Genomic DNA, 65,155 nt, shown 5'->3' with positions numbered 1-65,155 from the left:
ACCTCACCAGCTTGATGTCAACCTTAAGAACGTCAACCATGATCGACAAACATCACCTTTTCCCCACTAGGTAACCTTTGTTCAGCCTTGTACGTACTTTGAGACGACATGTTCCAACCTGACAGTTGCAAACCAGTACTGTAAACACCACTCACCATTCAGTTCACAAAACTCCTACAGAGAACATCGCTTTCTCTATCCCTGTCGCCCTATCGCAGCCGGCGCCGAACAGCTCGCAGCAAGTAGCACGAGCAACCAGCTGCGGCTGGAAACTTGGAGTTGGGCTAGTCACGCAGCCGTGTCCACTGAGCCTTTCTACACGAGCTGCTTGCACTGTACTAGATCTCGTCCATCGGTTGATCTGTCCCAATCCGACAATAAATCGGAGAAGGCAGGCTCGATCCAGCCGGTGCCGGGAAGGGGAGAAAGACGACGACGGCGACCACGCGCAGGGCGCGACAAAGATGGCCATCGTCTTCTGAAGCCTGAAGCTAGCAAAACGAGCAGTGCTTGGCGTGTGATTCCATCGCATTCGTGTATGTTCGGTTACTGCTGCTGAGCTGCAGCAGTTGGTGTATGATCTCCGTTAATTTCCTTTTGAAGTTTGAACTGTGTCTCCATCTTGTCGATTTCGTTCGTGAGAAGCGAGTCAAACAGGGGGAGTGACGAATGCGTTGACATTACCATTTTGACCAGCTTGGTTGGTTGCTGAATTGTTAGAGCATGGCTGAACAAGGTTAACTGAAAGCCTGAAAATGGTCTAGCCATCCATGTAAGATTCAGACAGTGCTACTTAAAGATCGGTCCAGTTTTGCAGTGGGACACCAATTTCAAGGTTTAGGTTTGTTTGGCAGAGCTCTCAGAGTAGTTTTCTGGCTGAAATTAGTGGGAGCTCTGTCAAATAGCAACTTTTCGCTTTTAGTTCTCTGAGTGGAATCCATGGGAGTGGTTCTCTGAAATGAACTAAAAGTTAGAGAGCTGAAAAAAACAGCTTCCTCTGATTCACTTTTCACAGAAAATCACTTCTTCCGTATATTTTATTTTAGAGAATCACTTTCAATCACAGAATCACTTTCTCCAAAAAATCACTTCCGATAAAGAATTGAATCAGAAAAAGCTCTAACAAACAAGCCCTTATACACCCAAGGTCGAACTCAACTGGACATATTTTCACATAAAAAAGTGAAAAGAATTCAATCGGATACGGGGGCTGCCCAGTATGGTGATTGATTTTTTTTTCCGACACAAGTCGTACTTTTGGACGGTTGGATCAACAACCAATAAAATGACACCAATCTCCGTACTGATCCAACGGCTGACATCGACTTCAGTTTAAGCAAAAATCGACTTCAGTTTAAGCAAAAACAGGTGCTTTTTTCTAAGAACTCATAGGTAGGCGCCAAACCAGCCACGTGAATAACTTTCAAACAGACAGCTTACAAATTTCATAAGATAAAAGCATACGCGTGCAGTTTTTAGATTTTATCTTAAAATAACTAGTAACTGTACATATGTTGCACACGTATAATCAATCTAATATATAGCAATCTGAAAAATATATAAAGTAAATAATAGAAGATTGAATATATTTTTAGAATGTATGGAAAGAAAATATTGAACGACTAAGTATGAAAAGTAAATAATAGAAGATTAAATGTATTTTTGGAAGAAAAATGGGATTTGATTAGGTGCACGACGGAGATCATTCAGATGTGCCACAGATCAGCCTCCTTAATTTAGGGCTACGAAGCTTGAGTAACAAGAATAGAAAAAAATAAACACAATACTCGTTCTAAAAATCGCAAAATTCTCCTGCCTATCATATCCTCTATTTCCTTTTTCTTTGAGAACTATCTATCCTCTGTTTCTCTCCATGGAGAAACAAAATTATCCAAAATTTTATAATCAAGCAAGCTACTTCATAAGGCTTAGTAGCTCCATAGCGCCATGTCAGTGGTGAAGTACTCGCCGTCCTCCCACAACGCTCCGGCGGTCGGCGGCTCCACGAGGAGGCCCTGCGCCAATCTCGCGTAGTACGACACGGCACCGTCCATGCCGCCAAACCTGCACTCGTCATCATCGAACTCGAACACGTTGCTCGACGGCGCCGCGGACGGCGACCCACCACTATCCTCCTCACCGGCCGTCTGCGCCGCCAGCGACGACAGCGGCGCAACCGAGCGCCGCCGGAACGCCTCGACGGCCTCGGCGACGGCGTCCTTGACCTCTCGCGCGCTGGACACCGCCGATACCGACAACGCGGGCATCAGCGGCGGGAGCAGCCACGCGGAGTCGGCGAAGTTGAGGCAGGCGCCGCGGCCGGCGAGCGCGAGCGCGGCGGCGTCGTGCGCGCGCGCCGCCATCTCGGGCGTGGCGAAGGTGCCGAGCCAGAGCCTGGAGCCCCGCCGCCCCGGGACGCGCACCTCGCACACCCACCGCCCCGCGCCAGCCATCCCCCGGCGCCGCACGCCGCGGTACACCGGGTGCCGCGTCTCCCGGAACTTGGTCCGCCCCGCCGGCTTCTTCGGCGGCGCCGACCACACCGTCCTGCACTCCTCCTGCTCCGTGGACGACGGCGACGAAACCAGCAGCTGCGAGGGCGTGTCCATTGCAGAGTCAAGAGAAGCGTGCCCCGGAGTAGTAGCCATGTTAGTGAGCTCTCCTCGAGCTGGGGTGGAGCGGTGGAGCTTGGACTTGGGTGAGGGGAGGGGAAGGAGGCGGGAAAATATATATAGATAACTGAGTGTCTGAATGGTCGTTAGTCGTTACACGTTACTCGACGCGAGCGATCAGCTGGTCACTGGTCAGTGCCGCGGGGAGTGAGGGGCGGCGTGCGCGTGTCCGAGTCAGACACTGCGGTGGGGCGGGGCGGCGTCAGCAGCTGCTAGCTTGTCCTGGTCTCTTGGTCACGCTGTCACTGGCCCACCCACCAGCGGGTTCGTGGGTCATGGCGCGCGCTCTCCATTAAACTGATTCAGGACAGCGTTTCTCAGTAAAATTACGGTGGTGCGTGCGTATATTTACGAGTTCTAATATTTTTTTAGAAAAGAAAAATATAGCCTTTTGATTTTATGTATTTTTCTATGAAAAATTTACAAATACTTAAAAGTATATACTAAAGTATATAATATTAATAAAATATATTTCGAACGAATCTAACGATACAAAACTTTTTGATATATATAAATTTTTCATAGAAAAACCGTTAAAATAAAAAATGCTACTGTAAAAGGCTAATGATAAGTAAGTAAAAATGGATGTGGTATTAAAATAGCTTAAACTAGTACCTAAATATTGAGGCAAGCGCGTGTCACGTCACATCGTGCCTCTTGGCCACTAAATTCAGGAAAGAGGCAGTGGGACAGCTACTCATCAGTTCATCACCGCGTCGTGGGAAGGGAGTGCGGTGCGGCTGCTCCCCTTCCTCTCAGTGAAGCGACAGCTCGCGTAACTGGAAGGATTTTGACGGGAGAAACGGGGAGAAGATTCCAAGCTCCAGGCGGTGGCTTCGGCCAGCAGGGCCCATGACCAGACTTGGTCCAAAGTGGAATAGCCACACCTTCTGGATTACTCTTCCCTCTTCTCTGAGAGCTCAGCTACTTGGACCACCACTGCGCGGAAGTTACCTCTTCTGGCTGCCCGGTTTGGTTGTCACAACACAAATGAACGGATAATCCAATGCTCTTTGTTGGAATCATTTTACAGACCATCGACAGCCACTGCTTTCAGCGAATCGACAGAAGTGTCCTCTCTGATGCATGTGTCGTATTCCTGTTCCCTTTTGTAGCTAAATATCGCATGCCGGAGCTCGGAAGACGAGAACGGTAGAAAAGTAGAAATCAGCGAATAGTTCAGAAAAAATTGATCTGCTGAAGTTACTTTGATTGGGAAGCGACTTGAATTTTGTTACATATTCAGAACAGAGTACAATCAATCGGGGGTCCTCAATCTTAACTAGTAGCTCCAGAGCGCGACGTCAGCTCCGCCGTCGCCGCTTTCCCAGTACGCTCCAGTGGCCGGCGGCGGCGGCGGCGGCTCCATCAGCAGCGCCTCCGCGAGGCTCGCGTAGTACATGTCCAAGTCCGTGTCCGCAAACCAATCAGGCTCGAACATGTCGCCGTCCAGTGCCGCCGGCTCATCAGCCTTCGCAATCACAGGTAATACGTGGTCTGCCGACGTTGCCGGCGAGCACGAGCTGGACATATCAGGCAGTGACGACGGAGCCGACACACTGGAGATCACTTCGTCAACGGCCCAAGCGGCGGCCCCGCTGGCAGCCTCGAAACGGCGCTGGAACTCCGCCACGGCCTCGGTGGCCGCGCGCCGCACGTCGGCCATGTCGGAGAGTCCCACAGACGGTACGGCGAGCAGCCACGCGGAGTCCGGGAAGTTGAGGCACGCCGCCCGCCCGCGCAGCGCGAGCATAGCGGCGTCGTGCGCGCGTGCCGCTGCCTCGGCGGTGACGTAGGTGCCGAGCCAGAGCCGCGCGCCGCGCTTCCCCGGGACGCGCACCTCGCACACCCACCGGCCCGCGGTGCCCCGGCGCCGCACGCCCCGGAACACCGGGTGCCGTGTCTCCCTGAACTTGGTGCGCCCCGCGGGGCGCTTCTTCGGCGGCGTCGGAGACGACGACCAGACCGCCTTGTGCTCTGTCGATGACGAGGAGGAAGAGGAGGTCGAGTGCTCGTGGCGACCCATGTCCATAGCTGCTTCTGCTGCTCGCTACTGTCGTCTCCTGTGATTTGCCTGAGGTTGGTCTGGAGAGTGGAGCGAGATGCTTTTGAGCTTGATGCGGGAGCTTAAGTGAGAGCTGTGTCGAGTGTGATCTTGTGAGAGGTGTATTTATAGGTATGCCTTCGCGACGTTGGTGTTCGCACGCGGAGAAGCCATGGTGGCGGATGGCCTCGGCCAAGGAAACAGCTGGTGCCAGATGGATTCCGGGGACTAAAATAGGAGTATGTTTTAGCTCGTGTGACGCTTTCCCGGATGGGGGCTCTCGAAAGCAGCTCGCTGCTTGACAGTGGTATTGCAGCGGAGGGCGGTGCCCAATGATTATTGAAAGCAAATTCTGTGACGACAGTATTTACTCACTCTCATCTTTTTTTTATCTAGCTATTGAATCATGATATGAATAAGATCTCACGATAGTCTTTTTAAACAGAGTCATATAAAATTGATTTATAACGCACTCTCGAAGCTAGTACAGTGCACTATGATGGCTGCTGATATATTTGGTTCAAGTACTGGGCATGTGCTTGAAAAATGTGTCATTTTGTGCGGTTACATTGCTTCTATTTTGATCATAATAATAGAAATAAACATTTAAAAATGGTAGCAACATATTTGCCACACAAAAAAATAGTTTCATGAAATATTAGCTTTGTTAAAAATTACTAGTCTAAGTTATATTATGGACACCTTCCTAACTATATCAAACGGGTAACATCGCAAGGTCGAAACTCTGAATTTGCCTCGAGCCAAGTCTCTCGCCTAGCAAATAGCGGTGGGCCCAAGGACTATACCATATGAACGATGCTAGCGTCCAGACGTAAGATCTCTAGGACGCTTCAATAGTCCGTTGTAACATTAAAAATAATATTTGTAATATTTAAAATCAATTTTTGTAATATAAAAAAATGCACCAAAAATAGTTCGTTGTATGCATCTGATTCCGAGAGAAAAATTCCTACCCCAATATCCCGTTATATTGCACGCAACATTTCAGGTAAAACCTATGTGATGTAGAATTAAGTGCAACATACGGAAATAACTATGACATTAAATTTCTATAACGTCTGAAACATTAAATTTGATCATCTGAAACATTAGAGGTGCGGAAATATAGGATTAACTCAAATGTATGATTTTTTCGGGTCTGGATTTGTACGTAAGAGATTTTGAGATGCAACATATGAAAATAACTATTGCAATAAATTTTTATAACGTCTTAAACATTAAATTTGAACATCTAAAACATTGTAGATGCAAAAATATAGAATTAACTCGAATGGATAATTTTTTCGGATCCAAATCTATACGTAAGAGATTCCAAAATGCAACATATGAAAATAACTATCGTAACAAATTTTTATTACGTCTAAAACATTAGAAATATAAGGACACATAAATTAACTCAAAAGAATAATATTTTCAGATCCGAGTACATATGCCAGTCCAATCAAACATCGGATGCTCAGACATTTGCTTGCCAGCATTTCCGGTACCGTATGGCATACATACCGATTGCAACCAACGAATTTACAGATAAGTCATTTCATTAGAAGTCTGTTATTTTTAAATTTCATCTAAATCCCCTTATAGTCAAAACTAAATCATTGAGGACAAATTGGATGAGTTTGTACTAAGAAGAAGATTGACAACGAGGAGGCCTAGAAAATAGACGAAGGTGCATGTAGAACCACACGTATCACCAACTATACGTGACCAGAATATGCCCGAATAAAGAAACGCTGGAAAATATACCATAACATTGCGTGTACAATCACACCTATCACCAAGGCACCACCAGCTTAGCTGGACTCTGATCACCATCTAAAATGCACAATCTCGTTTACAAAAGCCTCAAGGTCAAATGGAGTGGCCATGACGGAACGAAAAAAGATCTAGATGTTTTTTATACGGGTAGCCCGTACAGTGCACGAAATTTTCAAGTAAACTAATCGAACCAGTTCCAAACACATAGGATACAGCAAGCCTAAGCTAACGCGCATGTAGTTCAATTCCTAAACCGTCAGCGACAGCCGTTTCCTTAGCCGGATCCGGCCCGCGAGCGGCGGCAGCTGATTCCGATTTCCGCACCCCTTCCGCCCTCCTGCTGCCGCAGTGCCTCCTCGGCCTCCCGGGGACCAGCTGCGCGTACGACGCGAACGCGACGTCGATTTCTTCCCATGGGTTGATGCGGATCGGCGCGGGCGGGCGGATTGATCCCGCGCAGATGACGAGGCGTGACGACGCGGGGACGGCCAGCCGCGGAAGTAATCCCTCCGGTTCGTGATACTTGCTACTTTCGATAAAAAAAAAATAGGCTTCCTAAAATATTTATCATTTCAGGTATTCCAATATATTTTTTACCACTCTTTTCTATTATGTTTCTATCGATTCATATTTCTCCTCGTTATTCGTATAACTCAATACTAATAATAAAATAAATATTTTTGTTATAAAATATTTTACTAATGATTGTCTAAATCTATGTGATCGGTCAAAGTGTAAAGTATTACAAAACAGAGGGAGTATCTGACCGGGACAGAGGTGGGTTTTTTCATTACGCAACAGCCAAAGATGGCACCCATAGTTTACTGTTTGTCATTGTCATATTCGTTTTGCCTTGCCCCTTGGGGGTTTTATTTCACGAGGGTGTTTTGTCTGCTGGTTGTTGTCATTACAGAATTTTACAATCCCAAAATATGTTATTGAGCCTGTGTGCCATTGACATATTTAAAAGTTTCTCCAAAATTGCAATGGCATAGGAATGATTTACCCATCGATCAATCATAGAGTAGAGCAATAGGGTTAAATGGAGACGTTTTTTATTTTTTATTTCTTGATTACCGGTAAATTTGTGATCGCAGATTCATCCCTCAATTTTAAGAGACCTGCACGCGAGTGCAAAAAATGTGAGCACTAAAACTTTGGATCCAGATATGGGGATTAAGAAGCCTGTTGTGGTGGAGTGTGGAGGAAGGTTGAACACTGCTATTGAATTTCCATTTTGAGTTAGACCTGTCTCAAATTTCTCAACATAATACTCATTTCGTTCAAAAATAGTAGACGTATCTTTTTAAAAATTAAATTTTATATACTTTAACTAATATTTAATTAAATTATAAAAATATCTAGTGTATATAAAATATACAACTAGATTTACAATTTAAAATAATTTTACACTATATAGGTTTCATAGCTATAAATCATATATTTTATGATAAAAGTTAAAATCTAATTTCAAAAATTAAGTAAAAAAATACACCTACTATTTTTAAACAGAGAAAGTAACATGTAATAGCACAAAAGCATATCGGAAAAACCAAAACGGAACTTGGATGCAGATAAGGGTCACTAAACTTTTGTATACTCCCTATAAGGGTCAAGACGAACAACATTTGCCAAATAAGGGGAGCTTTTTTTAATTTTTTATATACATCGTTATAAGGCCATCCAAGGGCACACAGACATTCAGCAGGGGATGGATGGTCATCCATACCGTTGGCTGCGAGCGGGCCATTTTTCGTCAAGGCTGTTGGTGAATTTCATGGTCAACCATTATCATAAGCTCTAGGCACTAATTTTGGGAAGTAAAGGGCATGCTCTGTTTTCCCAAGTTGCTCTGTTTCATTACCAAAAGTAGTAACCGTTACAGTACAAAAATTTGGCATAGGAAGCCAAGAGTAAGGTCATGTTTGAATCAGCTAGAGATTATGAAAACAAGCTAAAAAAATCTGTAGTTGATCCAATCAATCCAGATTATAGTTCAGATAATAAAAATCAAACAACTCAGATTCTTATAATCCCATAATCTAGCTCCACCCAGCTAAAAGCAGATAATAGATGGTAAAAAGACATTTTTGCCCCCGCACCTTATCCTTTCCGCCAAGCTTTTCTCCCTCACGCATCTCGGCCTCTTCTGTCTTGGTCGCGTGCTCTCCCAGTAGGGCGCCGCCGCCGCCGCCTCAAACCCCGCTTCCCTGCGTGCTCCTACCGTCGCCGGCCCATCCCAGCTCGCCGACGCTGCCCAAGTCTTGTCATTCGCCGATGGACCTGTTTGGGGAGCAAGGCGACGACTCCGAATTCGTGGATCCCATCACGCAGCCGCCTAATCACGCCGCCAGGGCCATCTTCTTGGAGCCCGACACCTCCCTTGGCGACCGTGCCGTTCCTCCTCGATGCGGTTCCGACGGAACGGGGGGCATCGACCTCAATTCTCAAGCCTCCAACTTCCCCAACATGATGTCGTACAACGACCTCCTCCTTTCTCCATCATTGCCCAACATCGACGAGGCTGAGGTCGCAGGTAGTCATCGGTGCACTGGGCCTAGTCGATCCGTCAGTGCTGGATGTGGGGCCGCGGCGACACGCACCGGATGGAGCGTCGCACAGCGGCAAGGTCCTTCCGCGCTCCTAGGACGGCTGCAGCGGCTACCAGAGGAGGGCGTGCAACTCCTCAGGGCATCGCCGCCGCAACCGGGGGTCGTGGAACACCTCGGGTGCCCGCCGTCGTAGGTGTGAGTGGTGGCACACCTCCAGTGGGTGCCCCCGCATGTGGGAGTGGTGGCACTCCTCGTTTTGGCACCGACACAAGTGGGAGTGGTGCCTCTCCATGGCCGGCCGATGCAGATGGTGGTCAAGAGGATGAGGATGAAGGATTTGGGGACAGATCGTCGGTGAGTAATTTTTTTCTTTCCCTTTTGATTTTGTGAACTGATGATGTCGTGTTGTAGGCATGTGTTCTTGACTTGATGTCAACCGAGGACCTTTGTGTCAAATGAAAAGGTTGTAACTGATGAGGTCAAGTTTGTTTGTCTCAAATATTTGAACTGATGACCTTTCTCTCAAATGAAAGGCTGTAGGCATGTGGTCAAGTTTGTTTGTCTCAAATATTTGAACTGATGACCTTTCTCTCAAATATGCTTATTGGTTTTCAGCCATGTGGTCAATATGCTTGTTGGTTTAGAGTTTAACGGAAAGCTTTATGATCATGTTCATAACTGATGGATACATGAGAATTGTTGGTTTAGAGTTGGACAGAAAGCTTTAGAGTTGTTCAATGCATGAGAGGCTCTTCCATCTCAATATATGGATATGCCTATATTGAGATTTACAAATCATAACTGATGCATTATATACTTCTCCCACTCTCCTCATGGTCCTTTATAATGGATGTGCATTTCGTATTCCTTGTATTACATATCAGCTATTGTGCTCAGAATATACAATCTGTGGGTTGGTCAGTAATTTTATAACTTTGCTGATATATTGCCATCTGTGTGTCTATTTATCAGCTACTGTGCTCAGAATATACAATCTTCTTGCGATTGATACTGTCACTGCTAACATTGCTTTTGCATTCCCAAGATGCTTGTTGGTTTTCAGCTACATAAGTTGCCATGTACTTGTTAAGGAAAAAAAGTGCTACATAAGTTGCTAGTGTCATCTTACACTGCTGTGCTTACATAAGAGCAATTTTGCTTACTTCTTTTATATGACAAATCTGTAATAGAAGGAGGACCTATATGACAAGGCTAATTGGACTTCGGCCAATACTGGAATTTTCTCTCTGGGTATGATTGGGTTATGAGAACCCTTAATAATCCAACATCTTGCTTCAACATGTTTAGGATGAGTAGTACACTTTTTGGTAGGCTACATCAGTTGCTAGTGTCATCTTACGGCCTGAAGTCCACAAAAAAGATGAGCTCCATAGAGGCTTTAGCCATGTTTTTATAGATTATTGGTGCCTCACAAAGTGTTAGACAAGCTGACAATCGTTTCGAGAGGTCAACCGAGACGGTTAGTCGGAAATTTGAACAAGTCTTGCATAGTATCTATATACTCTCAGCAGATATTATCAAATCAAGAGATCCAGAATTCAGAATGGTGCATCCTAGACTACAAGATGCTTGTTTTTCACCATATTTCAATAACTGCATTGGAGCAATAGATGGTACACATGTACCTGTTGACGTGCCAGCGTCAAAGATGCTTCAACATGTGGGACGTCACGGGTAATCCGCACAAAATGTCTTGGCTATATGTGACTTCGACATGAGGTTAACCTTTGCTGTCACGGGTTGGTCAGGATCGGTATATGACATGAGAGTGTTTAATGACGCTATACGCAAATATGGCGACAAGTTTTCACATCCTCCACCCGGTAAATTCACTCGTTGACATCTTATCTCACTTGTGACGAAGTCAAATTTGAAATGTTCTTTTTTATATAAAATTTGTAATGTTATAAATTTTTTAGGGAAATTTTATCTTGTCGACTCGGGCTACCCTAACCGAGTGTGTTATCTTGCACCGTACAAGGCGACGAATTATCATTTACCAGAGTTTCGACAAGGTCCAAGACCAAGTGGCAGAAAGGAGGTACTCAATTTTTTGCATTCATCTCTACGCAACGTCATCGAGCATTCATTTGGTGTTTTGAAGATGAAGTGGAGAATCTTGTTGGACTTACCAAGGTATCCAATGATAAAGCAAACCAAAATTATACTTTCATGCATGGTCCTTCATAACTTCATTCGAGAAAGTGCAATGACGGATGCAGACTTTGACATGTGTGATCGTGATGAAAACTACATGCCAATCCCGACGGCCTCTTCATCTCAACGAAGTGGTGCTAATAGTCAAATAGGTGACGAAGATCAACACATGAATGTCTTTCGTGATAATCTTGCTAATGCTTTGTTTGCTATGCGAGAGTGATTATGAGAGGTTATTTGTATGGACATATATTTAAATTTGTATGAATCTTACAACTTTTACTTTTAAAATCCTTGTATGGACATTTGTATGCGAGAATCTCGGGCTGCAAGAGTCTTGGCGTTTGTTCTCTGTACATAACTTTGCTGCATACATCCCAATCGGTCTCTCTATGCACCCTCAACCCTTCCTTCCGATCTTGGCTTATTCACTACATCTCTGTACATGCCAACTCGATCATGAGGTCGTGGTGGCGTTGCTGTTGCCGGCGGCGGAGGCGTTGGATGAGGAGCTGCGCAAGCACAGCAATACTAGCAGCAGTGGCTGCAGTAACGCCAAGCCTCCTTTCCTATGGGTGCTTGGGGACTCATATGCAGACACGAGGTTGCTGGAACTGGGTGACCTCGGGCGACCTCGGGCGGGAGCTAACGCACGCAAGGTGGCCAAAGAGTTGGCCCTAAACTGCATGGGCAGTAGAAAATTAGGAAAAATCAGCAAGAGCATTGTGAACAACTAAAATCCAACCACCTATAATTCAGTGATCCAAACAGCTCCCAAATTATTATTAACCAACTTTTTACTATCTAGTTTTTTATAATCTCTAGCCAAAATCTAGATTCTTATAATCTCTGGCTGATCCAAATATACCCTAAAAAGAGGGACCAAAATTCAGGAGCCTCAGTTCTAGTAGCTCCACAGTGGCACATCAGCGACGTTGGCGTCGCCGTCGTCGCTGAACGCCGTGACGGCGGACGGCAGCGCCATGAGCATCCCCTGCGCCAAGCTCGCGTAGTACAAGTCCCAGCTCATGTCGTTGAACACGTCCAATTGGAACGAGGAGTCCTCGGTGGCCGGAGAAGACTCCTCGCCGTCGGTGGTGGTGCCCTCGTATTCCGTGCCAGGGGAGGACGTGGCCGAGCGCGCGTCGTCCGCGAGCGCCTCGCGGCGCTGGAAGTCCTCCACGGCCTCGGCGACCGCGTGGCGGACGTCGGCGAGGCTGGCGTACGAGTCCGGCACGGCGAGCAGCCAGGCGGAGTCGGCGAAGTTGAGGCACGCGCCGGCGCCGGCGATGGCGAGCATGGCGGCGTCGTGCGCGCGCGCGGCGGCCTCGGCGGTGTCGAAGGTGCCGAGCCAGAGCCTGCAGCCGCGCCTCCCGGGGACGCGCACCTCGCACACCCACCGCCCGGCATTGCCCCGGCGCCGGACGCCGCGGAACACGGGGTGCCGCGTCTCCCGGAACTTGGTCCGCCCCGCGGGCCGCTTCGGCGGCGAGGCCCACACGGTCTGGTGCTCCGACGAGGTCGAGCTGCAGGGGGAGCTCGACTCGCCGCTCATCTCCTTCTTGATCGGGCACATCTTGTTCCGGATCAGCTCTCGGCTCCTCGAGCCTCGGATGTTTTGGGTGCCTTGGGTTCTGGTTGAGCTGTGTATCGGGTTCGCGAGCCTTGACTGGTTTTGCGATGGAAATGGTGGATTTGTGGGCGCATATTTATAGGTGGTGGCGGGAACAGAGTGCAAAACGCGGGAAGGGAGCCAGTGGGCGGCGAGCACACAGCTGGGGAAGAAAGGGGATGCATCTGGTAAGGGCGGTGATGCCACTTGCAAGTAAGCAACAAAGGAGTGAAGGAGACTTCCAGAGTGACCTGATATTTTTTATTAGTATTTTTTATAGGACGACCACGATACCGCTTTTGCTTCCGTTATCGGTTTCTCTGTTGGTTACTACTCCCGCCGTTTTTGAATAAATGGTAAGTCCGACTTTTGTGTTCACGTTTTGACTAACAATTGTGCTATTGATTGACGAAGAGATTCTGTGAAATTCGTGATTGTAAACGAGAGTTAACAAATCATATGCTCGTTCTGATACTAAATATAAGTTCGTTAACATGGTCCTCCATAGGACACTTTTATTAATAATAACTATAAAAATATATTATTTGGAATAGAAAATGTTATATATTATGAAAATAATTTTCATGATGAATCTAGGAACAACAAACACATGTTGTTAATCTATATAATTTTTAAATTATTGATGATGAAGCTGAAAGATTTGATTTAAAACAAATCTAAATAGATATATATTTAAAATCAGATAAAGTAGAAAGGAACTATGTTACCTCCGCACACAAATTTACCTGGTGGGTCATGTAGTTGACCATCCTAATCGGCAAAAGACTGGGCTTTATACATTGTTACTACATTCATTTTCAAATAGGAGTAGATATTTTAGGAGAGGTGATGTTTTACTCAAGCGTCCTCGCTAAAAGCTATTGTGAAATGAAGTTTAAATTGAATGATTGTGGTGACTGGTGGATTAGGTGTTACAACCGGAAGTTTGAACAATTAAGAGGGGCTAAATATGCCATGGGTGAGAGGATTGATTACTTTTTTTTTCGCCAAGAGCTAAAACAACATTAAAAAGGAGCTGAGGGAATAGTTCACTTAGATAGCTATTCAATGACTTAATCAGCTCACGAGAGGACGCATAAGTCTTTCATGACACCAAGCTAACTTCAAATCCACTAGACGCCTTGCCACCCAACCGATAGCGAGGTGACTGAGCCGCGAAACCGGAACCACCGTCTCAGGCCAACCCCGGTATCACAGAAGCGAGCAGCAGCGGGAAGGAAGCTGCCGCACCTGAACCGCGTGCTGCGAATGGGTCGCCCCAATCCCCGCTCCCACTTGCCACTTGTGTCAAAAGAAAATGGCCACTTGCGTCGAGTTCCCGGACAAGCGGACAACTTGTTTGTGGGAGGGAGCTGAAACCTCTAACTTCACGGTGTGGTGTTTTCTCCACCGTGAGAAGTTAGATGTCGGATGGATGAGTATGATTTGATACTGCAATGTTCTACAAATAGTAATATTATTATAGTAATTAACACAATAGTACTTTTTGTACAGTGTTAATCGATAGACTAATATTCACAGGTGCTTCCACTCTCCCCGCCACCACGCCGTCGTACTAGTGAGTAGTGACCCCAATCACCCGTGCATATCCCTCCGTCCCTAGTCACTAGCCAAAACCCGGGCCCCGCAAAGGATCACTATTTATACAGTACAACGAGTTATGCTACAGTGCCCAGCAGTAGCTAAGCGCTATTTACTGTGGTACCAGTAATCTGTATTCTAGCTTTGTAGTGGAGTACTGTAGCACTGAATCGGATGTAAACTCAGATCTAATACATTTTACTGTACCTACAGTAGCCTGACATCTAGAGGTTCCGATCGAAAAGTGACGGCTTTCAATACCAAAAGGCGCCCGCGCTGGCTGTGGGACGAGAGGCAAGCCAACCGATCCCCAGCTATGCTCTCCGTTGCTTGCTCGCGTGGTGGGGAGCGCAGGCGCGCAGCGATATTTTAGTCGCCGCGGGGGGATGCCGTGCGCGGGCGCGAGGCGTGGCGACGTCGTGTGTGCGACAACCGCAGCACAGCGACGCGCGCGGTCTGAGCTTATCCGTCCGCCTCCGTGCACACGCGCTATTGGCATCCGCTGTGGTTATCTCCTCGGGGAACCTTCGGTCCGACGGGTCGACTAAAATATCGGAGCCGTTCGCGGTTGGATTTTGGGTCAGGTCCAGCAGCTGATGACGATTGACGGTCCTGGAAGACGGGAATGATACCTGGCATCTACTGAGCCGTGCTTTTTTAAAAGCACAGCTCCTAAAATCGAAGTGGACGTCTCATGCCTACACCGGTGTATTTTCTCTGACGGGATCCTTTATCTCTAAGTTTAGAGAGAGGTAGACGAGTGGCACGTCAGGTCAGCGGAGACGGTGGTATGGGTGGGATACTGCTAACCAAGGGTGGCATCAGATGGCCGGTGCCGGAGCGAAGAGCTTCAAAGACGGGCGGAACAGGGGAGCATGAGGTTCGTCGGAAGGGCAAGATGAGACCTATTCATTACCGTTGCCTAAAAAAATTAAAAAATAGGTTGTTGAAATATAGTATCGTACATTTAAAAGCTACAGATGACTGCTGGAGCTTGGGTACAAAGAGTGACACATCAGTGCTGACATTCGAGTGTTCAGATTGCCTGTCAACGAAGCATGGCAACCCTGGAGTCGTCCCCCGTTTCATTTGAACGGACAGAAGCTTCTCATTTGACTCACTTTTGGCCTTAAATAACGCATGCCTTTGAGTACCCCAGCCTTGTGAAATTCAACAAGTATAAAATATCGGTTGTTGACTAGCTCCTGCCTCTTCCAATGTCAAAAAATTTCTCGGTGCTGCGAGAGAGATGTACTCGAAGATGCGTATATCAACGGTGACGCAAGAGAGATTGACGCATAGCATTCGTCATACCTTACATCGAGTTTGATCGTCTGCGTGCCTCACACCACAAATGCTGGTTCGGGCATTGCGGAGACTCGGCCATGGGAAGCAGCAGGCCTCGTGATGATGGTCGCTTGAATCTTGTATCCGTGAGGCCACACGCCTTCTTCTCGCCTTTGGCGAATGATTCCCTGTAGTAGCTTCTTGCGCACTGTCTGACCAATTTCGATTTTGGCGAATGATTCGCCTTTGGCAGAAGCTCTAATTTCGATTTTTAAGTGAAGACTGTCTGTGAGGTGTAACGAGTTAAGCACTATCATAGGTTGTAATTTTGATCTTCTTTTTTGCTAGTTTTAGAAAATCAATGGACATAGTTAATTGGAGGCTATTGACAACTTGGTCGCTCCCGAGGGGTGACACGGGTGGCTCCTCGACCTCCGATACCACCACCACTCAACCCCTCTCCCCCACTCTGTCGCCGCCAGAGTCGACTGCTAGAAGTCCGTGTAGCGATGAGGACAACATCGACGGGGACTTCCATGTCTCGTTGGTGCCTTTCAGCGCGACGTCTCGCAGTTAGATATGAGACCAGGCGGCGACTCAACGGCCCGTTGGTGGGCCACGATAGCGTGCACGAGGGGCGGCGCGACGGTGAACTTCGACGACCTATGGCCGCACCGATGATGACAACTAACGGTGGCTGGTGGTCGGATCTGGTCAGGGTCGACGGGATCCATGTGGACCCGAACAGATTCGGTCGATGACAACAGGCGGTGGCTGAAGGCTGGATTCGGTCAAGTGATGCGAATGTTGGCGGATGCTCGCCTGAGTGGCTTTAGGCCAGCAAGATAGCGCGCGATGTCATGCGGTGACTTGCCCTGCAGGGCAGAGGCGAGTTGGTGTGCAATGGCGCGTGATGGTGGCCATATGAGGGTGGCAAGAGCTAGCGTCTCGCTTGCGACGTTTTTCACTGCTTAGTAGCGGCAGGCTCGGTGTGGATGGTGCAACGCTTGTGGTTGCGACGAGTTCAGTGGTTGCAAGGGGGGAGGCGGTGGAGGAGTTTCGAGGTTGGAGGCCGCCTAGGAGCCGGGTCGGTGTTGTTGGCAAGCATCTGGGCATATGTTCGTGTGGTGCGGCTATGATTTTGGTGGTGGCACGGTGGAAGGAGGATTTGCATAGGTTGTAGGGCGGAGCTGCGCATCCTCAATGGAGAGGCAAACCGAATCCGAAGTGTGGTGTCCGGCAGCGGGTTTGGGGTGGCGTCACGCGTGTGATTGAGGCGACCTCGGAGTTGATCGGTTCTAGTGCGATGCTTCGGTCGGTGAGTCTGTGCGGTGCTGCAACGGCACTACGGTGACGGGTCCCGCACAACAGCGTCCTTCTTGGTGCGATACGGTTGGTTTCGCGATGGCTTCTTCTACGCTCGGTCAAGACCAGGGTTTCAACAACTACGAGTGCGAGTCGAGATGTGTTAGGGTTCGTAGCAATTAGATTGGTGCTCAGCAATCTGGTGATATGGTGATTGGATGGTGCTCTAATGATGATGGTCGGTGTCTGATGGTTGCGATGGTGGTGGCCCTATAGGGCACAGTGGCTCAACAACGGTTGATCCTATATGACGGTGGTCGATTCGGTGAAGGGCGGATGTACTCTCCAAGGTGGCATGTCGGTGACTAAGGTGATGCGAGGCGTGTTAGGCTTTCATCCAACTAGTCGCCGATGGTTATCGTCGTTTTCTATTTTTTGTGAGTACCGTTGTTTTTTTTTTTTGTCTTAGTTGTAGTTGTAGTTGTTTCAGTCGTTTAACTCTTTTGGAGCTGTTTTTTCGCCAAATCTAAACTTTCTTATTTATCAATCGATAGCTCTCTGACGGCGGCTGATCCTGCATAGCTCTCTTGCCTGCTTCGTTTAAACAAAAAAAGTCAATGGACATGCTCTGTTTCCCCAACCTGCTCTATCTCATTACCAAAAGAAGTAACCGTTACAATACCAAAATTTGGCATCGGAGGCCAAGAGAAAGAAAAAGCAAAAGTAAGTACAGCTGCCTCGATTCTAGTAGCTCCAGAGTGGAACATCAGCGACGTCGCCGTCGCCGAACGCCGTGACCAAGGACGGCGGCTCCATGAGCATCCCCTGCGCCAAGCTCGCGTAGTACAAGTCCCAGCTCATGTCGCTGAACACGTCCAATTCGAACGGCGAGTCCTTGGTGGCCGGAGAGGACCCCTCGCCGCCGGTGGTGCTGCCGTCATCTTCTTCGTTGGCAGGGGAGGACGGCGCCGAGGACGTGGCCGAGCGCGCGTCGTCCGCGAGCGCCTCGCGGCGCTGGAAGTCCTCCACGGCCTCGGCGACCGCGTGGCGGACGTCGGCGAGGCTGGCGTACGAATCCGGCACGGCCAGCAGCCAGGCGGAGTCGGCGAAGTTGAGGCACGCGCCCGCGCCGGCGATGGCGAGCATGGCGGCGTCGTGCGCGCGCGCGGCGGCCTCGGCGGTGTCGAAGGTGCCGAGCCAGAGCCTGCAGCCATGCCTCCCCGGTACGCGCACCTCGCACACCCACCGCCCGGCATTGCCCCGGCGCCGGACGCCGCGGAACACGGGGTGCCGCGTCTCCCGGAACTTGGTCCGCCCCGCGGGCCGCTTCGGCCGCGAGGTCCACACTGTCTGGTGGTGCTCCGACGAGGTCGAGCTGCACGGGGAGCCCAACTCGGCGCTCATCTCCTTCTTGATCGGGCACATCTTCTTCTGATCACCTCTTGCTTCCTTAACCCTTTGGTCCTGCTTGAATTGTGTTTAGCTTTTGCGATGGAATGGTGGATTTGTGGGCGCATATATATAGGTGGTGTCTGGAGTGGAGTATAAACCGCGGGAAGGGAGCACACAGCTGGAGAAAGAAAGCAAAGCAAGGGGGATGCATCTGGGTAAGGCCGGGCAAGCAACTTGCAAGCCGGCGACAGTGGAGACTTCGAGAGTGACCTCAGACTTTCTTTCTATTTTTATTGGTACAGTACGGCCACGATATTGCTTTTGCTTCCGCTATCTGTTTCTGTCTCTGGTTACTTATCGCCTGAATCCTTGCAGCTGTTTGTAGCTGACAAATGTCACTCTTGTTTGCCTGGTTGCTGATATGGTAAAGAAATTGTTGCAGTTGGCAATTCCGATTTTTGGTACAGCGAGGTTGGGGCTCTGGAGATGTAGATGGTCAGTGGTCAACACATCGAACAAAAACTTTTGTTTGTCCTCAATTATTTAATATCGAATCTCCTTGAAAAAGAGAAGATCGAATCTATATTCCTCGGAATGGAAATTGGGTTATGGTGCTAGTTGCATTCCGCATCTCCGTACGGTAGTACTTTTTACTCCTGAAGAAGGGGACACAGGAAATTGATCAAACGATCCATATCAAGGTATGCTGGCATGGGCGGCGCCGGGAATATTTGAGAGCCCTTATGATTTTTAGTATAGAAGAGAAAAAAGAAATAAAAAAGAGGAAGAAGAAATTAAACCCTTCTAATTTTTAACCCTGGATTCGCCATTTTATGCTGGCAGCTATTGTTGCCAAACATTCAACTTGAATGGAATGGTTTTGAAATATTAGCTTTCAACTTGGCAATTTCAACTTTGAAATTAAAATTTTTGAACCATTCAGCTTAGAATATAAATTTCCACTTGCAAAATCCTGAAGATTTCTATCTTTGTATAAAAAGATTTCTTTTTGATTAAAAGCCCATTTAAAACAACACTTGCCGCCTCCTAGATGTCGTTACCGAGGGCAATTCTTGGTAGTGGAGATAGAAGCAGTTGGCCTTGGAGATGGCAGAAGGAAGAGTTAGCAGTGTCAGTGGCACCGCTAGCGGACGATTGGTGAGTATTAGGGTCGAAATATTGAGGGGGGGGGGGGGGGGATTAATGTTGAGAAATAGAAAAAGAAATGGACTGCCAATCAACCAACGATGTCCTTCTTCAAACACTATTAAATCGGGCCGTGTTCAGAAAATCGGATGACACAGAGGCCTGCCCTATGGAAGCTTAACTTACGGCATCACAAAAGGGCTGATGAAGACAGGTACTCCTATATCTAAAAGTGATAGGAGCATCACAATCTAGAGGCCCAAACGTACAGCGGATGCAAATTCTACGAACAAAATCCTGCGGTTCGAATGAGATTCCGTGTTCCGAATGAAAGTTGCTTAGCCGGTTCAGTGAAATGATCACCCTACACGGCAAAGAGAGAGAGAGAGAGCAGAGTGTTGCTTGAGACAGCTATCCAATCACTTCAGCAAGCAGCTTTGTGCAGAAAACGTCTTCGTGGTAGAGTACCAAACCTCCTTGTCCACTGGATCTCGCGACCCAACCCACCTATAGCGACGTGACCGAGCCGCAAAACCAAGACCACCCCTACCAATCCACGGTCCCAGGCAATCCCGGTATCAGAAAAGGGATATTTGAATAATAGTATTTTAATAAAAAACTTAAAAAATAAAATTGCAAAAATAAAAAATTATAAAAATATGTGCCAATCTTTATTCAGAGTGCAGACATCCCACATGGCACATATATGACCGTGGGAGAAAGAACGTATTGGCATTCGATGTGCCGATAGGTCCCGCTCTACAGATCAATAGTGGTGACGACAAGTCTCACTCTGTAAGCCAATAGGGGGATGACAATTAGAGGTGCAATTATATCAGATGTGGATGGATATCGTTGATCATACATTCTTTTTTTTTAGTCAGAAATAAATAGTACCTGATATAGATACTAATAGTCTCGGTCATGAATACAGATTAATTTAGATCCAATATGTGATGCCTCGGATACGGATATTACCGGTCATAAATATTTATTCGGATATTAAGTAAAAGTAACCATCTTATATATTATATTATAATCATTCGACTATTCCACATTTCTAGGTTTTCATGTCTATATTCTATTTTTTGCTATTATCCATGTATGTATTCTGTTTCACAAACAAATCGTACTGCATTTCTATGACCACCTGCTGCACTATATTAATTACCTAGGGCTCAATATAGTATAATAATAATTGTGTGGGAGATCAAGTACAAGAGTGCTCCCATTTGGTATTTTTATTCTCAATGATGACAATTTGGTATTGATGCAGGGTATCTAGTACGCTATTGACAATTTGGTTCATTTCATGATTATGCTGCTGCCTCGAGTGCCCCTGGATCTCTTCCCTGCCTCTGCCTACCCCGGTAAGCAAGCAACCAAGCTGCGTCTGCGTAATATAAACGAAACCCAAATCACTCGTTCCTTCTCTCTCTTCACCTGTCTCTCTCTTACAGTCATGCTGTGCTACTAAGGGCCTGTTTGTTTCAGCTAGAGATTCTGAAAAGCAGCTTATAAAAGCTGGATTGTGAAAAGCTGGATTGTGAAAAGCTTTTAAACTGTAGATTTAAAAAAATTTAATGGACAGTTTAGTAAAATGAACTTTCACAATCTATCAAAAGCTGAGGAAAACCAGCTTCTCAGATTCTCACAATCCAACCAGCAGATTTTAAAAAGCTATAACCAAAAGCTGCCTGTTTGTTTCAGCTTCGGATTATAAAAGCTGAAAGCCAGAATCCGAAGCTGAAACAAACAGGGCCTAATACCAACTCCCACAACCAGTCCCAGCTTAGATCAGTACCACTACTGCTCCAGTAACCTCTCTCTCTAGTCTGAACTATTCTTTAAACCCTGGCTACGAGGTGCGGCGCCGCTGCGCCGGTGGGGCGGCTGCCGGGCAGCGGAGGCGTTCGCGCCGCCGACGTGGTCCAACAAGGGAGGAGGAGGAGCAGCCGTTTCCTCGCATGCTGTATTGCGTCCAAGAAAGGGAAGGAGGGGGAGAGAGAGAGAGACGAGGTTTGCACGAATGCTCTGCTCTCTCCCTCTCATTTGCTTCATTATTCCCTTGTGAGATGAGCGGGGAGCTCGCCATCCCGAAGCAAAGCAGGGGCGCTGAGGGGCAATGCCTGGGCTAGATTTGTCTTGGTTTTTGGTGGATCCGTCGAGATTTCCGCAGAAATCTTGCTACTTTCCTACTAAATGCTATGTCTTTCGAGGTTGGGTGGGGACTGGCGGACGGAAGCAAATGTTATTGATAGGTTTAAAAAGAGTATGGTAAAACCCTATTTATATCATCCATCTTACAATTTTATGATTAGTTTGAAGAAAAGAGATAGTGGATAAATATGTGTCATCAAAAGATAGATAGTTTTTTTATAGGACTGAGTTTTATAGAATTTGCTTCTCTGATCGACCGAGGACTGATTGAGTCTATGACCCAGACTCAGATACTTTTCGGATCCTAGTCAAGGTTCCTGAATTCCCGTTATTCACGATGTTCAGAAAATTCGATCAAAATATGGCGAGAATTCGGTTGAATTCACTTAATCAAACTGGTTTGACCATAGTAAAAACCAACCGGATTGGACATTTAGTAGCCGTATATTTCACCGATTAATCGCTCGATTTCGTCGGTATTCAACCATATTTTCTGCATTTCGTTTGTGGTCGAAAACCGTTTGGTTTTCTTAAAAACAGTTCGGTTTAATTGAATTTCAGTAAAATTAAAGAAAAAACATAAAAATAGCTTAACCTTGTAAAACCGATAACTAATTCATGAGTATCAAATAAAGTGAAACATATTTTTATTAGTTTTCTTGTAACATGGTCTACATGATTAAAGTATTTATAACCATAAAAAAGTTAATATTTTCTATAAGAAAATGTATTTGCTAAACCTAGTTAAATGCATAGTTAATTCTTTGCTAATAAAAAATTATGAAACTAATTTTATTAGTCTTCTTACATTATCATATGTCTTTTAAAAATACATGAACTCATGAAATAATTATTGTAACATGCAGAATTATGTAAATATATTACAAATATATTAATTTATAACTAACTCATCACACCTCCAAAACTAGTGAAATGACTTTTTTAGTTTACTTATACTATGCTTTATGTAGAAAAAATAATAGTAGACATGAAAATGTTAATTACAATGCTATTTCTTAACATGTTTACTTTTATGCTTGTGAACTTTGTAAAAATTATGGAGAAATTAATAAAACTTTAAATGAAGTGAAACTAATTTTATAGATTCTCTTAAGTTATACCCTACACATAAAAAATATGTGTTTGCATGTTAATATTTTCCTTAATGGAGCCCTACTAAATGAGTTGCACACCTTTTCTTTTCTTTTTTTTCTTTCAAACTTCCTCTCATGAAATATGATGTAAAGGATATTATTTTTGAATTTTTTAGAAGGTCTTAGAATTTTCTCTAGTATTTTTAGATTTATTTTAATTTATTTTAATTTTTTTGAAATTTTGAATTCAAATTCCAAAACTGGTCGAATTCATAATTCAGTATAAACCGAATTGGTCGGTTTTCATGAATTTCGATTGGTTTTCAACTATTTTTTTAACCCTGATCCTAGTCGAATATATCCGATAAAAATATCAGATATTTGCTATTTAACGGATATCAATTTCCTTATATCCATATCCGACATCTCATCCAACACTATGAATAAGGATTTGATATCCGAGTTTTTTGGTTTGAATAGCGTCTCAACTCCTTTGGACGGTCGAGTCAGAAAATATCCATCCCGTTTGTATCCCTACCGATAAGTCCTATATGACCACCTGTTAGCACTCAAAGTACTGATACAGCCAACAACGTTCGTGATATGGAGCTGGCCACTTATCGATATTTAGAGTGCCCACAACGGTCTATGGATATTCCGAATGTCTTGAGTACGGACCGGCACATGTTTTTGTAATTTTTCATTTTGACTTTTTTGGCAATTTTCTATTAAAGTACTATTATTTTAAAAAATCTCAGAAAAGCGCGCAGCGTGCTGCGGGGAAGCCCGCCGCCGCCCCTGAAGCGCGTGCGGCGAATGCGCCGCCTCAATCTCACTCGCGACCCTTCTGTCAAAAGAAGATGGCCACTTGCGGCGAGCTCCCGAGCAAGCGGACAAAACACCACCTTTTGGGCGTCAGGACTCAATCAATCACCCCTGCCCGGCTTGCGGGAGGTGCTTCCTCCTCTCCCGCCGCCCCTGACCCATCCAGCCAGGCAGCACCATGTCCGGCCGAAAAGTCGCGGCTTTCAATACGGAAAGGCAACCGCGTCCGCTCACAGCCGCGCTAGAGCCAACCGATCCCCAGCGTGCTCTCTGTTGCTTGCCCGCGCGGTTCGGCTCGTGCTGGTGGTGGGGAGCGCAGCAATATTTTACTAGTTGCCGTTTGGGGCGGGGTGGGGCGGGGCGGCCAAGGGGGCGCGAGGCGCAGCGATGGCGACGCCGTGAGAGTTGCTTTCACCGCGGCGGCGACGCGAACGGGCGGTCTGAGCTTATCCGGCCGCCTCCGTGCACACGCGCTTTTGGCAGCCGCTGTGATTATCTTTATCTCTTCGGGGACTTGTGGTTATCTCGCTGGAACCAGCTGCAAGTGAAAGGTACAAATTGAAGCGGGAGGTATCATAGTACTAATCTGTAGATTTTCTTTTCAGCAAAAGTATTCTTTACTGGGTTCTTTGAACCATCGAATACACTTTCGGTAGGAGTTGATTTTCTTAATCACGGATCAGTAGATAGTAGCTATCTTGTATTCTAAAGATGAGACTGTTTTTTGCACGGTACATTGTATCGGACTTCTAATACTGCTGTCTACAGGTCTAGAGTACCAACTGGTCTTGTGTCCTTTTTTTTTCCGGAACGGTCTTGTGCCCTGGTAAATTTGGGAACCAAATCTGTTGGTAGCTCTTCGCGTCCAAGTCTGAGCACGTCAAGCTCCATTCACCTTTTTGTTGTAAACAAACAAGGGTAGGAGCGTTCACACGACTAGGATTAGGAGTAAAACATGTCGCGCGATCACGTAAACACAAGCAAGGGCCTTTGGCAGTTTTACGGGCCTCGTATCAAAGAGTTAAAATAAGACACGAGATTTATATTGGTTTAGAGCTGTGAGGCACAATATGTCCAGTTAATTATCCCCATGAGTCCCTACGATGAGAGAACCTTTAAAGTCACCCTTGTGAATGCGTTATATTATGATTGGATATATATATATAGGTCGTGGACACGGACATATAAAAAGACGATCTAATCCTCTAATCAATAAGATTGACCCAGAGTAAAATAGTAAGATTGACCCAGAGTAAAATAGTCTAGTACAGCAAATATAATGTCATGGTTATTTGCTGGCTTTAATTTATCGCACGTGTATGGGCTCGGTGGCATGCGGCCCCGGTATCGCTTGGCAGAATTTCTTCCGGGGTCTTAGAAAGCCCCGGAGGTTTGAACCCTCTGGGTCATCGGCCGCTTTGGAGGATTGAATCTTCTAGATCTTCAGAGGTCCTCCTTTCAAGTTCCTAGGGTGACTTGTCTTCATGCCCCCGGTCCTTCGTGTATTCAAGCTTCAGTGTAAGTAGGCGGGAGAGATATCTCCAACACACCTTTTCCTACTTAAGGAATAGAAAGTGTGCAAACAAATGACACATCAATGCTGACGTACGAATATTCGGATTGACAGTCAACGAAACATCAAAAGCCCGGGGTCGACCCCTATTTCAGTTGAACAGGCACTTGTGAAACACACTCCTTTGACTAACTCCACCGTCGCAGTTGAGCAGCACAAAAGATCGGCGGCTGAATAGCTCCTCCCAAGTCAAAGTTTCCTCGGTCAGACTTTTGTGCCCCTCGGCGGCCCTGGAGAGATGCACTCAGAGATGCGGATGTCAACGGTGACGGCCCGAGGCTGTCGCAGAGCATACGTCACACCTTACGTCGAGTGACCGTCTGGCTTCCTCGCACGTGCTGGTTCGAGCGTTTCGGCGGCACGGCCATGTAGGCAGGAGGCCACGTCAGCGCGACGAGCTGAGTGTGAGATCATGGTAGCTCGAACTCGAATCGTTGTATCCGTGATGCCACATGCCGTGTGTGATCACGGGAAGGTTGAGATTCTAAACCATGGCAAGGGCTTTCTTTCAGGACCTAAATTTCTAACGTGAAAGGATTTTTATTCTCTTCAGTGTTTTAATAGTTTTTTTTTACAATTTTCATCACGAAGGGATTTTCAAGATCATTCCCTTCAAAACGAGATTATCTCTCATTTTCTCTTCGCGATTCCTTTCGAAAAGAAGTTGTTGGGGATAAGAAAAAAATAAAGAGAATAATAACGAGAAAGAAAACGAAATGAAAGAAATATGATTGTATATGGTCTAACTTTCTAGTGCTCATTGAGAACAAGTACAATAATTGTCGATACGACCACCATGTCAGCGCTCAAATGATCTGGAGGAGAGAGGGGAGGATAGAGAGGTGAGAAGAGAGCTTGTCGCGAGTTCCGTCGATCAGCGCTACACGCTCATCCATGCGTTACGTGAGGCACACGACGACACCCGCGAGGTCAGGAGTCTCACGCGACGACACCTGCGAGACCGGCAAGCTCGGGCAGGCAGCGGCGTGGCGCTCGGGCAGCCAGCAAGCTCGGGGTCGGCGCTGCACTCAGGGAACTCGGTTAGCTTGCCAACTGACAATTTTGAAGGGAAGACTTTGTGAGGTGTTGAGAAGTTACAGGGTCAACCACTATTATAAGAATATCTTTAACCATATTCCTTTCATTTCGTTTCCTTCCCAATTCTCTTTTCTGTTTTCATTCCTTTTATTTTCTTTCATCTTCAACAGCCTCTATTTGAGGGGAATCGCGAATGGAAAGGAGAGATAATTCCGTCCTGAAGAGAATGATCTTGGGAATCTTTTCATGACGGGAACCATGAAGTGAAACCGTTGGAGCGCTGAAGTGAATGAAAATCCCTTTACGATGAGGTTTTCGTCTCCGAAAGGAAACCATTGGACGTAGTCCTCTCAAATTTTCTTTGCTAATTTTAGAAAGTCAAGGGACATTGTCGGAGGATGAACTCCTGTCGCAGGGATCCCGAGAGACCCCTTTTTAGAGATTCGACCGGGGGGATGATCCTGGATAAGCTTATTGGGAAATAAGCGGGAACGAAAACAAATGCAATGGCTGGTGGGAGATGATCGCCCTGATGCGAGAAAAATGGGTGCACTGGGGTTTAGACAGGTTCGGGCCGTACGGAGGCGTAACACCCTACTCCTGTATGAGTGTTATATCTGCCCTTGAAGGGAATTCTCCAAGGATGTATCTGATTACAAGAGAGAGACACTTACTGAGAGCTTGAGGCTCTCGTGTTCTAGCTTGGCTTGAGCGGGTTTGAGCGTCTGCGTCCTCTTCTTCACACACCACACCTTTTGGTGGAGATCTCTTCTGGGACGACGCAGGGGACGGGCGTCCATTCTGCCAAGAAGTCGGAGAGTGCCTGGCTTTTGATTGCCTGGCGACAGACGAAGTGTAGGTCGAACTCCGCCAGCTCGACCGCCCATTTGACAACGCGCCCGGTGCCCTCCCGGTTCCGGAGAATGGGTCCCAGTGGATAAGTGGTAACCACCGAGACCTTGTGCGCCTGAAAGTAGTGGCGCAGCTTCCGGGAGGCGATGAGCACGGCATAGAGTAGCTTCTGCGCCTGGGGATACCTTGTCTTGGCTTCCCGGAGGACTTCGCTGATGAAGTATACCGGTCGCTGCATCCGGCAGGCCCGGACGGTGGCCCTACTCGGGGGGCTGCCGCAGCCCCCAGGGTCGGCGGCATGGTCAGGGCTGGCCGGGTACTCGGGCTCAATTCCTTGGCTGGGAAGAGCAGTGTGCTCGGGTTCGACCCCTTGCCCAGGGGGAGCCACGAGGACAAGTGAGTGGTCGGGGGCCTCTGGGAGCTGGGACCCAGCACCCGGCCCCGAACATTCGTTGCGCTCCACCACCAGCACTATGCTCACGACCTGTGGAGTGGCCGAAACATAAAGTAGTAGGGGCTCACCTTGGGAGGGAGCCACCAACACGGGTGGCGAAGTAAGGTACTTCTTTAAGTCGCGGAAGGCCTGCTCGGCCTCCGGCGTCCAGTCAAAACGTCCGGATTTCTTCAGAAGCTTGAAGAGGGGGAGCCCTCGCTCCCCGAGCTTGGAGATGAAGCGCCCGAGGGCTGGCATGCAGCCGGCGAGGCGCTGGACCTCCTTGAGTCGAACCGGGGGTCGCATCTGCTCGATGGCCCAGATCTTCTCTGGATTGACCTCGATCCCTCGGCCAGAGACCAAGAAACCAAGGAGCTTGCCCGCCGGCACCCCGAAGACACATTTCTCCGGGTTGAGCTTGAGGCGGGTAGAGCGGAGACTGTTGAAAGTCTCGGCAAGGTCCTCGAGCAGGGTGGCGCGGTCTCGGGTTTTGACCACGAGATCGTCGATGTAAGCCTCGACGTTGCGGCCAACTTGCGAGTTAAGAGTGATACGAATAGCGCGCTGGAAAGAGGATCCAGCGTTGCGCAGGCCGAAAGGCATTGACATGTAGCAATAAGTCCCCACCGGGGTGGTAAAAGCAGTTTTTTCCTCGTCCCCTATGGCCATGCGAATCTGGTGATACCCAGAGTTTGCATCTAGGAAGCATAAAAGATCACATCCCGCAGTTGAATCTATAATTTGATCAATGCGAGGTAAGGGGAAGGGATCTTTAGGGCAAGCCTTGTTAAGGTCGGTGTAGTCCACGCACATGCGAAGCTTGCCGTTGGCCTTCGGGACGATGACTGGGTTTACTAGCCAGTCGGGGTGGAGGACTTCTCGGATGAATCCGGCGTCGAGGAGCCTGCTGACCTGCTCGCGGATAAACTCCTGGCGCTCTGGCGCCTGCCGCCGGACCTTCTGCTTCACCGGGCGGGCGTCCGGACGCACGGCCAAGTGATGCTCGATCACCTCCCTAGGGATCCCGGGCATGTCGGACGGTTGCCAGGCAAACACGTCTATGCTGGCCCGTAGGAAGGCGACGAGCGCGCTTTCCTATTTGCTGCCCAGGTCGCTGCCGATACGGACAACCTGGGTAGCGTCTTCGCCCACCACGACCTCCTTCGTTGGAACAGAGGTGTCGGCGGCGAGTCGGGGTTTGGATGAAGAGGGTCCCGGGCCCCCTATAGAGCCATCGACCTCGGCCTGTGCTGAGACCAGAGCCATGTATGATTGTTCAGCGCAGGAGACAGCGCCGCCGGAGTCGGCGATCACAGAGATAGAGCCTGCGGAGCCGGGCATCTTAACCGTAAGGTATGCATAATGCACGGCCATCATAAACTTTGCAAGCACCGGACGCCCGAGAATGGCGTTGTAGGGGAGAGGGAGTTCCGCGACATCGAAGAGGATTCATTCCATGCGGAAGTTGTCCCGGCTCCTGAACGTGACAGGCAACTCAACCTGCCCGAGGGGCAGGGAGTGCCCAGGGGTCACTCCACAGAAGGGGAGCGACGGCTTTAGGCGTCGGGAGGACACCTGCAGCTTCTCAAAAGCCTCTTTGGAAAGGAGGTTGAGGCTGGCACCACCGTCGATCAGCACTCTGCCGACCTTAACATTGCAGATAGTGGGAGACACTACCAGAGGTAGCCGTCCCACGGCTGCAGTACTGGCGGGGTGATCAGCCATGCTGAACGTGATCGGAGCATCCGACCACCTCAGGGGTCTTGTGGCCTCCTCGCTCGGGGTTGCCGAACACACCTCGCGTCGCATGATCTTGATGCCACGACGCGAGCAGGGTGTGTAAGCGCCCCCGTCGATGAAGGCAACGGCATGCTCGGGCTCCTGGAAGCCGAGCTCGGCGTTGTTGGGGGCGACCTCAATATCGCCTCCTCCGCGGGACTCGTCGCGCTCCCTCTGACGCTACTCCACGAGTCCTTTTACCGTACGACACTCCGTGAGGTCGTGCCATCTGGTCTGGTGTATAGGACACCATTTACCTGGCTCGGGCCCCGCGGGAACGGGGGCCCTCGCTGGAACAGGAACTCGGTCGGGGGCCGGGGCTCTTGCTGGAGCCGAGGCCCTGGTGGGTATGGAGGCCCGAGGAGGAGCCCGAGCAGGGGCCCTGGCGGGGCGTCGATCGACACCCGGCCGGCGCTCTTGCCGGTGGTCGGGCTCTTGCGGCACCCTATGAGCAGGGACCTGGGCTGGCTCAATGGGAGCGGCCTCACGCTTCCTCCTCTTCTTCTTTTCCCGCTTGTCGGAGCGGGAAGAACTTGGCTGGTCGGAGGTGGGGCGAGGAGCATGCCACGCCCTGGCCTCCGTAGCCTTGGCGCACTTATCGGCCAGTGCGAAGAGTTCCGCAGGGGTCTCGATCTCGTGCGTACCTTGCTTTTCGAGCATCCGCTCATCGCGGACGCCCTGCCGGAAAGCAACAATAACAGCATGGGGGGCCACTCGAGGAATGGTGTTGCGAACCTGGCTGAAGCGCTGTATAAAGCGCCGTAGCGTTTCCCCCTCCTGCTGTTGGACGGCATGAAGGTCGCACTCCAAACCGGGGCGCGTAAACGTGCCCTGAAAGTTGGCCACGAACTGGTGGCACAGGTCATCCCAGGAGCCGATAGACCCTGGGGGTAAGTTCATAAGCCAAGAGCGGGCGGAGCCCCTCAGGGCAACATGAAAGTAGTTTACCATCACCTTTTCGCTGCCTCCGGCCGCTTGGACGACCGTCGTGTAGATTTGGAGGAGCTCGACGGGGTCGATGGACCCGTCGTACTTCTCCGGCAGCTCGGGGCGGAACTTGGAAGGCCACCTGACCCGGCGGAGCTCGGTGGTGAAGGCACGGCAGCCGGTGCCGTATCCCGCAGCGCGAGCGGTGGTCCTTGGTGACGAGTGGCGGTGAACCGGGGATCCCCGGTGGCCTTGGGCCGGGAGAGAGGAAGCCTGGTCCTCTGCCCCGACCCCCTGCCGGGTCTCCCGCTGACGCTCGAGAGTAACTCGGGCATCCTCGTGACCCTCCGCTCGTCAAGGCGCAAGCGGAGGTCTCGGGCTTCAGACACGGCCAGGGGGACGACACTCCGCCTGGAGACCCCTCGGCCCGTGCGGGTATTGCCCGTTGAGGAGCCGGCTCTGGCGGCATCATGCTGATAAGTGGTGCGAGGACTCCTGGCCTGCACCTGGCGACGAGCAGTGCCGACCAAAGCAACGACATCTTGGATCCACCGACCTTCCGGAGTGTTCGGCGTGGCCTGAACGGGCGGGTGCCTAAGGAGAGCATGTGCTGCAAGCAGCGCGCTCCCTGGGCTAGCCTCGCTGAAAGCGAGCCCGCGTCGTGGTGGCACCCGACGCGGTCCAGAGGCGGACCGGGCGGCCGGGGTCCCGACCACCTGCTGGGGGTCGGAAAGTGCGTCGGCAACGGTGGCGGCGGCCCTGATGGGCCCAGCGCCTTGATCCCCTTGAGCGGGAAAAACCGCGCACGTGGATGGCGGCTGCTGCTGGCATGCAGCAGCGACGGGGTTCCTTCAGACGTCGGGTAGCGCTCCGTCACTGGAAGTGGAGCTGGAACGCTGGAGACGATGCCCACCGGCCATCTTTTCCTGTGGGAAAAAAGCGAAACAAACAATCCAGGGATATTCCCCCCTACCTGGCGCGCCAGCTGTCGGAGGATGAACTCCTGTCGCAGGGATCCCGAGAGACCCCTTTTTAGAGATTCGGCCGGGGGGATGATCCTGGATAAGCTTGTTGGGAAATAAGCGGGAACGGAAACAAATGCAATGGCTGGTGGGAGATGATCGCCCTGATGCGAGAAAAATGGGTGCACTGGGGTTTAGACAGGTTCGGGCCGTACGGAGGCGTAACACCCTACTCCTGTGTGAGTGTTATATCTGCCCTTGAAGGGAATTCTCCAAGGATGTATCTGATTACAAGAGAGAGACACTTACTGAGAGCTTGGGGCTCTCGTGTTCTAGCTTGGCTTGAGCGGGTTTGAGCGTCTGCGTCCTCTTCTTCACACACCACACCTTTTGGTCCCCTCTTTACGTGTTCTCCATCCTTTCCTTTTATAGGCGCGCCGACCTCAACATATCCTGAATGGGAAAGAGGGGATGCGAATACCAAGGTGCCACGGAGAAAGGCGTAATCATTTCGTCTTGGCGAAGTGACAGGGGCGGTGGAGAAATGCGGCGCGCATCCGACCACCCGCCACTGTGGAAGCCCTCGGGCGCCATAAAGGGGGCCCACCGGGCAGCCTCAGAGGTGCCCGGTGCGCCCACCCTGTCTTGTTCTTCTGCCAGGGCAGGGTGGCAGGCGGAGCGCTTCGATTCTGACAACGTTATCCCGAGGCACCCGGATGAAACAGGACGGGACCCGTGCATTTAATGGACCCACGCCCCCCTGCCAGTGCATGGCAGGGTCAGACACTGGGGCGTGGGCAGCTGAGAATGTCAGGATGTCAGGATGTCAGGCCGCGCGTGCCTATTAAATGCGGCATTGGGCCTTTGACTGGATGACACCCTGACGACGAGACCCTTCGGGTCGTCGAATGATCTTGCGCGAACCTTCGGGGAACCGAGTCCTCGGGGGCTGCCACGTGCAGCCCCGAGCACTCTCTCCCGAGCACTTCGGTGGGACCTTCGGGGCACCGAGTCCTCGGGGGCTGCCACGTGCAGCCCCGAGCACTCTCTCCCGAGCACTTGGTGGGACCTTCGGGGAACCGAGTCCTCGGGGGCTGCCACGTGCAGCCCCGAGCACTCTCTCCCGAGCACTTCGGTGGGACCTTCGGGGCACCGAGTCCTCGGGGGCTGCCACGTGCAGCCCCGAGCACTCTCTCCCGAGCACTTGGTGGGACCTTCGGGGAACCGAGTCCTCGGGGGCTGCCACGTGCAGCCCCGAGCACTCTCTCCCGAGCACTTGGTGGGACCTTCGGGGAACCGAGTCATCGGGGGCTGCCACGTGCAGCCCCGAGCACTCTCTCCCGAGCACTTGGTGGGACCTTCGGGGCACCGAGTCCTCGGGGGCTGCCACATGCAGCCCCGAGCACTCTCTCCCGAGCACTTGGTGGGACCTTCGGGGCACCGAGTCCTCGGGGGCTGCCACGTGCAGCCCCGAGCACTCTCTCCCGAGCACTTCCTTCCCGGTATTTGGGCTCTGCGGATCATCGGGGAACTAGGGTGCTCGGGAACCAGAGGCGGCGGCCCCGAGCACCTTCTCCCGGAACTTAGCTTCTTCTTACCTTGCAGGGTGGTGACATGTGACGGATGGCCGGCCTGATCTCGGGACTTAGGGACCCCTGGTTCTGAATACACCGACAGACATGCTCTGTTTTCCCAACGTGCTGTGTCTCATTACCAAAAGAAGTAACCGTTACAGTACCCAAATGTGGCATCTGAAATTCGGAAGCCAAGAGAAATAAATTGGCAAGATTCGAAGTACTACGGCCTGAGATTCTAGTAGCTCCAGAGTGGCACATCAACGACGTTGGCGTCGCCGAACGCCGTGGCCATGGGCGGCGGCTCCATGAGCATCCCCTGGGCCAAGCTCGCGTAGTACAAGTCCCAACTCATGTCATTGAACACGTCCAAATCGAACGGCAAGTCCTCAGTGACCTGAGAGGACTCCTCCTCGTCGTCGACGGCGGCGGGAGAAGAGGGCGCCGAGGACGTGGCCAAGCGCGCGTCGTCCGCGAGCGCCTCGCGGCGCTCGAAGTCCCCCACGGCCTCAGCGACCGCGTGGCGGACGTCGGTGAGGGTGGCGTACGAGGCCGGCACGGTGAGCAGCCAGGCGGAGTCGGCAAAGTTGAGGCACGCGCCGGCGCCGGTCATGGCGAGCATGGCGGCGTCGTGCGCGCGCGCGGCCGCCTCGGCGGTGTCGAAGGTGCCGAGCCAGAGCCTGCAGCCGCGCCTCCCGGGGACGCGCACCTCGCACACCCACCGCCCGGCATTGCCCCGGCGCCGGACGCCGCGGAACACGGGGTGCCGCGTCTCCCGGAACTTGGTCCGCCCCGCGGGCCGCTTCGGCGGTGACGTCCACACCGTCTGGTGCTCCGACGAGGTCGAGGCCGAGCTGCAAGTCGACCCTGACTCGCCGCTCATCTCCTTCTTGATCGAACACATCTTCTTGTTACCAGCTCTCGATTCCTTTAGCTACAAGATTGTTTGGTCGCCTTGGTTGTGATTGAATTCTGTCTTGACTGGTTTTGGGATGCGGATGGTGGTTTTGCGGGCGCATATTTATAGGTGCCGGGGGGAGCAGAGTAGAAAGCGCGGGAAGGGAGCAAGTGGGCTAGCACACAGCTGGAGAAAGAAGGAAAACAATGGGGGATGCATCTGGATAAGGCCGGGCAAGCAACTTGCAAGCCAGCAACAGTGGAGACTTCGAGAGTGACCTCATACGGAGTGCTACTTTCTTTCTATTTCTATTGGTGTAGTACGACCACGATACTGCTTTTGATTCCGTTATCGTTCTTGGCCTCTGGTTACCTGCAGCGGTTTCTGGCCTTGTTTAATGTCACTCTTTCTTGCTTGGTGATGATGGAGTAAAGCAATGTTGTAGATTGCAATTTTGTTTCTTGTATTGTGGGGCTGGGAACTTGTGTCGTGTGGGACTCTGGGTATCAAGATGACTAGATTGTCAGTGGTCATCACAGCGAAGAAAAGTTGTTGTTTGTCCACAGTTAACTAACACAGAATTTCCTCAGAGACAGATCAAGTCTTTATTATGTTTTGGCCAAATTTAAATTACCAACCAACCTATAAGCCAAGCCTAATTAGGCTCATGAGGCAAATGAGCCAACTCGAGCTTTTTAACTAACCGAGCCAAAGTCTCCTTTTCAGCTCATTAGTCTTAACAAGCCGATCCAACTTGGCATCAAAGCGAGCCTTAACAAGCCAAGCTGCTTGTTAATCCACCTTTACCCACAACCGTTGTTGCCAAACTTTCAACTTGAGCAAACAGACTCTAAGGTCTAAGCTCACAAGATTTTTCTTCCAACTCGTCCAATTGAACTTTTAACTTCAATTCCAAACCTTTTTAACTTAGATTTGAAACATCACTTCCAAAACTTAGAAGACCCATTTCCTGATTAGAGATATTTCTTTTTCTCGCGAAAGATCCACTAGAACAATATTCACCGACTCCAATACAATAATAGAGGGGAAATTGCTTGGTACTGAAGACAAAACTCAAAGCAATTTATCTTGATGATGAGAGAAGGAAGCGTTAGTGGTGTCACATGAATCTAGTCGTACGAGGTTGTATCACTTATGTGTCGCTCAAGGGGAGGAAGAAGAAAGGCATGTGAGGGAAGAAAGACGAACTGAACGCCAAAGAAATATGATTGTGAATCAAACAACGGATGCCCTCCAAATACGGGACAAAAGTGCGTCAAACAACCAATCCACTGTGTCCAGTAAATTGAACGGCCTGAGGTGGATCAATTGGAAAATTAATTCATAGCATCGTGATTTAATGAACAGATTAATGAAAACCCATTGTCCTCATATTGGCGGCGGTGAGGTGTATAGAAACACACAACATATGGTCTGTTTGAAGCACAAGAGTTTAATGAGAAAACGATATGCTTGATCCCAAGATTCAGTGAAATTTCCTATCCCAGACGAGCTTAAAAAACATACAAAGGAACTAGTCTAGTACTTCGGCACACAAATCTACTTAGGCGGCGGTTTAAGTGACCACCCTAAAACTTTCTCTGACGGATTCCCTTCGCGAGTCAATTTCTCTTCACGAAGGGATTTTTGTTCTCTTCAGCGCTCCAACAGTTTCACTTCACGGTTTTTTTTCATGAAGGGATTCCCAAGATCGTTTCCTTCACCTCGGAATTCTCTCTTCTTTTCCTTCGCGAATCCCTTCGAAGAGGACCTGTTGGAGATGAGGAAAAATAAAGAGAATGAGAATAGGGAGGAGAATCAGAAAGGAAATAAAATGAAGTGAAATTGGTTAGAGATGGTCTAATCATCAAAAGACGGCAGAGTCATATATACTACTACTAGTTCACTTGAGATTGGTATGCAATCACTTGCTTAATCAACTCCAAATCCACCGGAGGCCTCGCTACTAGGCATGTAAGTGTTGTATTTTCTAGTTCATTAGGTCGATAAAAAAAAACTAAAGATTCACTCCCACCCAATTAAGTTAAAAAAAAGTGGTGATCCAAAATTACCAATTAGGTACCGATTTGTATCCCTACTCGTGACCCATACCACGGATGGCGATTTGATTGAGCTGCAGTACTGAAACCACCCACCATCCGAGGCAACACTGGTATCACAAAACTGGGCAGGTCAAGCAGCCAGGGAGCTGTTGCACCTAAACCGCGTGCGGCGAATGCGTCGCCCCAATCCCGATCCCACTTGCTACGAGTTCCCAGGCAAGCGGATGAAACACCACTTTTTGGGTGTCCGGCTAAATAGAGATCTAGATGGAGTAGGACGGGGTCGGGTTTTGTCTCCATCTGCCCCCACCCGCATATCCTATACCGGTGCCCGCCCCGCCCCGCCCCGGCCATAAACACACAATCATGAGCTAACAACCCATCAAAAGAAGATATATTGAAACCAATAGCTAAAGGAAAATGATTGACTAATAGTTGTGCATTCTAGATCGTTTGCAAATACCAAATCGCCAAAAGCTCCATATCAAGTTTAATTAGGAGATAACAACTACCACATCATATAAGTCAATGAAAAGCTGAATCTAAAGTTCACAGGACCTAACATAATATGACAATAATTGTATGTCTGCAATAGTTTACTAAAATTTTCATTATAAAAGGACAATGACCTTCTTAATGGGCCCACTAATTTAACTTAAACTACTTAGAGCAGTGACCATTCATCCTTCACATTCTGTCGACTTAAAGTTGAAGAGCTACTCTTCTGTTTATTCCTACATCATCACAATATACCCAACACATTAGTAAGTCAAAACTCCAACTTGGCAATCATGCAACTATAAACTGGTGAATTGTTTTTTTATTACAAACCTCAGTAGCGGCGATATCCTCAACAGTAGGAACTTGGTCATCCACTTCATCATGAACAGTCATGATGTCCCTTAAATTCTCCTATCATTCAATTCCAATTCAACTACAATTTTTCACTTCCTATCCTTGTGTAGCTTCATGATATCAAGTCTCACTGTAGGAGCACTAGGCATTTTGAACAAGGGTTGCAGGCTACCACTATAACTTCTTAATCCAACATGATGGACTATGGACAGGGACATCCATGCATGACAATCATTTTGGAGAGTTCTTCTCTTGATGCCTTTTGGTCAAAGGTGTAGTTCCCAATCTTTGTCCCCTCTCTTGTTCTTGTAGGAATCAAAAGTCTTTGATGAACATCCAATTGGGTTTGTGACAAAGTTGTTCTATCCCTCTTTGGGCATTGCTTCAGATGGTCATGTAAATGGCTTGTTCTATTTTTTGGCTCACCACCAAGCATTCTTTGGCATTTGAGACATATTGCTTTCAACACATTACCAATTTGTCACGTCCCAAACATTAATAATGTAATTAAGCATTCATAATCATCAGGACAATTGTTTCTACACATTTATTTATTAAATTAAGTTTCAAACGTGTTTCAAAAATACTTCGGAGATGGTCTAGAGCTCTTTAGGAAAGACCTAGATACTTCGGAGAAGAAGAAGAATAGAAAAAGAAAGAAAAAGAAAGAAGACCATTTTTGTGGTCTGACTGGGATCCCCAACCGCTAAGGGCAGCCATGTGAGCTTTTCACAGTCTAACCGAGAGCTTCCGTGGTCTGACCGCAAGAGTTCGGAGGCTTGACTTAAGTGAGTCGATCACTCTCTCTCGCTCTCTCTTTTCTCTTTTCTCTCTCACTCTCTCTCCTTCACCCAAATCTTAGAGAGAGAAGGAGAGGACGACCTCGACAACCGGAGATCGACGGTGGGGAACACCTCGAGCTTTAATTTCTAGACTAAACAAGTCATGAAAGCTAATTGAACTTAATACTCAAATCTCTAAGCAAGTGAGGAAAATAAAACTCAAAATGGAAATGTTTGAACAAATCAAAAAAGAAAACTAAACTTAGAACTCAAATATGAACCTTATAACTCAAATCTGAACTAGAACAAATCAAGAAGGCAAACTGAACTTAAAACTCAAATCTAAACCTTAGAACTCAAATCTGAACTCAAAATGGAAATCTTTGAACATTAAGAAAGCAACTGAACTTAGAACTCAAATTTGAACCTTCGTTTTTTGAAGCTGAAGACGTTGTTGCTCATTTCTCTCAACAGTTTTCACCTCAAAATCGAATGGTGATGAGATCTCCGTGTGAAATGGACCTCCGGAGCTACACAGCGAGGATAAAGAGAATCGATGCCACCATCTTGCTGCTAATTGGAAGCATAGATCTGGATATAGGAGAGTGGAGCAGTGAACGAACGAGAAAAGTGGATATAAGTAGGGAGCTCGAACCTTATATATAGAGGTTGAGGCTAGCTGGTTGTCTAGGGTTTAGACTTTACCCATTCATACTTGTATATGAGCTCTCTGATCAAAATTCTATGGTGTATGTTAACCTTATACACACATATTCTGGGAAGAATAGAGATCCGGTGGGTTGGATGAGAACGTAGTGCCTGTTTGGTAGAGCTTTGTCTGATTCAAATTCTCTATAAGAAATGATTCTCTGGAAGAAGTGATTCTATGGTTGAAAATAATTCTCTAAAATAAAATATGTAGAGAAAATATTTTTGTGTGGAAAGTGAATCTGAGGAAGCAGTTTTTTCAGCTTCTCAGCTTCCAGTTATTTGAGAGAATTACTCCCACACTAAAAACTACTGTTTGACAGAGCTCCTATGATTTCAACTGAAAAACTTCAAAAAAACTACTTTGAAGGCTCTGTCAAATAAGCACTTAGACCTCTACGGCGCAATCAATCACCCCTGCTGCCCAACTTGTGGGAGGTGCTTCCCCCTTCCCGCCGCGCCGTCGTGCCCACGGCCGAAAAGTCGCTCGCGGCGTTTAATACCAAAGAGGCGCCCGATCCTTGCCGTCGTCGTCCGGTGCGCGTCCGCTCACACCCGCGCTGGCCGTGCCCGTGCTCACGCGACGCGAGGGCCAAGCTAGCCAACCGAACCCAGGTCCCGTCCCAGCTGTGCCGTCTGGGGAGCGCAATTTTTTTACCACTCCACTTGCCGCTTGGGGCGGTCCAGCAGGCGCGAGGCGCAGCGATGGCGACGTCGTGTCTGTGACGACGGCCGCTTTCGCCGCAGCACCGGCGGTCTGAGCTTATCCGTCCGCCGCGTCCATACTTCCCAAGCTCCATTCACCTTTTTTCTACTTAGAAAAGGTATTATATTCACAGATAACACGTTCTGATGTGTCTGAATTCTGAAACATCACTGCAAAAACGTGCAGTACTGAATCCGGAATCGCGACAGAAATAATCGCCGCATGCATAAGCTGTGATCAGAGATGTTACAGCTGTATTGATCAAGTTTCTAATGGTTACACTGCGAATTAAGCCAACCGGGATGTCATTGCCGGTGTGTTAATCGCCGCATGCAAAAGCTGACATGTACCTTCAGTGCTGACATACGTGAGTTCAGATTGACTGTCAACGGAGCATGGGCAAGCATGGCCGGAGTCGCCCCCTGTTTCGGTTGAACAGGCAGGTAGGTGGCTTCTCAGTTGACTGTCACTTATGGGCTTATTATAACACATGGCTGACCAAAGCCTTGCAAGTTGCAAGTCAACAATTAAAATATCGGCTGTTGACTATAGTCCCTGCCTCCTCCAAAGTCAATTTTCTCAGTCAGACATGCATGCCCCTTGCCCTTGGTGCTGCAGGAGAGATGTATGCAGGTGTCAACGGTGACGACGAGAGACTGGCATAGAGCATGCGTCACGTCTTGCATCCAGTGACCGTGGATCAACCTAGTTCAGGCTGTTTAGAGCATCGCGGCGGCACTGCGGCAGGATTGCCGTCGACATGGTCCCGGAACCGCAGCGCAGACGCACGACCTGTTTTTTAAGATCACTTCTAGTAGAAATTTTAAAAATTTGTCTTTTATAATATTATTATAGTACACTCTATTTTTTCATCTACAACAACTACTCTATTTTTTACTTTCTATTATTATTTTTATCTCTCTTTAGACTCACAATAATCTCTGTTTATCTCTTCATACATACTATCATCATCTATAAACAGTGATACACATAGGAGAGAGGATCTCCAGATTTAGAGCGAAAACCGAAGTATTTCTCTCTCTGCATTACTGTTGCGTTTGATACCGTAGAGAGCTTTGCCAGCCTCTCCGATCCGCAAAGGTTGATGGCACGGTCTTTTGTGGATACTGTAGCACTGAAAACGATCGTACTGGAGATGGCCTAAATTGCAATTGACCCCTCTGCATATTCCACCCCGATGATCCGGACCCACCGGAATCCATCCTCCTCGACCTGCATGGCTACATCAGTGACCGCACCAACGCTACCACCGCTGGGACCTTCGCGGGGGCCAGCAAGCGCATCCTTGTGACCTTCCGGGCGGCCCACCCGCCGCGCGGCTCCTGCTTCACCGTCTACAGCCTGACTTGAAGCCCTCCACGTTCGGCGACATGCCCAAGATCCTCAGCACGGAGGACGACCTCGTCCTACTCTGCGTCCCAATCTGCCCTCCAGGCCAACGACTACTTCATCTATTAGCAGGCCTGCACCAAGAACAAGCGGCAATCGCTGGAGCTGATCCCAACGCACCCAACCCTCTTCGTCTCTGATAGCGACACTGGCCTTTTGCGCTGCTGCGCGCCCCGGGACATGTACTTCATCGCCGTGCTCCGTCGAGAGTTCCACGATGGGCAGTACGATCTCCACTTGTACAGCTCCAAGACAGGGACATGGAGCACCAAGTTGATGCGTGTTGATTCACCACAGAATATCGAGTACGCCTATGCGAGCAAGGTGATCACAATCGGACGGGAGCTCGGTTCAGTGGGCTGGGTCGACCTCTGGCGGGGCATCCTCATCTGCGACGTGCTCTAGACAAACGACCTTCGCTTCATCACACTGTCATCGCCACTAGTGCATCTTGATGGTCCTCCATTGCTTATTTGGGACATCATTGTCACCCAAGATTACATCAAGTACTTCGACATGAACACATACTTCAAGCTAAGCTCAAAGATCACCTACATCCCTGATGGTTGGAAGGCTAATGTAGCAACAAGATTTGCGACTAAAGGGGTGTTGAATAGTCGTCCTAATAATTTTTTTTCGAAATCGATAACTTTCTTCTATTTAGATCACCCAATACACCTTAAAACTCAAATAGAAGAAAAAATAGAGAGACATTTTAACAAGAGAAAATTGAGACAATACGACTTTTCGGATAGTATATGAAACATATGTTCCATTTAAGATCAATCTATGCGTCTTAGCACTCGAAAGATCACAACTTGCAAAAAAGAAAAGAAAAGATGAACACCGAGCAACGAAACTCTCCTAGTTGATTATCTAGAGGTAAGGGAATTCAAGACTCAATCACATAAGCATATGTATACGAATTTTATACCTTTAGCAACAAGAAGAGTGACCTCACAATATGCTAAAATTTCAGCCCAAAAATCCAAAACGAAAATCAAAACCGAAAACTGAAAAACTTCTAAACATGCAAGAGAATCAATAGAGGGAAACTAGAAGGAGAGAAATTCAAGCATATGCAAAAATATAAATTTTATTACTCAAAGAGATCAGCTTTATTTTAAACGGTACAAAGATTTATCTCCCAAAACTCTTACCTATTACATAGGCTAATTACCCATCCTTCTTTTATCTAAAATTCTAACTCTAAACTCTCAAATAGGTGGCACAAGGGGCTCAAATGGTTAGTTTTAACTCTCTCATAGTCATACCTCTTTATTTATAAGATTAGGAAATTTGACTCTTAAGTTTTCTAATTTTTTCCAAAATACCACTCTCGTGTAGTACACTCCTACTTAACATTGAGGGTATTTTGGTCCATTTTCTTCTTCATTCATCGGACGGTCGCGACACCTTCACGACTTAGCTTCACTTTGACGTAAGCTTCGCGATGGAGCCACGTACTCTTCCAGTCCTCCCATAGTTCTGAGGCTAAACCGCGAAACCGTCTGCACACTTCTCAAAGCGTGACTCGCCGCCTTGCTTACACCTTAAACAAATGCTTCGATGTCGACACGTGTACTCCGTCATGCGATCCTGATCGCCGGTAAGTCTCTCTCACTCCCAATCTCTCAGGCCACCTTGTCACTTGCACCGGTATCCAATTTGCTTGACTTTATTAACACGCCGTCTTCATCCACCTTCCATGCTTTGTTTGACCTCCACGTGTTCAGCTAGAATCACCTTCGATTCCGCCCCGCCTCTTTGATGGTCTGGTAACAAGCATTTCGCTTAGCCCCGGTCATCCCACTGTCGATCACTAAGTTGCATCCATCACCTGTACACTATGAGACAAATAAACACATATCTTCAACTCTAATTTCAGTTAGTCTATAATCAATATGCTCAAATAAAATTCTAAATCAATTTAAATCACATCAACGCACCTGCAAAATCGAAAATCATCAAATCAAATATATCAATATCAATCACTCATCATAAATAAAATAAAACACATTCTAATTTGATTTCTCATCTAAAACCTGAAAAATGAATCTTCAAAGAAGGATTCGAAATGGGAGGACCACAAGATCAACATTTCTAGGTCCCGGTGAATGATCCGGCACATGCCCAAATGTTGCCTAGTCTGCAGGAGGGTGAGGCTACAGGACCAACATTGATGAGACTCGACGCTGGTTATCCTGCTCTGAGCATGCACGATGATGGTGTTGTTCACATCATGACCAAACGTCAAACCCATGACGACATGGCATGGGTGATTGCTGTTGATACGAGGCACCAGCTCTAAAAGGTCTGGCTTATTTTGCCTCTCGGGAGACCGTGGGTTGCTGTTTCACCGACCTTGAAAGTGAGATCTCCAAACATTTGGGAATTTGGTCCGTCACCAGGTAAACTAGCCTGTACTGGCAGCTGAAATTTGTATTAGGTGTTTCGAAAGCCACCGTAGATTTGTTATCTTATAGAAGCATCTCTGTTTAATTTTTATTGTACTATCTCCGTTTTAAATACATGTTATATATGGATATATACAGTCAAACTTTATAAATTGTGGCAACTAATATGCATAGAAGTATAAGGATTTGTCACATAAAAAATAATATTAGTAGATTCGCTGGTGGACAATTGTTTCAAAAGACTGTCTAATTTGGATAAATTTCAATAACAAATAATTAAAAGCAACTGTCAAATGCTTGCATCAGAACCGTGTCAATATTCTAAATGATAAGTAAAAAAGAACAAATGCAGTATATACTAATATCACAAAATAATGTGTTATTCTTATTTTCATTAGTTATTATTTGTTGAAAGTTGTGCAACTATTATTTGTTACAAATATCCATTTTATTATTTCGGAATAACTAATTATTTGTGGCTGGCGAATGCTGTACCTGAATTGATCATACTATTCTTTCATTAGATTTCCATCCTCAAAATTAACACTTGCACCCCTGCCACTATATCTAAATTCCGTAATTTCTTTTTTTTTTGACTCGATATAACGCTTTGTTTCAACCTCAGCCAAAAATACAGATAGTGTCCAGCTTATCTTCACTGCAGTATTTCCTGTCTTGTTCGCTTAAAGTCCTTGCCTCCTGAATTTTCCGATGACTTTTAGGGTGCTGCACCTGAAATGTCCTCCAAATAACTAATTTACTCCTATCTCACAGCCAGGATTCAGATTTCATGTGTTGCGTCTTAAGCGTTCTTTTTTGTCATCAGAACCATAATTATCTCCATCAAACAAAAAATAAGCAAAACAGATGAGCTAGTTTGCCTAACATAGCAATTGCTCACCCTGACTAAAGATCCAAACAATCCCTGTAGTTGGCTTATTTGAGGGGGGACTTTAGAGTTCCTGAAATTATTGGACAGCCCTGTTTGAAGGCTGCTATAGTGGGCCCGATCCATCCGCCGAGTTGTCGCTACTATCCATCACTCGTTAGGCTATCTCCAGCAGTGACGGTATCGAGTCCTACAGGTGTGGCACAATAGCAATCCTGCTCACCTACGCCCGCAAAAGCTCTCCAGCAGCGACGGTTTCAATTGCTACAGTCGCAGCACAGTGATACGGTCAGCTCTAGACGACAGCAAATTTACCGATAGAAAAAAGACCGCAATACTGTTTATGAAGGAAGCATGTGGGTCCGAGAAAAACAAGATAATAATGAAAGATAAGAAATAAGTAGCTGCTGGAGATAAAAAAAATAGAGGATATTATAATAGTATTAGATAATACTATAATAATATTATAGATGATAAATTTTTAAGTATCTACTAAACATGCCCTTAGGTTTCCTGCTTTACGCCGCCATCGCTGCCCACTCTTTCAGCCGACGAAGGAACCCCCCACCTCCTCTCCATCGATCCCCTGCCTCCCCCTCCAATTTCCATGGAAGACGATCGCCGTCTTCGCGATGATCCGTCAATCATTGACAACCCATTCCTGCAGTTGCTCATGTTCACTCCGCCTATCCACTCCGAGGACCAGGCTTCTGCGCCGGGGTCGATCCTCCTCGACCCGTACGGCTACGTCAGCGATCGCACCAACGGCACCACCGCCGAGGGCTTCACGAGGGACGGCAACCTCATCCTGGTCACCTTCTGGCCGGCCGGCCCGCCTCGCGCTTCCTGCTTCACCGTCCATTGCCCCGACCTCAAGCCCTCCGCGTTCGGCGACTTGCCCAAGGTCATCAGCGCGGAGGACGACCTCGTCCTGCTCCGCGTCGCCATCTGCTCTCGGGGCGAACACCTGTTCGACAAGAGAAGCGACTACTTCGTCTATCAGGCCGGCACCAAGAACAAGCCGCCATCGCTTAAGCTGGTCCCCACGCCCCCCGACCTCAAGATCACCGACCACGGGACTGTCCTGCTGCGCTGCCGCGACCACGACATGTTCTTCCTCGCCACTCTCCGTAGGTCGTTCATCAATTTGCAGTACGACGAGAGGCAGTTCAATCTCCAGCTGTACAACTCCAAGACTGAGAGATGGAGCACCAAGTTGATGCGTGTTGATTCACCGGAGAATTTCGCGTATCACTATGCCAACAAGGTGATCACCATCGGAGGGGAGCTCGGTTCAGTGGGCTGGGTCGATCTCTGGCGGGGCATCCTCATCTGTGACCTGCTCTTGGACAACCACAGTCTTCGCTACATCCCACTACCGTCGCCACTGGTGCCCAAGCCGCCCAGGGGTCAACCGATGTTTATTCGGAACATCATTGTCCTCAAAGGTTGCATCAAGTACTTTGACATGCACAGATGCAGCACTAAAGGTTGGGAGGCTACAACAATGATGATGAATTTTTCAAATATTGGTTCTGGGAACAGCTGGGAGGTGGACTGCACTATCAAATTTTCTGAGGTCCCGGTGAACAGCCCGGCGCACGCCCAGATGCTGCCTATTCTGCTAGAGGGTAAGGATACAGAGCCAACCTTGAAGAGACTCCACGCAAGTTATCCTGTTCTGAGCTTGCACGACGATGATGTTGTTTACATCATGGCCAATCCTAATCCCTTTGAGGACAAGGCATCGGTGATTGCTGTTGATATGAGGAACAAGACTCTAAAAGGTGTGGCTGATTTTGGCTCTGGAAGACCTGCGGGTTACGGTTTCACCTTCCTACAAAGTGGGATCTCCAAGCATCTAGGTATTTGGTCCTCCACCAGGTAATTTTTTTAGGGTTTTCGTAGCCTTGCTTAACTTAGTCAGGCATGTTGAACCGACTAACAAACTAAACTTTCTAAGGCAAGCTAGCCTGTAGTGGCAGCAGAATAAATATTTTAGGTGCTTTCTTTCCAAAGCCGCCGTAGATGTGTTATAGTATATGATAGAAGCATCGTTGTGTTATTTATGTTCTAAATCTTAATATCACGGAATAATATGTTCTTGTTTGACCAACGGTCCAATAAGGTTCTTGTTTTCATTAGTTCTTATTTCGTTCAAAGTTGTGCATCTAATATTCTTGAGATTTATCCAATTTATTTATTCCTGGAAACTAATTGTTTGTGAACAGCCAATATTGTACCTGAATTGATCATGCTTCTCTATTAATACATTTCCATCCACAAAATTAACATCTCTATCACCATGACACTGCATCTAAATTCCGAAATTTATTTTTTGATCAGCCATATAAATGCTTCATTTCAACAATGACAAAAATACAGATAGTGTCCAGCTTAACTTTACTGCATTATTCTATTTCTTGTTCACTTCAAATCTTTCCCCCATGAGCTTGGTGACTTTTAGCTTTACTTTGCTGCATTATTCTATTTCTTGTTCACTTCAAACCTTTCCCCTATGAGCTTCTGGTGACTTTTAGCACGCTGCAGTGGTTTGGCTGTTTTGTTGAGTGTCATGTGGTGTAACTCACCCTTGTTGACCAAATTTCCTGGGTCATTGCCCAAACTATGCGAAATTTTCACCAATAAAGCAACGTTTTCTTCTGGCACATGCGCATGCACATGCTAGCTAGATAATCTTGCTTCAGAACCGAAATTATTTCCATCAAACACAGTTTAAGAAAAATAAATAAGCTAGTTTACCTAGTCTAGCAATTGCTCTCCCTGGCTAAAGATCCAAACGATCCCCATATTTGGCCTATTGGAGGGGGGAATATTACGCGCCATTGGTCTGAGATCCTCAAAATGATAACGCATCAAGGTACCATGGAATGTCGGGATTTTAATGATCCTGAAACTGGGTGTCGTATGCCAATAGAACACTGAACAGTCAGAAAAAGAGAGTGTGCAAACAAAAGAGCAATTTCAATACTGCTTTGACAAATTGACAAAGCGCAGATCAGTTCTTCCACTGCATTTTTCTTAATATCAGTTGAATTGTATACTAGAACTTCAATTGGTTATAGAGTTTTATTTTTGGACCTGCTATTTTATGATCAATTCCTAAATGCAGTAGATAATGATGTAATGTAACTTCTACGAGTAGAGACCTCTTAATATCTAATCTAAGTTGTTCTCCACCAGGGAATTTTTTGTTATTACTAAGATGTGTTTTTTTACCAGAAAGAGAGGGAATGCTGCGAGAGGGATTGCTGCTGAAACAAGTAGGAAGGGAATTGCTGGGCCATCAGGCAAGTAAGAAGTGACAGAGGAGGGTGTATAACCGCAACGTGACTCAAAAAGTTGAAGGAAATAAGTGTAGTAGAGGACATGGCCATGGAGCACGTAGGGGCAGTGGTAACTAAATTTATGTATGGTTTGCAGTGTGTTATGGATTAAGGGAATGATTCAGAAGTCAGGGTGGTAACTGGATTTACTGTTTTGCACTCTTTGGATTCTGTTTCATCTTTCTCTTGCCAACTTTTCTTGTGGCTTGCTTAATTGGGAATTATGTCAACAACACAACTTATTTTGACCCTTGCTTTCATTGCATCTTGTTTGGTTGTGAGGAAGCTATAATGATTGCTATGCAAAGATTTTGCGGTGCCCAGGAAATTGCATGTGCGGTCAAAGATTTGGTATGACATAGTTAGCACTTGTAGCTTCCCTGCCACTATTCTTTTCATTTCAAAATTAGCACTTTAGCTCCCTTGCATTGATCATACTATTCTTTACATTCCCATCCACAAAATTAACACTTCTAGCTCCCCTGCCACTACATCTAAATTCTGTGGGTATTTACATCTGGTATGTGATTACCCTTTGAAGCAAATACACATGTCTCTTCATAGTTGTCGTTCTTTTCCTTTCTAATTTTAGTATGATACAGCACAACGTCATAAACTGATTTCATCTAGGATTGCTAGCATTAATTTTAATGTGATTTTCTTATCATTGGTATACTGTATGCTCAGTCTTCAGCTAGACCTATCGTTACTTTTCCTATTCTCGTACACCCATCCTATATGATTACACTGGCCTGCATATGCAAGCGCTCTTAAAGATAAGGACACCAAACCCTAAATTTATCATTTTTTATCTCTCAAACGGGATCTAGTTTGCTCTTCAAATTTTGTGTAGAACTGTTATATGACATCTACTATATGTGATAAAGTTTTCAAAAAAAAAAAAGAACTAAGTTTTCAAGTTTCCAACTTTTACCCAATCTTCATCATATATGCTCCTCTTCATGGTTTGAAGAACTCTGTGTCGACATGAACATTTTAAGTGTCAGTTGATCATTTCCCACCGATTGATTCTATCTCATTATATTCAACCCATTTTGTGATTTGCAATACTTAGGTTAAGAATATCTCGATGGAAATTTTGGACTTATATGACACCTACAAGATTGATCCTCAAAGGGGCCTCCCTGAGGACAAGTCTTGTGATGAACAAGTTGCCAGCAAAGGCTTAACACTGATTCGGCGCCTATTTCAAACTATCTCAACCTGTGTGCGCACGCGTCAGATATATTGGTGAACGGCCTTTTAGACTGACAAATTGGAAGTAAGGAATAATGTCGTGAGTGCCCAGTTTGACAATCCTAGTTTGTTCTAACAATAAGAGCGTCCACATTAGGGATGTTTGTATGTGCTTGTAACACTGTCTTGTTGACATCGTGGCTTTCATTGAGGCGATTTTCGTTTTCTTGTTCGTTTAAAGTCCTTGCCTCCTGAATTTTCCGATGACTTTTAGGGTGCTGCACCTGAAATGTCCTCCAAATAACTAACTCCTATCTCACAACCAGGATTCAGATTTCATGTGTTGCATCTTAAGCGTTCCCTTTTTTTCATCAGAACCATAATTATTTCCATCAAACAAAAAATAAGCAAAACAGATGAGCTAGTTTGCCTAACATAGCAATTGCTCACCCTGACTAAAGATCCAAACAATCCCTGTAGTTAGCTTATTTGAGGGGGGACTTTAGAGTTCCTGAAATTATTGGGTGGTAGACCAGTTGTTCTTTCACTGCATGCATGTTTCTCAATATCAGTGGAAGTTTTATTTGTGGGCTTGCTACTTAATTTATTTTCAATGTCTAAATGTAATAGATAATGTAATGTTTGTTCTGATGGGCTTTCTACGAGGGGATCGATTTTGCAAGATTTGCATTGTGAAAACAGGGAGAGTTTGTATGTTGAGGCCGGCTTCAATTCTTTGTCGAGCCAACAGATGAAAGCCCATCAGGACGGCCCTGTTTGAAGGCTGCTATTGTGGGCCCGACCCATCCGCCGAGTTTCCTGCTTACCGCCGCCATCGCTGCCCACTCTTTCAGCCGACGAAGAAACCCCCCACCTCCTCTCCATCGACGCCCTGCCTCCCCCTCCAATTTCCATGGAAGACGATCGCCGTCTTCGCGATGATCCGTCAATCATTGACAACCCATTCCTGCAGTTGCTCTTGTTCACTCCGCCTATCCACTCCGAGGACCAGGCTTCTGCGCCGGGGTCGATCCTCCTCGACCCGTACGGCTACGTCAGCGATCGCACCAACGGCACCACCGCCGAGGGCTTCACGAGGGACGGCAACCTCATCCTGGTCACCTTCTGGCCGGCCAGCCCGCCTCGCGCTTCCTGCTTCACCGTCCATTGCCCCGACCTCAAGCCCTCCGCGTTCGGCGACTTGCCCAAGGTCATCAGCGCGGAGGACGACCTCGTCCTGCTCCGCGTCGCCATCTGCCCTCGGGGCGAACACCTGTTTGACAAGAGCAGCGACTACTTCGTCTATCAGGCCGGCACCAAGAACAAGGCGCCATCGCTTAAGCTGGTCCCCACGCCCCCCGACCTCGAGATCACCGACGACGGGACTGTCCTGCTGCGCTGCCGCGACCACGACATGTTCTTCCTCGCCACTCTCCGTAGGTCGTTCATCAATTTGCAGTACGCCGGGAGGCAGTTCGATCTCCAGCTGTACAATTCCAAGACTGAGAGATGGAGCACCAAGTTGATGCATGTTGATTCACCGGAGAATTTCGCGTATCACTATGCCAACAACGTGATCACCATCGGAGGGGAGCTCGGTTCAGTGGGCTGGGTCGACCTCTGGCGGGGCATCCTCATCTGTGACCTGCTCCTGGACAACCACAGTCTTCGCTACATCCCACTACCGTCGCCACTGGTGCCCAAGCCGCCCAGGGGTCAACCGATGTTTATTCGGAACATCATTGTCCTCAAAGGTTACATCAAGTACTTTGAGATGCACAGATGCATCACTAAAGGTTGGGAGGCTACAACAATGATGATGAATTTTTCAAATATTGGTTCTGGGAACAGCTGGGAGGTGGACTGCACTATCAAATTTTCTGAGGTCCCGGTGAACAGCCCGGCGCACGCCCAGATGCTGCCTATTCTGCTAGAGGGTAAGGATACAGAGCCAACCTTGAAGAGACTCCACGCAAGTTATCCTGTTCTGAGCTTGCACGACGATGATGTTGTTTACATCATGGCCAATCCTAATCCCTTTGAGGACAAGGCATCGGTGATTGCAGTTGATATGAGGAATAAGACTCTAAAAGGTGTGTCTGATTTTGGCTCTGGAAGACCCGCAGGTTACGGTTTCACCTTCCTACAAAGTGGGATCTCCAAGCATCTAGGTATTTGGTCCTCCACCAGGTAATTTTCTTAGGGTTTTCCTAGCCTTGCTTAACTTAGTCAGGCGTGTTGAACTGACTAACAAACTAGACTTTCTAAGGGAAACTAGCCTGTAGTGGCAGCAGAATAACTATTTTAGGTGCTTTCTTTCCAAAGCCGCCGTAGATGTGTTATATATATGATAGAAGCATCGTTGTGTTATTTATGTTCTAAATCTTAATATCACGAAATAATATGTTCTTGTTTGACCAACGGTCCAATAAGGTTCTTGTTTTCATTAGTTCTTATTTGGTTCAAAGTTGTGCATCTAATATTCTTGAGATCTATCCAATTTATTTATTCCTGGAAACTAATTGTTTGTGAACAGCCAATATTGTACCTGAATTGATCGTGCTTCTCTTTTAATACATTTCCATCCACAAAATTAACATCTCTATCACCATGACAATCCCCATATTGGGCCTATTGGAGGGGGGAGTATTACGCGCCATTGGTCTGAGATCCTCAAAATGATAATGCATCAAGGTACCATGGAATGGAAGGGGATTTTAATGATCCTGAAACTGGGTGTTGTATGCCAATAGAACACTGAACAGTCAGAAAAAGAGAGTGTGCAAACAAAAGAGCAATTTCAATACTGCTTTGACAAATTGACAAAGCGCAGATCAGTTCTTCCACTTCATTTTTCTTAATATCAGTTGAATTGTATACTAGAACTTGAATTGGTTATAGAGTTTTATTTTTGGACCTGCTATTTTATGATCAATGTCTAAATGCAGTAGATAATGATGTAATGTAACTTCTACGAGTAGAGACCTCTTAATATCTAATCTAAGTCGTTCTCAACCAGGGAAATTTTTTTATTACTAAGATGCGTTTTTTTACCAGAAAGAGAGGGAATGCTGTGAGACGGATTGCTGCTGAAACAGGTAGGAAGGGAATTGCTGCGCCATCAGGCAAGTAAGAAGTTACAGAGGAGGCTGTATAACCGCAACGTGACTCAAAAAGTTGAAGGAAATAGGCGTAGTAGAAGACATGACCATGGAGCACGTAGGGGCAGTGGTAACTCGATTTATGTATGCTTTGCAGTGTGTTATGGATTAAGGGAATGATTCAGAATTCAGGGTGCATGTCAAGGGAGACACTGTTTTGCACTCTTTGAATTCTGTTTCATCTTTCTCTTACCAACTTTTCTTGTGGCTTGCTGAGTCGGGAATTATGTCAATAACACAACTTATTTTGACCCTTGGTTTCATTGCATCTTGTTTGGTTGTGAGGAAGCTGTAATGATTGCTATGCAAAGATTTTGCGGTGCCCAGGAAATTGCATGTGCGGTCAAAGATTTGGTATGACGTAGTTAGCACTTGTAGCTTCACTGCCACTATTCTTTTCATTTCAAAATTAGCACTTTTGCATTGAAACGCTTCTAGCTACCCTGCCACTACATCTAAATTCCGTGGGTGTTTACATTTGGTATGCGAATATCCTTTGAAGAAAATAGGCATGTCTCTTCAGAGTTGTCGTTCCTTTTCCTTTCTAATTTTAGTGTGATACACTGGGTCATACCTGAGAAATTTGAGTCCCGGTGTGAAATTCAAAATTAGGCCTAATGTATAAGAATTTTTTTTGATAGAAATAAATATTCTTCCATACATATTTGTCATTTCATCAGTCTGGAGGCATAATAATCAAGAAAAAAACTTACAATCATCGTCACTCTTGTACGTCGTTTTATGTGTGATATTAATGAAGAAAAAATGATTGTACAAAGTTGGTGACAACCGAAGATAAAATAAGTTTAAAATCTAAATGAACCTTTTTGACTATTGGGCAATTATCATATAACAAAAATAAATTGAGATGATTGATACGAGCATCCTTGGGCAGGTTGCTGCATCCGTTCTTGTCGGGGGATGATTCCTGACAATATATCAAGGGTGGCTGGACGACATACGTGTTGATCTACGTTTTCATGATTGTGTATGGGTGTATATGTATGGTCTAGAACATCAGGGTTTATCCAGGTCCATACCTCATATGGAATAATAGCCCTACATCTTGTGTATTTTCTTGTGAGTTCAAAGTGTTCTCTCAGTCGCCCCCTTTACAACCGGGCTCCCCTCCTCTTTATATACCAGTGAGGATGTGGAATCTTGTACAAACAGAACGTGCCAAACCATGGTAACCCTATTCCTGACGGAGCCAACTACTCCTAGGTCACGATGATGCATGATAGGTATGCGCGCCCCGCTCCGCATGACCAGCATGCCATGTTCCATCACGCACGCCGCCCTGCTCTGTCTGTCCCATCCACAGAACTGGCGCTACGCCTGTCGGCAGAGCCATAATGCTACAGGACGTGTCACTGCCCCACTGCGCCAGCCACAACTTTGCCCACTAAACGGAGGTGCCTTGAGGAAGGAGAATACTCGAGTGGATGTCATTAAATGCGATTTGACAAGTTAGGTGGCACACCTGTCCTAGACCAACAAAGGCTGGTCGTAGGGTCTCCTTATGCGACCAGGAGACTGATCACGTGAGCCTCGCTTGGTCGCTCAGTGGGGCCATGACTTTGAAAATACCAAATGCCAGTTGTCATCTGCCGGTATGGGCCCCTCTCGCAAGGGACCCCTTATCATTAACATCGACAGTTCTATTTCGCCATCTATGTAACAGAATAGTATTGGATACAATGATGTACCAGCAGATTGCATGACGGGTCGCTAAACTTGTTTTGCTTCATCTAAGAAGACTTTTTTTTTGTTGAATCACTGATTTCATGGACGATAGATCTACATAATTGAACTTTCTTAATAGGGTCATGTCATTTGAGGCAATGCATCGTCACTCCTTGATCCGCTAACATGGGCCCCATTGTGGAAAGAGGAGCATAAGACTGGCATGTTCCAACTGCTCTGCTTTGCTCTAGACCCATGATCGGAAGCTGCACGTCACGAATAGCCCATGCACATCTTGAACGGATGGGAATGGGATGGATGGATCTATCATTTTTACAAGTGTCTGAACAAGTCTAGAGATTGGCGACCCGACACCGTCCCACACACTCAGAAGCTTGACTGATCTACACTGGATAGGGAAGCAACCTATGCCGAAATAGGGGGCCTATTTTTTTCGAGGCCCTGTGCAGCCGCACAGGCTGCACACCCTATTGGTACGGACCTTGTGATACAGCACAATGTCATAAACTGATTTCATCTAGGATTGCTAGCATTAATTTTAGTGTGATTTTCTTATCATTGGTATACTGTATGCTTAGTCTTCAGCTAGACCTATCGTTACTTTTCCTATTCTCGTACACTCACCCTATATGATTGCACTGGCCTGCATGTGCACTCTCTTAAATATAAGGACACCAAACCCTAAATTTATCATTTTTATATCTCTCAAACGGGATCGAGATTTCTCTTCAAATTTTGTGTGGAACTGTTATATGACATCTACTATATGTGATAAAGTTTTCAAAAAAAATTAGAACTAAGTTTTCAAGTTTCCAACTTTTACCCAGTTTTCATCAGATATGCTCCCCTTCGTGGTTTGAAGAACTCTGTGTCGACATGAACATTTTAAGTGTGTTAGTTGATCATTTCCCACCGATTGATTCTATCTCATTATATTCAACCCATTTTGTGATTTGCAATACTCAGGTTAAGAATATCTCGATGGAAATTTTGGACTTCTACGACACCTACAAGATTGATCCTCAAAGGGACCTCCCTGAGGACAAGTCTTGTGATGAACGAGTTGCCAGCAAAGGCTTAACGTTGATTCAGCGCCTATTTCAAACTATCTCAACCCGTGTGCATGCTTGTCAGATGTATTGGTGAACGACCTCTTAGACTGACAAATTGTAAGTAAGGAATAATGTCGTGAGTGCCCAGTTTGACAACCCTAGTTTGTTCTAACAATGAGAGCGCCCGCATTAGGGATGTTTGTATGTGCTTGTAACACTGTCTTGTTGACATCGTGGCTTTCATTGAGGTGATTTAGCAAAACTCCAATGGAATTGTTTGTCTACGCTGGTCGAGGGTACTTCAAGTTAGTTATACCTGCATCTTTTGACCAATTTGAAGCTCAAAACTCGCTTCTGTTTGTTATTCGAGGCTTGAAGCCGACTCATGCATGTGAAAACTTTTACTTATGTTACAAATGAATGAAGCTGCTGACATGCCCAGACTATTGGCGATTAAATCTGCACTTGCAGCACCGACGACATGTGCACACCGGGAGCCCATGACAGTAGAGCCGTGGACAAGCATCAATGGCCCAATGTGACACTAGCTCACTATGATCTTGCCAGATGCCGAGAAAGACACACAGAAAGAACATGCAGCACCAAACAAAAGCATTCATAAACGCTGAACCTTGCAACTCGCTGTTACTGTTTCAGTTACACTGATCAACTAAGGACAAGGACAATAGCCTAATAAATGCAACAACACAATAACATTCTGAAGCTGTCAAAGGCAATACATTGCACAGCCTTATGGTACCACAAATTCCTTTGACACAGTCAATCGACCTTTCTTGTGTGAAGATGAAGTTCAGCTGAATTGCCCAGAAAATTACAGGAAAATGGTTTCTACCAACTCCATAAATAACAAAGAGTCTTCTCATCACCATTCTATTGCTTGGTCAAAATGAACTGTTACAGTTTTTATAGCAATCCCACACGGATCGAAGCCTACAAATACAGAATAACAATTATCAGCCAACAAAACTAAACAGGAAAAGTAAAGTGCAATAGCATAAAACAGAAACATATATTCCCTTCATCGTTGATGATTTTAACAACAAAGTCAAAGCCCTCATCACATATTTATCAAGAAGAACAGCCCCAGCAACCTCAAGTTCATCAAGCGATTATATGAATTGTTTCTGCAGCTCAAGGTTGGGATCAAATAAAGTACCATCATCATGCTTGATTAAGCGTCTATACTCAAATGAGCGATCAGTACCGTGTTGAGATAGATTCCTCAGATACTCGACCAAGAATTCTAAATCATTTTGATAATATCAAAAGTACTCCAAAGGCTCATTCTGATTCGGATCAGATTTCATTTTCAGGTCTTTGTGACGGAAAGTTTTCTGAAGCATTGGGTTGAGTTCCCACCTAAATGCACCTATCCACAGAATTGTAGGCACTTCCAGCTGCAGGATTGTCTTGAATAGTGCAGTCTCATCACCTGTATCATAAGACCTACAGGCGCCGTGTATACTTGACAGAAGGTTTGATCGGGCCATTTAGGGCTTCAAAAATGGATGGTGTTGTATCAACTCCCGCAAAGCCTCCGCCTGTCACACCACCATTTGGCATATGATCCCATGCCACTCAACATAGTGTAAAAAGTTGTGAGATACGGTACGACAAATCTGGGACAAAGAAATTTCTGAAGAACTGATTTCGCAATCCATGCGAAATCCATCTCCATTGCAGTGACCATCTTGCCCGAAATTCGAGGATTTTTGGGAAACGATTTTGGACATTTCGTGATAGCTACCTTGCCATCGTAAACCTCCATATCATCTATAGTAAAATTGCCTTTCCATGAGAACCCAGCTCTATGCTTGCTAAGCACATAGTCAAGGAGCTCTTGGATCATGGCGCACTTATCAGGCAAAGGTGTCTTAATGGGCTGTCCCTTATGGCCGTGGACATTCATTCCTACAAGCAAAGGGCCGCTTAGACAATGCTTCAACAATTTGTGCCTGCAAGCATAAAATATTCTCTAGATTTAATTCTTCGCTGAATTGAACAGTAGAATAAAAACAAACATATTGCTATATAAAAAAGGTTTGAGACCATTACACTTTGGGCAAATCAAAGAATTTTAGTTTCAAACTCTGAGCAGATTCCATTGTTACCAACTGCTGCATAAACTTCCTCGCGGTTTTTGTCAAGTTCAATTCCGTCGTTACCACATGCTGCACAAACTCAATGGCGGTTTCCGTCAAGATCACCCTCAAGCTGTTTCACAACAAATGGTGACCTCAGACCTCAAGCGTGTTTCATTGCTGCCGCATTTGTTAATATCATGATGCATGCAAGAATAAAGCGTGGTGTGAGCTGATATGGTTGTTACACGACTCACACTTGTAAGTAAATCTGCATCATCTCATTGTGTTTAAGTTCACATCAGTCTTTTGATATTAACCATAATAATGTTTACTGACAAGATGTTTAAATCAAAGAATCTCAAAGGTAAATATGGCGGACACAGATTTAATAGATCATCAAAAAAAAAAAGATTGACGAGATAAATAAGTCAAAACGGCACCTTTTGTATCCATTGCACACTTTCATTGCAAGATCTTTTGAGTACCTGAGAAGATGTGAGTAAAGAATATTCAGATCTCCTGATCCAAAACCCCTCTCAACCATGCCAACCAATTGAGAGCGATAATACAGCAAGTTTTCTCCTGAAAGAGTGAACCTAATCAACCACAATAAGATTATTAGAAATTAGAACCTAAAATTGGCAACTTGAGAAAGAAATTAAACAAAGGAAAGAAGTATACCGATCCAGAAACACCCCAATTTGTTGTGCCACTTTGGCGTCTTCCCAAGCCTTTGCGTTTTCTCTCCGCTTATTCCGGTTGTTGCCCCTCGGAAATTCCCATGGGGCCTCTTTCTTCGGGGGTGGAAGAGGGGGTGAATGACGGACAGGAGCTCCTGATCGGGGCTGCTCGTCGACATTGATGAGCTGAGATCCCTCTCCAGTGAGGTTGACAAAAGATTAAGAAGCATTGGTCAAACACTGCAAATAGTACAAGTTAAAGAGAACATTGGCATGTATCACAACAAAAGAAACATGTTTGTGGTTATCGACAAACACGAAATATCTTATGAAAGAGTCTTAGTCTCTCACCCTTTCGTAAAAAAAGTAAGTAAGCCTCGCAGCTAAGAACTTCTTCCAGAGACGCTTCTCTGACTTCCAAATCACTTGCATAAAACTAAGACTTAGAGCCACTGCTCTGCTGCTGCTGACCCCCGATCTTACCAGCTCTCACGTATGCAATATAATGACCTTCTATCGGGGTTCCTTTGTGCTGGACAACGCCAACTAGACGATAAGTGGTGTTGTCATTCTCCTCAGATCTGCATATTACAGGAAATAGTGATGACTAGACCAATTGTAAAGTTGCAAAGAATTGTTGCTGCTCATAAATCACAAATATTCTATTGAATAAATTCTTTAAAGAAAGTCTATCAAACTACCAAATGGAGGAATAATGTGGTTTATTATATATTACCTTGAGTCCATGAATGGTCCTATATCAAGCATCTCCTCAAAGCGCACATGCCCTTCCAATTTCTTACTCTCACTAGAAGAAATGTGCCTGAATCTTTTCAAAGTAATCATCAAAGAAGGTGGAGCCTTACTTATAAGAAGTCTTTGTGTTGCAGCTCTGAAAACCTTTGTTTTATCATTACAGCGCTCACAGTGCCATCATAGCGGATCTTCCTTAGTATACGAACCAAGCAGCCCTCAACTGATACAACAGCATTACTATTATCGACCTCATCATCGGCACTATTGCTACTCAAAGCCATTACATATTTAGGTTGTGTATTATCCACCTCATGATCAGCACTATTGCTCTTCCTTGATGGAGGTGGTAGTGAGAGATCAAGGAATTGGTCATATTTAATGGAACTGTGTGGGCATTCTAGACTGGACACAGTACTAGACAACTCGCCCCCAAAGATGGATTCGACAATTGTAGGAACTCCTGCATTGGAAGCATCCGCCGCTAGCTTTCGTGCTTCAGTTTCCTCCGTGTGAAAACCATCAAGAAAAAGACTGAGTAATTCATGGCTATCCTGCATATGGCTGCCCTTGAATTGTGGAAATCTTGAGCAAATATATGAGAAGAGGTTATGTGGGCTAAGTGCACCTCCTGTATCATTTGAAGCACTCATCTCCACAAAGAGCTTCTTCAAAGGTATAGCAAGGGGCCTTGTCCAAACATTTGGTCCTAACATCTTGCTGCGCAACGTATCAAGCGCGAGGAGGTTCTGCAATGCCACATTGAAGAAGCACGTGTTTCCAAGATTTGGCAGCCCTTTGATCACATTACCATGTGTTTCCATGAGCCAAGATTCCTCACCCGTGAGGTTGCCAGCAGATTCAAAGATGGCAATATCCTCCCTAGCTAGAGGTTATTGGAGCTTATGGTTCAGCTTTTGGCCCCCGTCGCTTGGGATTATGATATCCTTGAGGGCTGGAGGCGGCGGGAGTTTCTGGTTCAGGTCAAGGTATATACTGGCACCCATTTTGTCTATCTGATCTAGTGGAGGAGATGACACTTCTATTGGATTGTTGTATCCCTTTCCCTCCACCGGTTTCACTGTCGTCTCCTCATTCCTCTCGTTCAGCTCAAATGAAGTATTGTTCGACTCTGAATCAACTGCTGGGAAGTTTGAATCCATAAATTGTCCACCTTCATCCACCTAATGAGCCATGATTGAGAACGATAAGCAAACAGTATAAGGTAAAGATGTATTGCATGAAAAGAAACATGTCTATGGTGATTGACAAACATGAAATATCTTATCTAATAGTCTTAGTCTCCCACCCTTTCGTAAAAAAGTAAGTCAGGCACAAGAACTTGATCAAGAACTTGTAATATCCAGACTTTTCTGACTTCCCCATCTCTTGCATAAAACCAAGCCTCATAGCCACTCTTCTGCTGCCGCTGACCCCCAATCTTGTCACCTCTCACGTGTGCAATATAATGATCTCCTTCCATGGTTTCCATGTGCTCGACAATATCAACTAGATGATAAGTGTTGTTGTCATGGTTTCCATTCTCCTCTAATCTGCAGATTACAGGACATAGTGATGACCAGACTAATCATAAAGCTGAAAAGAACTGTTGCGACTCATAAATCACAAAATGAGGATTCCAAATTCAAAATAATCCACCCTGGGATCTAGGGAGATGTTGCATGTTGTTTTTCTTAGTTTTCTCTGGTGTCCCTGATCTATTTCGTTTTAACCAGTTTGCTGCTTTGGGAGGGGCTAACATGGCATTGTAACCTCCCAAAAACTCCATAGCATATAATTCAGAAGACTTTAGAAGCAGCAATGATCATCAATACGTCATAAGAGGTTAAGAACATTAAAACGCAAAATACTAGAATATCACATGTAAATCAGATAGGCTACGTAATCATTTTAACTACTCTACAACCATTAACTTATCAATAAAAATGCCTTTTCAATTAGATACACATGGGAACTAAATAGTAAATACCTTGAACATATTCCTCACCAAACATAAATGTCGCCAAGTTGGGTAGTGAGCTGATCTAATCATAAGGACCACAAGCTCAAGGACATAACAATGAGCAGATTGCTTAGAACGCCCACAAATGGCATTCGCTATTATATGCCCTCAAAATGACCGCACCGCTTAAGCCCAAAAGTTCCTAGTGAAATTCATTGTGTAGGCATTAGTAAGCAAAGTAATTCCTAATCATCTAAACCCCTCAACCTCCAAGTCATGACCATCATATTGATTCAAGTGAGTAGAAAAAGGGAAGCTTGATCACATCATACTCCTAAAACAAAAAGAGAAAAAAGGAACCACAAATGCAGAGCACATAATGTTTCGTGCCAATAAGTCATGGTCATCAGTTTCTTCTCTAAATATCACCAGACGTACAGCAGATGCTGGAGTTATCTATATTTTTTTGTCCACACAAGGTTGCAAAACTAAGACAGGGAACTTTTTAAAACAATCATCAAAATCATGACATGCTTAACTTAGTCCAACATATGCATGGTGAACAAGCTCCATGCAATGAGTATTTGTTGCAGCTTTCAAAACCCTACCAATTCAGGTCATATTCTGTTATAATCTTTCTATGGATAATATATTACTTGGAAGGCTAAAAGACAAAACTCATGTGTATCATTAGACACTTAAATCTGAATCATATACTCCATTCAGTACCTTGGGTCTTCCATGAATTGTTGTATATCAAGCTTATCCTGAAGGTGCACTTTCAATTTCTCATGCTAGTCATGACAGTCCTGGCTGAGCCTTTTCAAATGAATCACCAGTACACGTGGAGCCTTGCTTATATAAATTCTTCTCTTTGCAGCTCTGAAGACATTTGTATTATCCTCTTTCTGCTTATTTTGGTTATCTTGTCCATCATCATCATCACCACCACCACCACCACCTACCATCATCTCCTCACCCACCTTTCTTTCATTGGCATTATCCGTCATCTTCATGGCATTTTTTCTTTCACAAATGTTTGGGCGCGCTGCATTAGTACATTGCTCACAGAGCCATGGTTCGGATAGCAACTCTAGCTCAGTATACAAAGACAAGCAGCACAGAACTGTTACATTATCACCAACTAATGCTACTTGATCAGCTGGAGGCCTCCTAGATGGAACTGGCAGCGAGAGAACAAGGAATTTGTCATGTTTAACAGAACTGTGAGAGCATTCTGATGTGTTGCCCACAATAACAGACAGCTCCCATGCAAAGATGAAGTCGACAATTGTAGGAGCCCCTGCATTGGAAGCATCCTTCGCTACCTTTCGCACTTCAGTTTCCTCGGTACGTAAACCATCAAGAAAACAGTGGAGTAATTCTAGGCTATCCTGCATCCGGTGGCCCTTGAATTACGAGTATACTGAGCAAATATTTGAGAAGAGGTTATCTGGGCTAAGTGCATCTCCTGTATCAATTGAAGCACTTGTCTCCACAAAGAGCTTATTCAGAGGCATAGAAAGGGGCCCCTTCTTTGGAGCATATCAACCTAACATCTTCCTGCGTAGCAAACCAAGCGCAAGGATGTTCTGCAGCACTGCATTGAAGCAGCAAATGTTTCCATAGAGGAAAGAAGTATACCGATCCAGAAACACCCCAATTTATTGTGCCACTTTGGCGTCTTCCCGAGCCTTTGCATTTTCTCTCCGCTTATTCTGGTTGTTGCCCCTCAGAAATTCCCATGGGTCCTCTTCCTTCGGGGGTGGAAGAGGAGGTGAATGACGGATAGGAGCTCCTGATCGGGGCTGCTCGTCGACAATGATGAGCTGAGATCCCTCTCCCGTGAGGCTGACAGAAGATTGAGAAGCATTGGTCAAACACCGCAAACAGTACAAGGTAAAGAGAACATTAGCATGTATCACAACAAAAGAAACATGTTTGTGGTTATCGACAAACACAAAATATCTTATGAAAGAGTCTTAGTCTCTCACCCTTTTGTAAAAAAGTAAGTAAACCTCGCAGCTAAGAACTTCTTCCAGAGACGCTTCTCTGACTTCCAAATCACTTGCATAAAACCAAGACTTAGAGCCACTGCTCTGCTGCTGCTGACCCCCGATCTTACTAGCTCTCACGTATGCAATATAATGACCTTCTATCGGGGTTCCTTTGTGCTAGACAAGGCCAACTCGACGATAAGTGTTGTTGTCATTCTCCTCAGATCTGCATATTACAGGAAATAATGATGACTAGACCAATTGTAAAGTTGCAAAGAATTGTTGCTGCTCATAAATCACAAATATTCTATTGAATAAATTCTTTAAAGAAAGTCTATCAAACTACCAAATGGAGGAATAATGTGGTTTATTATATATTACCTTGAGTCCATGAATGGTCCTATATCAAGCATCTCCTCAAAGCGCACATGTCCTTCCAATTTCTTACTCTCACTAGAAGAAATGTGCCTGAATCTTTTCAAAGTAATCATCAAAGAAGGTGGAGCCTTACTTATAAGAAGTCTTTGTGTTGCAGCTCTGAAAACCTTTGTTTTATCATTACAGTGCTCACAATGCCATGATAGCGGATCTTCCTTATTATACGAAGCCAAGCAGCCCTCAACTGATACAACAGCATTACTATTATCCACCTCATCATCGGCACTATTGCTACTCAAAGCCATCACATATTCAGGTTGTGTATTATCCACCTCATGATCAACACTATTGCTCTTCCATGATGGAAGTGGTAGTGAGAGATCAAGGAATGGTCATGTTTAATGGAACTGTGTTGGCATTCTAGACTGGACACAGTACTAGACAACTCGCCCCCAAAGATAGATTCGACAATTGTAGGAACTCCTGCATTGGAAGCATCCGCCGCTAGCTTTCGTGCTTCAGTTTCCTCCGTGTGAAAACCATCAAAAAAAAGATTGAGTAATTCATGGCTATCCTGCATATGGCTGCCCTTGAATTGTGGAAATCTTGAGCAAATATATGAGAAGAGGTTATGTGGGCTAAGTGCACCTCCTGTATCATTTGAAGCACTCGTCTCCACAAAGAGCTTCTTCAAAGGTATAGCAAGGGGCCCTGTCCAAACATTTGGTCCTAACATCTTGCTGTGCAACGTATCAAGCGCGAGGAGGTTCTGCAATGCCACATTGAAGAAGCACATGTTTCCAAGATTTGGCAGCCCTTTGATCACATTACCATGTGTTTCCATGAGCCAAGATTCCTCACCCGTGAGGTTGCCAGCAGATTCAAAGATGGCAATATCCTCCCTAGCTAGAGGTTGTTGGAGCTTATGGTTCAGCTTTTGGCCCCCGCCGCTTGGGATTATGATATCCTCGAGGGCTGGAGGTGGCGGGAGCTTCTGGTTTAGCTCAAAGTATATACTAGCACCCATTTTGTCCATCTGATCTGGTGGAGAAGATGACACTTCTATTGGATTGTTGTATCCCTTTCCCTCCACCGGTTTCACTGTCGTCTCCTCATTCCTCTCGTTCAGCAAATGAAGTATTGTTTGGCTCTGAATCAACTGCAGGGAAGTTCGAATCCATAAATTGTCCACCTCCATCCACCTAATGAGCCATGATTGAGAACGATAAGCAAACAGTATAAGGTAAAGATGTATTGCAGGAAAAGAAACATGTCTATGGTGATTGACAAACATGAAATATCTTATCTAATAGTCTTAGTCTCCCACCCTTTCGTAAAAAAGTAAGTTAGGCACAAGAACTTGTAATATCCAGACTTTTCTAACTTCCCCATCTCTTGCATAAAACCAAGCCTTATAGCCACTCTTCTGATGCCGCTGACCCCCAATCTTGTCACACGTGTGCAATATAATGATCTCCTTCCATGGTTTCCATGTGCTCGACAATGCCAACTAGATGATAAGTGATGTTGTCATGGTTTCCATTCTCCTCTAATCTGCAGATTACAGGACATAGCGATGACCAGACTAATCATAAAGCTAAAAAGAACTGTTGCTACTCATAAATCACAAAATGAGGATTCCAAATTCAAAATAATCCACCCTGGGATCTAGGGAGATGTTGCATGTTGTTTTTCTTAGTTTTCTCTGGTGTCCCTGATCTATTTCGTTTTAACCAGTTAGCTGCTTTGGGAGGGGCTAACATGGCATTGTAACCTCCCAAAAACTCCATAGCATATAATTCAGAAGACTTTAGAAGCAGCAATGATCATCAATGCGTCATAAGAGGTTAAGAACATTAAAACACAAAATACCAGAATATCACATGTAAATCAGATAGGCTACATAATCATTTTAACTACTCTACAACCATTAACTTATCAATAAAAATGCCTTTTCAATTAGATACACATGGGAACTAAATAGTAAATACCGTGAACCTATTCCTCACCAAACTTTTCATGTCGCCAAGTTGGGTAGTGAGCTGATCTAATCATAAGGACCACAAGCTCAAGGACATAACAATGAGCAGATTGCTTAGAACGCCCACAAATGGCATTCGCTATTATATGCCCTCAAAATGATCGCATCGCTTAAGCCCAAAAGTTCCTAGTGAAATTCATTGTATAGGCATTAGTAAGCAAAGTAATTCCTAATCATCTAAACCCCTCAACCTCCAAGTCATGACCATCATATTGATTCAAGTGAGTAGCAAAAGGGAAGCTTGATCACATCATACTCCTAAAACAAAAAGAAAAAAAAAAGGAACCACAAATGCAGAGCACATAATGTTTCGTGCCAATAAGCAATGGTCATCAGTTTCTTCTCTAAATATCACCAGACGTACAGCAGATGCTGGAGTTATCTATATTTTTTTGGTCCACACAAGGTTGCAAAACTAAGACAGGGAACTTTTCAAAACCATCGCCAAAGTCATGACATGCTTAACTTAGTCCAACATATGCATGGTGAACAAGCTCCATGCAATGAGTATTTGTTGCAGCTTTCAAAACCCTACCAATTCAGGTCATATTCTATTATAATATTTCTGTGGATAATATATTACTTGGAATGCTGAAAGACGAAACTCATGTGTATCATTAGACACTTAAATCTGAATCATATACTCCATTCAGTACCTTGGGTCTTCCATGAATTGTTGTATATCAAGCTTATCCTGAAGGTGCACTTTCAATTTCTCATGCTAGTCATGACAGTCCTGGCTGAGCCTTTTCAAATGAATCACAATACACGTGGAGCCTTGCTTATATAAATTCTTCTCTTTATAGCTCTGAAGACCTTTGTATTATCCTCTTTCTGCTTATTTTGGTTATCTTGTCCATCATCATCACCACCACCACCACCACCTACCATCATCTCTTCACCCTCCTTTCTTTCATTGGCATTATCCATCATCTCCACGGCATTTTTTCTTTCACAAATGTTTGGGTGCGCTGCATTAGTACATTGCTCACAAAGCCATGGTTCGGATAGCAACTCTAGCTCAGTATACAAAGACAAGCAGCATAGAACCGTTACATTATCACCAACTAATGCTACTTGATCAGCTGGAGGCCTCCTAGATGGAACTGGCAGCGAGAGAACAAGGAATTTGTCATGTTTAACGGAACTGTGAGAGCATTCTGCTGTGTTGCCCACAATAATAGACAACTCCCACGCAAAGATGGAGTCGACAACTGTAGGAGCCCCTGCATTGGAAGCATCCTTCGCTACCTTTCGCTC

At 46.2% G+C, this 65,155-nt stretch overlaps 8 protein-coding genes across 9 annotated transcripts; 2 read left to right on the top strand and 6 right to left on the bottom strand.

The window, feature by feature from the left end:
* Positions 1-1,749: 1,749 nt before the first annotated feature.
* LOC133901721 (dehydration-responsive element-binding protein 1B-like) lies at positions 1,750-3,690 on the bottom strand. Its single transcript, XM_062343178.1, has one exon. It carries the CDS (start codon positions 2,646-2,648, stop codon positions 1,929-1,931), a length of 720 nt encoding a protein of 239 aa, XP_062199162.1. The 5' UTR covers positions 2,649-3,690; the 3' UTR covers positions 1,750-1,928.
* A 160-nt stretch (positions 3,691-3,850) lies between these two features.
* Positions 3,851-4,908, bottom strand: LOC133901719 (dehydration-responsive element-binding protein 1H-like). Its single transcript, XM_062343177.1, has one exon. It carries the CDS (start codon positions 4,702-4,704, stop codon positions 3,955-3,957), a length of 750 nt encoding a protein of 249 aa, XP_062199161.1. The 5' UTR covers positions 4,705-4,908; the 3' UTR covers positions 3,851-3,954.
* A 7,040-nt stretch (positions 4,909-11,948) lies between these two features.
* LOC133902002 (dehydration-responsive element-binding protein 1A-like) lies at positions 11,949-13,070 on the bottom strand. The gene has a single exon (XM_062343565.1). It carries the CDS (start codon positions 12,799-12,801, stop codon positions 12,130-12,132), a length of 672 nt encoding a protein of 223 aa, XP_062199549.1. The 5' UTR covers positions 12,802-13,070; the 3' UTR covers positions 11,949-12,129.
* Positions 13,071-17,662: 4,592 nt separating this feature from the next.
* LOC133902437 (dehydration-responsive element-binding protein 1A-like) lies at positions 17,663-18,679 on the bottom strand. Its single transcript, XM_062344025.1, has one exon. The coding sequence runs from the start codon at positions 18,454-18,456 to the stop codon at positions 17,776-17,778; it is 681 nt and encodes a 226-aa protein (XP_062200009.1). The 5' UTR covers positions 18,457-18,679; the 3' UTR covers positions 17,663-17,775.
* A 14,220-nt stretch (positions 18,680-32,899) lies between these two features.
* On the bottom strand, positions 32,900-33,802 carry LOC133902469 (dehydration-responsive element-binding protein 1A-like). Its single transcript, XM_062344069.1, has one exon. It carries the CDS (start codon positions 33,688-33,690, stop codon positions 33,025-33,027), a length of 666 nt encoding a protein of 221 aa, XP_062200053.1. The 5' UTR covers positions 33,691-33,802; the 3' UTR covers positions 32,900-33,024.
* Positions 33,803-44,088: 10,286 nt separating this feature from the next.
* LOC133902025 (uncharacterized) lies at positions 44,089-47,034 on the top strand. 2 transcript variants are annotated; one of them, XM_062343596.1, is made up of 2 exons: positions 44,089-45,379; positions 46,758-47,034. In XM_062343596.1, exons 1-2 carry the CDS (start codon positions 44,122-44,124, stop codon positions 46,838-46,840), a joined length of 1,341 nt encoding a protein of 446 aa, XP_062199580.1. In that variant the 5' UTR covers positions 44,089-44,121; the 3' UTR covers positions 46,841-47,034. The 2 variants fall into 2 exon arrangements, with proteins under 2 accessions (XP_062199580.1, XP_062199579.1); XM_062343595.1 differs by having other exon boundaries at positions 44,089-45,398; positions 46,758-47,030.
* Positions 47,035-48,931: 1,897 nt separating this feature from the next.
* LOC133901903 (uncharacterized) lies at positions 48,932-51,482 on the top strand. The gene is made up of 2 exons (XM_062343438.1): positions 48,932-50,248; positions 51,116-51,482. Exons 1-2 carry the CDS (start codon positions 48,972-48,974, stop codon positions 51,189-51,191), a joined length of 1,353 nt encoding a protein of 450 aa, XP_062199422.1. The 5' UTR covers positions 48,932-48,971; the 3' UTR covers positions 51,192-51,482.
* Positions 51,483-54,861: 3,379 nt separating this feature from the next.
* On the bottom strand, positions 54,862-58,340 carry LOC133902323 (ubiquitin carboxyl-terminal hydrolase 1-like). Its single transcript, XM_062343919.1, is given in 6 exon segments — positions 54,862-54,929; positions 55,788-55,910; positions 57,115-57,344; positions 57,500-57,586; positions 57,704-57,734; positions 57,737-58,340. Coding segments are annotated over 6 exon segments (1,143 nt in total).
* Positions 58,341-65,155: the final 6,815 nt, after the last annotated feature.

Source organism: Phragmites australis, chromosome 20, assembly GCF_958298935.1.
Source record: "Phragmites australis chromosome 20, lpPhrAust1.1, whole genome shotgun sequence".
Classification (NCBI taxonomy): domain Eukaryota; kingdom Viridiplantae; phylum Streptophyta; class Magnoliopsida; order Poales; family Poaceae; genus Phragmites; species Phragmites australis.
The sequence above is the reverse complement of the archived record's forward strand: the minus strand, read 5'-3'. Positions and strand labels throughout refer to the sequence as shown.

What these genes read in the sequence shown, in the direction of transcription:
- LOC133902002 (XM_062343565.1), bottom strand. Translation starts at nt 12,801, where the DNA reads ATGTGCCCGATCAAGAAGGAGATGAGCGGCGAGTCGAGCTCCCCCTGC.
- LOC133902437 (XM_062344025.1), bottom strand. Translation starts at nt 18,456, where the DNA reads ATGTGCCCGATCAAGAAGGAGATGAGCGCCGAGTTGGGCTCCCCGTGC.
- LOC133902025 (XM_062343595.1), top strand. Translation starts at nt 44,122, where the DNA reads ATGGAAGACGATCGCCGTCTTCGCGATGATCCGTCAATCATTGACAAC. An exon ending in GGTATTTGGTCCTCCACCAG is followed by an intron (nt 45,399 to 46,757) that starts GTAATTTTTTTA and finishes TTTTTTTACCAG; the next exon opens with AAAGAGAGGGAATGCTGCGA.
- LOC133902469 (XM_062344069.1), bottom strand. Translation starts at nt 33,690, where the DNA reads ATGTGTTCGATCAAGAAGGAGATGAGCGGCGAGTCAGGGTCGACTTGC.
- LOC133901903 (XM_062343438.1), top strand. Translation starts at nt 48,972, where the DNA reads ATGGAAGACGATCGCCGTCTTCGCGATGATCCGTCAATCATTGACAAC. An exon ending in GGTATTTGGTCCTCCACCAG is followed by an intron (nt 50,249 to 51,115) that starts GTAATTTTCTTA and finishes TTTTTTTACCAG; the next exon opens with AAAGAGAGGGAATGCTGTGA.
- LOC133901721 (XM_062343178.1), bottom strand. Translation starts at nt 2,648, where the DNA reads ATGGCTACTACTCCGGGGCACGCTTCTCTTGACTCTGCAATGGACACG.
- LOC133901719 (XM_062343177.1), bottom strand. Translation starts at nt 4,704, where the DNA reads ATGGACATGGGTCGCCACGAGCACTCGACCTCCTCTTCCTCCTCGTCA.